The sequence below is a fragment of the Aptenodytes patagonicus genome, chromosome 2, assembly GCF_965638725.1.
Source record: "Aptenodytes patagonicus chromosome 2, bAptPat1.pri.cur, whole genome shotgun sequence".
In the NCBI taxonomy this organism is placed as follows: Eukaryota; Metazoa; Chordata; class Aves; order Sphenisciformes; family Spheniscidae; genus Aptenodytes; species Aptenodytes patagonicus.
The window spans coordinates 138,758,109-138,829,727 of record NC_134950.1 but is presented as its reverse complement, the minus strand read 5'-3'; the positions used below and the strand labels follow the sequence as shown (position 1 = coordinate 138,829,727).

Here is a 71,619-nt window from a genome sequence, read left to right as displayed (position 1 = left end):
TTATTGAGAACCAAAATGACGACAAATTACGTAAGTATATCTTTTCCAAAAAAAGCCACATCTTTTGGTTTTCGAGGGGGGGAAAAACAAATCTTCAGGGTTGGCTTCTTCCACTTCTCCACCGGGCTTTTGGTTTTGTGCTATGATATTTAAGGAAAAGTTAATTCCTGCTCCTTACCAGCCACATTGACCTTTAGAGCTTCATGTAAACGGAAACGAATCCGGGGAGGGGAAGTTATGCCAACACCTGCAGAAGATGTGATTCAGCCAGGCGAACACTCCCAGGCTGTGCATGTAACCTATATTCGGCCCTTGGCACAGAGCTGCTGAGCTGGCATCCCCGATGACCTGCTCACGTGCTATTTTTTCCCAGCAGGAATCCGATTACAAGCATGACGGTAGCTGCGGTTTCCTCCCACGGAGGTCTGGTAGCTCATGTCACCCCACACACTAGCAGGGGTTTCAGAAGCTTGGCCCCTTCTGTTTTTCTCCCTTCCAGTTTACCCACCTTACTCTCTGACAAGAAAGAAGTCCTGAGCTTACAAGGGACCTCAGGAGCTTTGGTGGGAGCTGTGCAGGTTGTAGTCTCACCTCACCACTGCTCCCTGCTGCCCTGGGGCACCAGGGGCAATGCTGGGAGAGCAGTGCCCTTAGTACCCATCTGGGGCAATCCAGACAAGAAGGAGAGTGAAGAGTATGTGCTTGCTTTCCCGCTGCCTCTTCCATGAGGGATGCAAGAGAGAAATGCACTTGTCAGTCTCAGCCATCACTGAGCAGGACCACACGGATGGCTCCATTTTGCAGACATATGGGACATGTCCCCTACCCACTGGAGAAGGCGTTGGTGGACTGTATATGCCAAGATCCACCATCATCTCCCAGTCAGCATGAGGAAAGAGGCCAGTGCTGGAACTGCTAATATGACATGGGTTGGACGTGGCTCTGAGCAACCTGATCTAGTTGAAGATGTCCCTGCCCACAGCAGGGGGGTTGGACTAGATGACCTTTAGAGGTCCCTTCCAACCCAAACTATTCTATGATTCTATTACACAACTGCAGACTGACAGGTAACATTTTGATACTTGGATCTGTCACTCCTATGGCTGCTGGCTGCCAGAAACTCAATTACCTCAGTTCAAGTGTCTCATTTAACAGCTCAACGTTAACAACTGCCACTGCCTCCTACACTCATCACTACCACTTCTGTTGATGGTGTTACAAGACTCGAGTGTCTGCTTCCATACCGTCCAGCACCCTCCACCCTATGGGACTGCAGGGAAACTGCAAACTGCTCTGGAACTCCACTAACAGGGAGAAACACACCCGTGAACACCAAATTTCTCTGATTTAGGAATGTACAGGAATAAGAAAAGAAAGATTCGACCCAGAATGAACAAATGACTGTATCATGGCAACTTCATAATGATAAGATGCATTTGCATTGCAGTCTCTTCCAGTACATCAGTTGCCTGAGATTCTTCTGTTTATTTTTCCCTGATGAAGTTTAGGAACATTGCTGACAGGCCAACATAACTCTCTCCATATCATTACTAGTTATTGCTGGGATATTTGCATAATGCTGACAGCCATAAATTATGCCAGAAGAAATAACAGTATTGTTTCCAAGTATCCAAGGATATAACCAAAATAAGGTTTGTAGGCAGACCTATGTTATTAGACCCACTAGTCTAGCTGGGAAAAATCAATAAGCTTTCGAGTACATCAGTCCTTCTCCAGGTCCAAAATAGAAGCAGCAGCCTTGAAAAAATAAAAAACAATTGAGAACAACGGCTCTAAAATTCAGTTAGATTTGTATCAGCAAGACCACCCAAGAGAGAATAGGTGGTATCTGTGATACTGAAGGATATTCTAAAGGGAAGTGGGCAGGCAGATAATTTATAGTTCGTGGTATAAGTAGGACATGTCAGTGGAAGAAAAGGTTAAAAGATGCCACAGAATCTCTCTCTTTTACTGTGTTGATGACCTAAAGAAGTTCAAATATAGGAGATTCAGACTATTCCACCTTTGCTCAAGGGTCACAGGCAGCACTACACTAGCTGGGAAAAAATGCTATTTACCATGTGACTGGGTGCCCATCCCTGAATCAGGTCTGTCCCCTTCTGTCCCTATGATCCAGGCCCTTGGGATAATGCCAATGCAAAGACATCTTCTGAAAGAGCCTGGAGATGAGACTATACTTCCACAACCAGAAATTTCTCTTGTGTCAAGAGATGGAAGCAGTGTATGGATAGACCTGGAAGATCACACTTTTCCCACCTTTTGAATATAAAACCACTTTTCTGTGGTTTTGTTGAGACAGTGGGATTCCGGGATTAACAGAAACAATGTTGTATTTCTTCTTGCTATCACAGACTTCGTATCTCCTGCATTTTGCTTTGAGCTTAAGACATTAGTGAATCCAGAAACCTTTGAACCTGTAAAGCTGTTCCAGAAGAAACTATTAAGGCTGATTTCTAACCAAAGGGTATCTCATCCCGTACCCAGCTGAGAACGTCCTGAATTCTCTCTCCCCTCACAAAACACACATAGTTCAATAAATCCAACATGGAAACACCTTCTGCTCCCAGACAGATCACCTCTCACTTACCGCAGTAAGTATCTCACCTACCTCCCCCTCACAGGTTGGCCCAGGCTTCCAAGAAGACTGGGAAAACATTTTTGTCACCCTCGGCTCAACTTCTGGACCTGCAACCACAGCCATCTGCCCTCCTGCGCTGCTGGCTGCCAAAGCGCCTGTGCAGCAGTACCTCCTGCAGCCCCTCGCCTGGGGGAAGGAATGGGGATCCCCCCTTCCCCAGGGCCAGAGCAGGGACCAAGCTCCATTGCTTCAGGCCCCCTGCGGTGCCCCTCCAGCCTGCGCACAGCCTCCCTGCCGGGCCCAGGGGAAGCAGAGCTCATAAACCACATCTGCTGGCACAATTCCTCCGTTCCTCGGGGAAATCTGCGTCAAGCGCTAAAATAATCACAGCAGTCAGATTTGTAGGGACGCAGTCTCTGGAGATCCCAAATAGGCCAGTAGCTTGTCAGGGGAAATGCCAGCAACTGGAAACACTGCAAAGACAGAGAGAGAGGAGTAGTCAGTACCAGTTCCAAGAGAAGTACGGGATACAAAAAAACACGACAGAAAGATAACTCGGAATAACTGCATAAATCAAGGTCACGTGCTGTCACTTCTGGACCAAATAGCACGTATGTACTGCCCTCTCACATGCTGCTGCTCTTCCAGTCACACTCGGGTCCCTGTTACAGTCAGCAGAGATTACTTTATCTCTGTTTCTTTCATTTCAGCTTTCAACTACATTTTGTGCATATTCACATTCACAGTTTCCTTTACATGTTTTCTTAGTTTGTGTGTGTGAGTTTTAATATTTTTATAACAACTGGTTATAGTTTAGTGATTTATGTAGCATCTATGTCATCATATTTATGTTATACTAATTTACTGGCTGTCACAGCAACTGAAATGACTTTTTTTTTTTTAAAGAAAACTTCCTGAAACAGCAGCTGATGGTGCTCCTTTAACTGAAGAATCCTAAGGGCAAGATGCAGCTCAAATGATATAGGCACATACCTGGATGATTTATTTAAACTTAAATAACACAATCCTCCCTTCAAGGACTAGAAAAGCAAATGGCCACTTGTTTATGCTCTGCCTGCGTGCAAACTCACCTTTATATGTTACTGAACTTGAGTAGGATAGATGAAATGCAAGAATCGGATGCAGGCAAGAAGAATCAGCATGGATAAACCAAAGATCTATGAATAAATCTACTAAAGAAGTCCTAAAGCAACTGGTTCTCATGACCCTAAACTCCAAATGGTTTCCACTGGGTCTGGGAGAGATCTGAAAGCTGTAAGAGGATATATGGACAACTGACTGAAGAGGAACACATGGTGGTGCTGATGTTGCAAAGCAGCCCTGAATTTTTAACATCAAAATAGCACAGAGGAAAAGTGTGGTCTTCTTGGGAATACTAATCCTAAGATTTAAAAAAAAGAAAAAAGGACAATGTCTTCCCATATCAAGGGAAGAATCCACTAGGGACAACTTTAATAATATAGTTGGGAACCTAAAATTAAACCAGAGGAAAAGCACAAAAGCACTGCCTTCTACAAACATAAATGAGAGTGACAGCAGAGCAACAACCTGCCAGTTGAAGTCATGCAACAGTGGGAAGGTCTGAACCATGCTGTAGATGACATTTAGACTGGAAATTTGTTTCCATGATGAAATTCATGCTAGCTGTTCTCACAAGAAGGCACTTAAAATATCAGGAACCCAGAGATATTCTGGAATTCCCAAGGGTTCTTCCTCCACCCCATAAAAATGGAAATGTTGGAAACCCAGATATTCCCCCAGGAGGCAGGCATCGGAAGCAGAAACTCCTTCCAGTTTTGGAGAAGGTATTGAACCTATAATTACGGTACTGACCCACCTCTCACCAGCCATCTTTCACTGCTGTGCTAGCCAGTAATGTGCAGAAATATATCCTTCTTCAGAGGCAAACAAACAAAAAAAAATCAAGGAAAAACAGAAATCACCCAGCTCAGTAAAATAACATTAAATAGATCTGATAAAGCACTGTGAAAAAAAACAACTATTGACCAAAAATATCAAATAAATGTGTTCTATTTCCCAAATGCAAAGGTGCCTACATCATTTGGTTAGTGCAGCGCACATGCCTTTGACACAGGAATGTCAAATAAAATAGAGCATACAATTTAAAAGAAGAACTGTCCTAGCAGCTTCTGTAGTTACTGATTTACCCAGTGTTTGGAATAAACCCTGTACTTTTGAGGGATCTTCTGCTTTGTTCCATCAGACCTGCGACCTTCCCGTCCCTTGGCTCAGAGGTGCAGATGACACTCATGACAGACATCAAGATACCTGGAATTACTGCACGAATTCTGACAGCAGAGACTTAGATATTTAAAATGGTTTGCTACTGCTGAAGCAGCCTTCTTTTTCAGCAGCATCCCAGTTATTGCTTTGTCAGCTGTTGTGTCTCTCTCAGTGGCATCAACAAGGCAAGCAGCAGCAAGTATACTGCGAGCTGCCACGACTTGGGCTGCTCCAGGGAAACTGTGCCATCAAGTTTCAATACACTTCTAGAAGAAAAGCCGCCCCTGTGGTGACAGGCTGGCAGCTTCCAGAGCTGAAATCTCTCACTCATACATAGAAGGTGGAAATAAAACACAAGATGGTGTCAAAAACACTTTCCAGCTCATACTGCGAAGTTAACTAATTATTTTTAACTTGAAAATCACCATCACTTAAAATTCTCTGCAGAATTACATTTAGATTTACCTTTACATTTGCATGGAATTCAGTGTACTTTCTGTAAAGCACAGTCACTGCAAATTTTCTCTCATTTTGGGATTCTTCACTCATTCATTTTCTTTAAAAAAAAAGAAAACAGAACAGCATAAAACCCACTGTGTCCTTCCTTCATCCCTTACTGTTTGCTTCTCTTACTCTCTTACACAAGGGTTCTTGACCCATGTGAAAGTACATAATTAAATGGAAACTGTATTAGCACACTGGCAGAACTCTTTGACTATGTAAACTGTATAGAAAAAAGCAACTGCATAGAAAAAATGAACAAACCAAAGTTAATACCTAACCGATTCATATCAAACCATTTTTGACTGATGGCTGTCTCAACCAGCACCAACTAGAAACATGAAAAACCACAGCTTCAAAAGGGCGAACCCTAAACTGGGAATGCAGGCTGGTGAACCTGACAACAGAAAGAGGCAAGTCTTTGGAACTCTGAGAAGAAACTTTGGTGAAAGATAAGCCATGCCCTATCACCTTTATCTTCTTCTAGGGAAATTGTACCAAGCAAATTCAACTGACAGAAAATTCCTGTGTGCTTAAGGGAATAATTACTTATTGCAGATATCAGTATTTGACTGTCAGCTTCTGTAATGTCCCTAATGCAGATGTTTGGGCACTGATAGCAGAAAGCACTGACAGTAGACTTGATAAGTAGCTAACCTGTAGGATAAAACATGAAGCTAAGTTTAAATGTGTAAGCCTATATATTGCTTAGCTTGCATAAAGGCAGAAATGCACACGACACCAAGACAAACAGGCTGATTCTCACAGTGATATGTCTGCTACTGTACTGGAGCTGGACGTACAGCTCAAGAGCAAAGCAGTAAATTCAGAATAAGCATGAGACTTTAGGGTTTCGCTGTCAAACTCTGGATATCACCTGACACTCCAAGTAACAAACAAGGTTTGTTTCTTCTATTTCATAGTTACTAGGTACCTATTCCACCGTTAGTGTCATCTGCTTGGAAGAAGACTACTGGAAAATAAAGAGCTGTGCTCATAGATGAACATATTCCTGAGCACTCATGTTGCTCTACAATTTTACGCGAGGGCCTGATACTCTTTCAGTGCTTTCAAGGGAAAAGTCCAAATGATGAAACTGCTTCCCAGCTTGTCCCCAGTTTGCACACAGACGACGGTGGTGATGCAGCAGAACTGGCTGGCAACGGCAGGTTGTTTTCCTAACTAAAGAGTCATAGCTTTTTCTATATGCTCCTCCTGCATGCTCAAAAGTACTGCATTCACATTACTAGCAGCTCATGGCTGTAAGTCTTTGCAAGAAAAGATGCTAGGCTGTTCTAATAATGAGATATTTTAAAGAAAGAGTAATTGTTAGGGGCACATAGCATTATTACTGAACCAACTGCTTCAAAATGTATGTCGGGTGTCTAAATTAGTTATGACGCTGGTTTAAGATTTGATATTAGGAAAGAAATTAGGTTCTTCAAATTTACCTTCTGAATTTTGAGCCATTAACTGCTCATGTTTTCAAGGTTTTGCTCACAACTAAGTTGTCCATTTCTGAAAGATTCTCACATCATCACAGGACCACAGCAGCTAACTTCTTTATTACAGATAGGCCATGCCGATGGAGCAGGGTGAGCATACTGACTGTGCTTTACAGAAACCACAGAAAGAAACAACAGATACACCAAAACTGGGCATGCTGTCTTTCTCTTCTTCCTGTGAATTTCTTTCACCTGGGGATTGCTGGTTTGGACCAAACGTCTCTACTCTCTCACAAGTGATCTATCCCACTTTAGCAGGAAGTCAAGGGAAAATACCAGCTCATGACATCGCAGGGAAAAAAGGACTGCTCTGGCTCCTGGACGAATGACATAGGAATGATGATGGAACTGTGTTTATTTAACCTAGATAAAAGAAGGCTGGGGCAGATCTGACTGCAGTCTTCCACTTTCTAAAAGGAGGACTTTCTAAGGACAGAGCCAAACTCTTCTCAGAGGGACACAGCAAAAGAACAAGGCAATGGCCACAGGTTGCAACAAGGTTAATTCTGATAACGGAAAAGTTTTCACAGTGAGAGTACTCAAGCACTGTAACAACTTGTCCCAACAGGTTTTGGCCTTCCACCCTCAGAGATGTTCAAAACTTTACTGAACGTCTCCCTGAGCAAACTGCTCTGGCTCAGGAGTTAGCCCTACTTTGAGCAGAAGGTTGGTCCCTTCCAACCTGTGTTCTCCATGGTTCTGTGACAGGCACAGCACAACTTGTCATACAGCTCACAATATACAGGATGAACAGCGGCACAGTCAACAGACAGACCTGGTGACAAGCACTTAGCTAAGTAGCTTACATCAGGACCTTGGTGCTCGAACCTCCTTGGTGATGCACAGCTTTTCTCCCCACCCTTCCGCTCCCACAGTACAAGGTCTTGCTCAGACCGTCCTCTACTGTTCTTCTATGTACTTATAAACACTTCGGATTTCTGCTTCTTCGCATATGATGCTTGATTACTTCAGGATTTCTTGGAACTCTCCCAGCGAATCACCTGGGAGGGCATTCAGCGGATGGTATCCATTTCCCCTTCAAACCAAAACCAAGTGGTGATGGTTTCCACCTTCACCTGATAAAGAGGAAACCTTTGGGCTGCGATGGTAATGAGAACCTGCAGCAGACATAACATAAGACCAATAAAAACTGCAATTAATCTGAAAACTATTTACTCTCCCACTGCTTACACCCCACTGTTAGTCCACAGGCATTAACATGTCCTGTTAATCACAGAGTTATTGTCTTAACTTATATTTACTGTTGAAGTTTGCTGGGTTTATTTCAGACCTGAAGAACAGATGTGACAGTGGATCAGGTGCCAGCACACTGCACTGATATACTTCCCATGAGAACAGAGCATGATAAACACTGTCTCCGAGAGGCTACCTTCCCAGCAGTTATCCACCTCTCCAGAGAGACACACAAATGTCTTATACGTAACAGCACAAGTAAGTTTGGATTTGGCTGCAGGGGGCATTAGACCACTTCGCTGCCTGGATCTATAATTCTGCTTTTTTCTCTTCCAGTCTTAACTAAAACCAGCCCAACTCCAGGACACCCTTGAATCCTGGTCTTGAACAGAAGGATCGGGCTTTGGGTCAAGCCTTTCATGTGCTACTATTCAAAATACCATTATACTGCTATTTTCAGCCTCCAGTTGTTTCTTTAATATGTTAGATGCAACAAACTCTCCTTATCCTAATCCTTTATCAGCTTAATTCAAAATGGATTTCAAATGTGCCGAAAGGCAATTCTTACAATTAAGATAAGATCTTCAGAAAATCCCAAGAACTAGCTTCTGAACCTAGTAAAAGAGGCAAATACTCATTTTATATTTTTAGAAGGCTGACTTCCGAAATACACTTTCCCTTTAAAGTCTGTGTTCTGGTGCTGTTTTAGTTCTTTGTTGTTTTTTTTTTTTCCCCTCACCTGTCTGTAAACATTAGAGGGACAAACTTCACCAAGTCTATCTTTTGTCTGGCAAGCGCTATTCATGGGACAATTCAAAAGACATGGGCATCAACTGAATTAACAAGTAGACATGCCATTGTTACACTCCAATGTTATTTTCACCCACTGCATGGTAGATCCGGTGGGAATTATAAAGAATAGCTTAGAAAGAGAGGCTGGACATCCAGCCGCTCCATCCAGAACAATGGCTGCATGCTTGCCTGTAGCTGCTTTTGCTTGAAAAAAGTCTCTCTCCTAGGTAGTTTTCTAACAGCAATTTAACTTTGCAGGCTTAATCCAAGAACTTTATGCCATTTTGATTTTGGTCACAAAGTTTCTGAAAGAATACATTCAGCATCTGTCTTTCCAAGAGCAAAGATGAACGAACTGTTATTTCTTCAGTAGTCATTTGTAACCACTTGTCAGATTTATTAAACTGAACATTTGCTATGTCTTTGTGCTTTTGGAGGAGCTAATTTCTGACCTAGTTGTGGGTTGCTCTAGCCACTGTACTTAAATGGCCTATTTTCCTGTCCTAGTTTCCCTTTCTCAATCTACAATGCTCCACTTCACTAAAAATAAATAAATAAAAATGCCAGTTTTGTGTGTTTTTTCTTCTCTGCAGAGAAGAACCTCCGATCCAAACAACACAGGCAAGTTTATTCTGTATGCCAGGATCGTCTCTCCCTTGTGTCTAGCTTGTAATGATCATCAGCATGAAACACCACCACAACACCTTGTGTGTCTACCCGTAAGACAGCGAAGATCCATGCAACAGCTACGCCTACCTCTGCTACCCCTCACTGCCTGGTGCCAGAAAGGGCTTCTTTAAGGTTGGGGGTGGAATGGCACGAGCGCAATAGCACTGCCAGGGAACTGGTTTTGTTCCAGGAAGTGGAGAGAAATTCATGACTGCATGCAAACACTGTGGCACAGAGAATTAATTACTAGACAATTCAGTGAATAACTGGGGTATGTCCACAGGACATTTGCACCGAATTTAGCTCTTAAAAAATCTCGATTGTTACTGCAGATAACGTTTTAAGTGTATGTTTTATTGACTCCATATATTCTACTTGCTGTGTTACTGATAACTAAGGTGACTAACTGACATGCCTGAGTAACTGAGGCGGTTCAGGTGACCAAGATGACTTAGATTTCCTTTTTCAGTGACACGAGAAATGACTGGACATTGGAACCTCTACTTTCCATGGAGAAACACAGTTGATCATAAACAGCATTTTACTTCACAGACTTTGTTGACCCTAATACAGATCCTACAGCCACCATCAAACTTCAGACACGCTTACTGGTCCAAGCACAGGAACATGCTTTAATGGTCAACTGCCAAGGTAGGATAAGCCCTTTATTTACTCCAAGTTAAGCCAGCTGAAACCGTGTCCCTTTGTGCATATTCACTATGCACCTCAACACTAACATTTAAAAATGTCAACTGTATACAAGAAATACTTTGAAAACAATTTAGACAGACAGCAGATGCTTGGCTTTTTTTTTTAGGGCTGATGCAGTAAGCTTTAAAAACAATCCTATGGGACCTTTTTGCATACATAAAAGGAAAATGAGAAATTCCCTAGATGCTGCACCATGATAGCAACAAGTACAAAATTACTGATTTTAACACTGTCATTTGCAGTTTTCCTATAGTGTCTTTAAGGAAACAAAAAGACTGATGCTAGACTTTAAAAAAACAACAACAAAACAAACAGAAATACCAAGACAAATGTAGCCAGAGAAGAAAATTGTGCAAGGTGCATTCCAAGTTTCTTTAAAATCCTAATGGAATTAGCACTGGTTTTAACACGCCTGATTGTCTTGCAATGGAGTTCATACAGTTAAGACTTACTATGTTTATTTTTCCTATTATCAATCACAAGTATTTTGCTTATACATTTAAGAAGAGAAAGTCAAATTAAACTCTAACTTTAATAATTAAAAGTACAGAGATTGCATGTGACATTCCTACTCCTGGAAACACCTAGCTTTTTTTAACCCTGTTTTTCCCCTGCCCAATTTTGATGTGCATGAGAGACTTTATACAAACAACAGGGGAAGAAAAACGACTTTACAAGACAAAGAGTGAAATGAACTACTCAAAGTGCTGTCAACAGCTCATTGTAAACCTGGGAAAAATAAAGTGATAAAAATCAATTTCTGCAAACAATGTCTCACTTGCAATGTTTTAGACACTCCATAATAGTAAAGAGTAAGAAAAAAGATCACACTGTCTTAATTTTAAGACAATAGTATTTACTTTAAGAGAACTTTGTATATACTTGAGCCTTCACGATTCAAATTTGTGCCTCAGAAGTGACACAGACCTTTAGAGTTCAGGCACATAGTAAATAACATAAACCAGCAGAGCAATAATGTGGGATCGCAGCCTACAGAAAGAGAAGAGATTTGCCTATAAGCCGAGTTTGCATTCAGAGTGTTTCAGCAGAAGACCCCATGCAGAAAACATCCTGGAAACAACCCCAGCTGATGTGAGCTTTACAGGGAAATGAAGAGTAAACTACCCAAATGGCTCCATTTGAAGCTCTTCTGACTAGTAAGAAGCATGCCGGCATCGAGCTGCAGTAACTCTGTGTTTTCACTCCTCTCTCTCCTTGCAGGCGCGTTTCCTAGTGTACTTTTGTACTGTCTGTAAATGCACGTCAGCAGCATTACAAATGCCCAGCGTACTCTCCCCCCATCACAGTTTCCCATGAAAGAACGACTAATTCACGCTGTTCATAGCTCCTCCTGTTGCCAGCAGTGCCATTGAAAGACACCAAAGAAGGGCAAGAGAACAAAGACTGTGCAAGGAAGCGAAGAATAAGCCTCAGAAAAAAGTGAGGGAAGAAAAGGAAAAGGCATATTCTGCTTTTGGATATGTCTGGCAGCTCTGGATTCATGTAACAGATGGGCGTGCAGAATTTGTCCCCTATAGAGACAAAGGGTGAGGAGGCAAATACTTAGGATCCTCACTCGGACCAGCTATTTCAATAATCTTTAAAAAAAAAAAAAAATCAAATAAACACTATCTATGCTTTCCCTACAGAGAAGGAAAGATTTCCCTCCAACTGCAAGAGAGCCTTTTTATAACCAACAATTTGTAATTATCCATTTAAAAGAATTAAGCCAATTTAGTTCTAGCCAGAATACAAGTGAAGTTCTGCAGCCTGATGGGGAATAGGAGCCACAGACGTACTCCTGACCACTACCAGAAATTACAGCAGTCAGCACAGCCGAATGCTGTAACAGCAAAAGTATTATTCTAAATCGAAACCATATTATTCCAAGTTTGTACTATAACTTGTGAACAGAACTGGAGGGGAAAAAAAAAAAAAAGAACTAGACCCCGGCTACATTCATTTGTCATAGCTCTATTTACTTAAGTGAAGCCTCTGATTACTTATACCAGCTGAACTGTGCTCCAGAGTTTATGCTCAGAGGTGGGTACAAACCAAGTCGCATTAGTCATGGCTAGATGCCTATCTGAAGAAGTAAACCTGTAGTAGGTACTTCTCACCCACAAAGGACTGTAGGAGCTGGGTCCCTTAACAAGAACCACCAGCTTTAATTAAGAAAGTGGAGGTACACCTTTTAATGATTAACAGTGAAAGAGATCTTCTAAGAAGGGCAGTGGATCATAATATTGAATAATTCAGCACTATAACCAAAGCAACAATGGTACAGTAACTTTATACGTGAGCATTTGCAATAAAATCCAACAAAAAACATTTGATATGCTGATGGCTTCTTGTGTTCAGGAAAGGGTATACATTCAAGATACTCCTTCCTATCGAGAGGGCTTCAAACAATTCCTGAAACCAGTCTTCACAACAAAATTAAAAGCAGCTGGTAAAATTGCACTGAAGCAAGTGACTTTATACTGGGCTTCCACTCTTCCAGACTTGGGCCCAAAAGATCAGACCCAAAAGGCCTGACCCAGTAAAGCCAGTAGCTCCAGTCAGTAAATCTACATTCCCAATAGGCCAAATTAGCCACAACATCGTCAGTTTAATTAGCAAGGGGAAAAAAAACACAACAGATTTTTCACTTATCCTGTCACTTGACTCCAGCAGCAGGGATAGTCTGTGTCTGTCAAGTTTAGAAACAAACAGAAAGCTTCAGCAGCTGTTGAGCATTCAGATTTAATTTATGGTCACAAATATTGGAGAATTTTAATTTGTTGCCTGGCTAGCAGCTGAGAGGTAGATATACATCAGTAAAAAAGCGACGAGTCTTTGTTATTGCGTGAGAAAAATATGTATATTATATTTAATTGCAGGAGTCTGGCAAAATATCAAAGAGCATGGAAAAAAGATGTTAAAAAAAAAAAAGAAAAAAGATCTGAGTGACAGACCAGGAAAGACAAAGCCTGCTGCTGTTCAGCCTCTTTCTGTCTCACTGTTGGCAAGGATTATTAGCCTGCTGCGGCTTCCCTTAGCAGACGAAGGCCAGCCAAATTACATAAAACAAAATGCTTTTGGAATTTCCTTCTTAAATTATTTTGATGACAAGTTCCTATTAAGAATTGTTGTGAATTCATCAGAAAGTAGATGCAGCTTCCTCTGCTTACTAGGAACTGACCATCACAACTTCTTCTCTGGCACCAAACCCTGATGAAGTAAAACTACCACACTACGTACCCTTACAGACATCCCAAGGGAGGAACACGTCTCCTTGTCTCTTTGTGAAGCCCAGCAAAAAGATAAGAAGATGTCTTGGACGCTAATCCTGCAACACATGTACACACTGAAGTAGCCGGCAGTTATTAGATTTGTTGTATTATAAAGCATCATACAGAGTCCAGGCCGCAGTGACTGCGGAGATGGGATTTTGAAGGGTCCTAGTGAACTGGGACACCATTCCAGCCAATTAAAAACAGTAACAAAAACTTGGTACTGGCTAGTAGGAAATTATTGATAGAGGCAGACAATTTGGTCTGACTACCTGTAAGCAAAAATATTTAACCCTCAAACTAAGGAAATATACAGATGTAAATACGTAAGAAGAGGCGCAGTGGAAACATGACTTAATACAAATTTTAAATAAAATTTTAAAAAAGAGAAATCAAAATAGATTAATAGCTGGTAGAACTGTAACAGTACTCTAAATACTTCAATGCTCTGGAAAAGTAAATCCCTGGATGCTTCCTTTTGATTACACAGGAGACTAGGTCATCAATTATAGGTATGTACCACCATGGAAGGGGAAGGGAGGAACCTCTCGTTCCCTAAACAACAAAATGGCCGAGGAGATGCCAGGCCTCGTTCAGCCACCCTCAGGTAAGGCCCCAGCAAGTTCCCCTCTCCCCACTCCATCTCGCAGGCAGAGCACACAGCCAGAGACCACCCAACGGTCGCCTCCGGCAGCGGGGCAGGTAGCGCTGCCAGCCCCGGGGGCCGGTGCCCCGGGGCCGGGAGGGGCGGCGGGCAGCTCTCAGCAGGCCGGCCGCGTTCCAGCGCCCCGGGGCGAGGCGGAGGGGGCGAGGCGTAAGCCCCGGCGGCCTTCGTAACAATAGAGGGGGAGAAAGGGGTGCGAGGCCGACACCACCCGCCGATGAAAACTGCCCGGGAGGCCGGGCCGCGTCCCTGCGGCGAGGCCGAGGGTAAAGCCCAGCCCTCTGGTGCGCTCAGATAACGGGTGGCGGGGCCGGCGGGCAGAGCCGCCGCCAGCCCTCCCAGCCCCCTCCGCGCCTCCTCATTTGCATATTTTTACCTTTGCGCTCGGGAGCGGCCAATCAGCGGGCGCGGCGGCGGGCGCCACTCACCTGCTGCGGCCGCGCCCGCTCGGTGGCGGCCGGCCCGGCGCGGCGCGGGGCGGGGCGGCGGCCTCCTCCTCCTGCTGCGCGGTTCCCTGGCGGCGGCGGGGGCAGCAGCGGCAGCGGCAGCGGCAGCGGTGCCGCCAGCGGTGCCGCCGCGATGGTGTGTGGGGGCTTCGCCTGCTCCAAGAACTGCCTCTGCGCCCTCAACCTGCTCTACACGGTGCGTGGTCGCCGCGCTGAGGCGAGGTGACGGGAGGGGCGCAGGCTGCCCGGCGGGGTCTTCCTCGCCCCGCGGGTTCCGCCGCCGGGTAGGGAGGGGAGGTGGCGGGGCTCACTCCGGCCTGAGGCGGCCTCCTTGTGGTGGGTTGGGGCCGGGGGGGGCTCCGAGACGGGGCCGCCGCTCGGTCGCGGCCTCCGGCTGGGGGGGTGTGTCGCACCGGTCAGGCCGGGCTTTGTCACCGCAGGGACGTGGCTCTCCGGGATCAAAATCCACGGCGGTCCGGGAGCGGGCGGCACGGCGAGCGCTGCCTGTCCGGGGGGGGCGGAATGTCTCATCTCCTGCGTCCCCCCGGGCTGGTCTGGGGAGGGGGCGGCCCTGTGGCGAGGGTAGGCCCGGCTCGCCGGTGCCCTTTTTCCCTGTCTGGAAAGGTCGCTGTGCCAACCCAGGCGTGAACGAGTAAGGGTTTATTCTATTATTCCTCAGCCCAAGGACCGGCACCGACATAAGTGCAGTTCGGTGAGTGTCAAGTGCCATGTCTGTGTTTTGGGCCCTACAAGAAGACCCTTACAGACCAAAGCACATTGGAGAGGCAGGGGGGTGCACTGGAGAGGCCCCCAGCCCCTTGGTGGGCAGGCTTCCCTGCTCTCTTCTGGGATGAACTAGCGAGTTACAAAGTCTGGCTGCTTCGGGGCAGTGGGAACATGCACGAGGGGGAAAAAAAGTAGCATGCTAAACTGAAATAACTGAATTGCTGGGGAGCTCCAGGCAGGTGCCTGCTTTTGTTCGGGCAAGTTGGAGGAGCTGTTTCCAACAGAGAACAATAAAATCTCCAGTTGTGGTATAGCTGTGGGTTTTTTCCCTCATTATCTATTTTAAAATGACACAGAAATAGCAAGAAACAGGACTATGTGTAATGGCTTCCTCTCACAGCACTTCTGGAGAGGTAGTATGTCCTCTAATGTTTCATGTTAACAAGCGTGCTTGGGGATGACTTTCGGCAGACCGAAACTGGGGTCATCCAGTGCTTGCGGGCAGTTGTATCAGTGCTTTTCTGAAAGCACTGCCTGATCTGAACTGAAGGCGAGACAGGAGATCAAACAGGTCTAATGCTGTTCATCAGAACAAATGGTTCTCGTAGCTGGCGGCTACTGGACTTGATGGTAATCACCAGGATGGAGCAGGAATGGATGTAGAAGTGCCTGTGCTGAAGCCAGAGTTGTTTGTTATATTCTTTGGTGTATGAGGTGACCCTCGTTCTCTCAGAAAAGAGCGGGACAAAAACCTTAATATAGGAGAGGCTGTTCTATTGCGCATGCTTCGTTGGAGGAGCTTGCAGAGTTGAGTATGTCCCCGAAAAAGCCCCTGGAGCATGTTTGGGGAGCCCAGCCTATCTGCTGTGAAAATCACCGAGGATCCCTGTGATGCTGTGGGTTGCGCATGCTACCCCAGCCAGAACAGAGGGGAGCAGGTAGGCATTGCCTCGTTTGGCATCTGCGGTTGAAAGTAAGTTTAGTGTATGTAGACTGTCATGATGAAGGTAAGTTAGAATCATAGAATAGACCAGGTTGGAAGTGACCTCAAAAGATCATCTTGGTCAACTTTTCGCGGGATTGCCCCATCCCAACAGATGGGTTATAGATGAATTGTCCCATCCCGATTTCTCTTTTCAGTAAACCAGAGGTTAATGCAAGACTTCTTTTTGTTACTGTTGTTATTGCTGTTGTTATTATTATTTATTATTATTATTATTTCTTGAGTGACAGAAGAGTGAGAGAAATCTGGATCTTTCTAACATAATACATGCACAAATCTCATTTTGATGTCATGTGGACAGCAGGTGTTTTTTCTGAAGACACCATCACTTATTCCTACAGCCATATATTAACCAGGTGTAAGGGGTCTGGTAGGTCCTTTGGGCGTATTTGGCCTCAGCAAGGGTGGGTTGATCTTTGGGATCTCTGTAGTTCTGTTTGTGATACCTGTACAATGCACCTATGACCTTAATCTTGCTCTGATGTCTCCTTGAGTAGAATTTACTTTGTGTGTGTCACTTGGTCTCCTTTCGTCTGACCTATGGAGAACATATTCCTTCCCTTCAGCAAAAACATGACTTCTTTGAATTATAGTAACTGGAATATCCGATTGTTATTGCTTGTGTTGCTTATTAATTATAGGCAAGTTACAAGACTAATGCTTTTAAATTCTGAGTTGCAGAAATAACATTTAAGGTGTTCAGTTGGCCTGGTGGAGTTGATCTAGCAAAACATGTGGGCTTCTCTGTTCCTTGGTTAGAAAAAAACCTGGCAATATAAGACTTGGGCTGCAACAGCACAATGAATGATGGGCTTATTTTTTCCCAGCTGGAAAAAAATACAGAAGACAACTAGAGCAAGAACTTCATCATCATCATCTTTTTAAACAATGTTAATTCACAGTAATAATGGATGGGAAGGGAGTAGTCGGGGTAAGAAGGGATATAAGGTCAAACAGGTAACACTTCTTGAATGTTTTTCTAGCTAGCATTGATGTGTCTATCACATGCTTGGAATGAATTAACTCTCAGAACTGTATATTGGGGGTTACAGTTTATATTCTGCTTTTCTTTAAAATGCTCCTAGAATAGGATTTTTTTTTTAATGCTGTCTTGTTTTACTTTTTACAGTGGTGCACCAAGAAAAATATATGTCCTGGCAGTAATAAATCAGTTACTGGTTTAAGGCAAGAAACCAGAAACCCACTAACCTAATTGCTCACTTAACATTCTTTTCAGATGGTACTTTTCTGATGACTTTTGGTTCTTCTCTGGACTAAGTTAATGTCCTTAGGCCCTGATTCTATTTTTAAGTTTACTTTATATGAGTAATTCTGGCATCTATGCTGAGTATTGCTGACTTCAGTATGGTTCCTTATGGGTATTGGAGGAGTAGAGAAAAATAATTGAGACTATTTGTTGACTCAATGTGTATATAATGACCTGTATTGCTGGAATAGTGTCTTACATGGAAGAACTGTCTGCTTACAAGGACCTTTAAAATACCAGTTTTTTGGTATCTGACCAATTTTGTCTTTATTTATTCTATCATATTTACATTTCCCATTGAATGGCAAACCCATACAAACTGTTTAAAATGCCTGTCCACAGAGTTCAGCCAAATTCAAGGATGTGTATGTAACTCAAGACTTCTAATCTTCCAGGTATGAGAACCCTAGATGCTGGCTCCACTAATATTTGCTCACTTTAACCAGACAAGGACTTCCTTAGGTAGACAGTGTTCCTTCCAAGGAAGTCTTGAGTAATTGTGTTGAAGTGTGAACAGTTGATATCTTATTTCAAATCAGATTCTCAGAAAGGAAAGGGAAATTCCTAAGTCCTAGCTAGTGATGAAAGATTGAAGTGGTAGCTGGGCCACAAGATTAAATATTTAAAATAATAAAAAAAAAAAAAATACTGACAGTCAGTTCATTTGGATGGTGTGTGCTGGTTTTGTCACCCGAGCAGCTACTTAATTATTGCTTCAGCAGCAAACATGAACTGTTTGTTGTCAGTATGTAAACATCTTGCCTTTGTTTTGATAAGCAGGCTTTCAGTTTTTCTTACACCTAGAGTGGCCATTTGATTTAAAGTGAAACATATGGTACCTTTACCATTAAAAGTGTGTATTTTTTTGTAGCACAGAGTTCATTCCAAAAGAGCATCCATGTTTCCTCTTAATGCTAGAAAGTACTTTTATCAAAATAATTTACTTTTTATAATACTTTGCTCTCTGAACTTGTTTTCTAGACTGCCTATTAAGTGTCCTGTTTTTTGCATCACTTTCCAAAGCATTGTATTTGAAAGGTTTTTTTTTTTTTTCCTGTTGCTGCCTGTTCTCTGGGTGTAGTATTTATTGAAAGTGTAATTAGTGCGTTTCTGCCCTCTTTATCAAAATTGCTTTTCCTGTATTATGGAAGTATACAAAGATGAGGACAGAAGTTCTCAGATTTGGACAGCATGTGTTTGGCATGGTAGGGTTTTTAATAGTGTTTGTCTTAGCTGCAGCATTCCTGACGCAGAGGGGTGAGCATGTTGCATCTTCCATGCAGATCTGCTAGCTCCATCTCCCTTCTCCCTGCATAGGGGAAACCTGGTGTTAGAGGCAGGGTGAACATCTGGATTTTCCTAGGGAAAGGGAATGTGACTGTTTTCTGTGTTTTCTGGTAATTCCTGACCATTGTAGTGGCTATGCGGAGCCAGGTACTAGCGAACAGGAATTAGAGAAACACAGATCTTGCCTCATGTGGCAATTTCTTTCACAGTGGTAAATGAACCTGTGATCTCTGCATTCAATTCCATTTCGGTTTGTATAAGTTTGTTTGTTCAGAAGCGACCAGTAAATAGCCTGCTATTTGCTGTGTCTGATGGTCTCCAGTCAGCATTTAGGGGTGTCAGCATTAAGAGTTTGCCCCAGCACCAGCCTGTGCTGGGCTGGTCTAGCTCATCATCCTAACTGGATGCTCAGCAGATGGGACAGGTTGCCTTGGAGCCATTTCTGTCATTCTCAAGGACACTTGGAAGGCGGCAGTATAAGCTGTGCTATCTAGTCTTGACGTGTTAATAAAACAGTGGTACAGAAGCTCCCAGGTATGTGGCAGGGAAGGTTAATGTTGGTCATGTCAGTTTAGTCCCGGGGTTTTTTTGTTTTCATTGGCTTTTTGGGAAGGTTTCTATGCTCACACTTGAGAACACAGAAGAGTGACTACAGCAAAAATATAGATACATATTTTAAGATTTTTCGTCAGTGCTTGGGAATGCCTTCAGCTATACTGTGTGTCAGTTTATAGCCAAAGTGACGGTGGTTTGCGGTAGCAGGTCAGAATTGAGACATGTGCTGGCTCTGTAGACCAGGTAAGAGTGGGTTTTGTTTTTTCACTTGCCTTGTGTAGAGTGCATAGTGACATTTGAAGCTGGGAAGGCAGACTGTCTTTAGTGAAAGAACTGGAGAACAACAGGGCACAGAAGGAGGCGGCTATATGGAGCATGGTATGTTTTGGTACCACTGATGTTTTCAGCCATCTTAGCAGTGCAGCTGGACACTTTAAAACCAGCACAATTATTGAGAAGCCCTTTGAATGCCCTGTAGTAGCCTTGTAGCTTAAGTTATTGGTTGTGTTCTTTCTACTGTTGTTTTCGTGTTGAGGGAGACGTATGTGTGGAAGAAGGATCTGTGGGATCACTGAGCTTACCAAAAATGTTTCACAACTTCTTAAAAAACAATGAACAAACAAGCAAGGAAAAGTAAACGTTTCAGAAGATAGTTGTTCCTGCTACACAGCAGAAAGCTTGCATTTCCAAAGACCAGGGAGTATAAAACAGGGGTTAAAATCTCACTGCCATTTTAACATGAAAGAAGCTTGTTACATGGTCAAAAGCAATTTGATCCTAATTATTGGCCAATAACATGAAGAACTCTGAACTAGGCCTTCAGACGGAAAGAACTGGCTTTTGTGATAAGAGACAGGAATGCTGCCTTTCACATAAATTACTTGTTCCACATCATGTGTCTCAAGGCTGTTCAGTAACCAGACTACTGATCACTCCTCATTTAAATAAGTTTTTGCTTTCTGTTAGAAATCCTTGGGAGGTACCAGAGCTTTCCTTACTGCTCAGCTTTTACTGTGCTCTCAGTAAAGCTGAAGAAGTACTGTAAGGAGATAAAGTTGCTTACAGTTTGGCTAGCTTACAGCTGTGATGGAAATCAATTTAGCTTAGTCTTAGCTTGCTAAAGATGCACCACTATATACTGCCTGTTGTTTTAATGTGTTTTTAGATGAAGTGCAGGGGACCAGAAGAATTGTCTTCTAGATTCTCTATGGCTGTGCAGAAATGGTTGGCCAAGTTGAAGGGGAGGGTGGTGGAAATCTCTCCTTCAAAATATATACCATTTGAGGTTTAAACTTTAAAACCCCCTTAAAAGAAGTGGAATATGAACTTATATGTGGAGAGAGAGGTTAGGGAGGATGTGTTTCATCATGTGTGTAATCTCTCTGGTTTTAGTTCCTGTTCCATATCCAGCCTGACAGCTATTCTGTAAATATTTCCTTTACTGATACCACTGTAAATGCTATGTAATCTCTTTACCTGGGGAATGGTGAGGCTGTATTTCTTGAAATTTACGTTCTGAAATGCAGTTTTTACTAACTCCTTTTTGGGCTAAGGCTACAAGAAAACAGTGAGAACACTAACTTGTGCGTATGACTTCCTTCCTAGCGAGCACTCCAAGCTAGTTGAAATGCTGAAAAGTTGCTAGTTAGTCAAAAAAGTAGATTTGCTTGTGGCTTGCTGTTGAAGGAAGGAGGAACTGGTTTTGGCATTTGAATTGTTTCTCAGTGGCGTTGTCTAGAGAAATCATTTGTCCTATCTTGTTTTCGTTTTGTAATGTAGACTATAAGCTTGTGGATAAGTATACAAGGGGTAAGTGTAAAGAGAAATACATTTTTTTTCAGTACAGGAGTGAGCGAAATAAGCAGCTATGTGCACAGGAGAACTTGGATTTAAAGAATAGAGTGAATTAGGAGAAGTTTGGTTTTTTTTGTGGAAGTAGTAATTTATGCAGCAGTAAGGGGAAAGAAAACCCCGACAAGTACAGTAAAAGCTAATGCTTTAATCATGTTAATAAGAAGTTAACTGGAGAACAGAACGATCAAACTTGTGATGACTTTACCTCTGTGACAAAGAAATTCTTCTTTGTCTAGAAATTGTTATTTTTGAAAAAATATGTATGCCAAATATATGGAAGTCACTTAAAGTGGAGTCTGATCCATTCCACTGATCTTGAACTTACAGTCCCTAAAATCTTTCCTATAGAGATGCTGACATTGGAGTAACTCTGTCTATTGGCAAGGTGCTTGATTTTCGTAAATTTTTTTTTTTTTTTTTTTTTTTTGACTCCATAGAAGAAGTACTCGCTCTCATAGTGAAAACTACTGATCTCCACTTAGGATTTTTGCTACCTATAGGTTTGTTCTGGTAAAGCATTTACTTAATTTCAAATTGATGAGTTTATATATTGGACTATGCTAAGCCCATGTTTGCGTGTTTGCTTTTTAAATAAAGTTGCTAGAGTTTGCGTTGATGGAGAAGATAGTATATAGTAAATGAGGATATTAAATTTAAAATACTAGCTGTCACCCTCACACACTTCCCACGGCTCTGTGTTGCTTTTCTGGTTTGTGGACAGTATACGATTATAGCATCTTTCTGTGAGACAGGTTGCTCCAGCTTGAGATTGTAATAAATTCTTTTGCTCTTAATGCCTGTTGACTTTCTATGTAAACATGCCTTAAGTGAATGGGACCTTTTAAATCACTTCTGAGAACAAGACTTGTACTTGTGGTTTTGAAGCTCTGTAAGTACTTCTGAAGAATCATTCATTGCTCTTTTATTGAGAGACCTTCTTACTGCTTGTAAGAAGGTGTTTTGTTGATATGGAGTTTAGGAACTTGTGGTACTCTCTGTTTAATGAGCTAGACGGTACAGGAGAGTCCTTGGTCAGTGCTAAATCTGTCCCTTATCTGCCTGTTAAGACTTTGATTTTTGATGTGAAGAGTGGCAAAACTTCCATGGTGGAAGAGCTGGCTGTGGTGTGTGGGAGTGTTGGTTCGAAGGGACTTCTGGGGCTCATCTATCCAGGCTCCTGCTCAGAGCAGAATTATGAATAACACTCATTTGCCAGCTGTGGCTTTGTCTACTGAGTCTTGAAAACCTCTGAGAACAAAGATTATCAACTCTCTGAGTATGACACCAAACCGCCTTGCAGATGTGTTTTCTAATGTCCAGTCTGAACTTCCCAAGCCATTACTTGTGGTTGTTGCCTCTTGTTTTGTGGTCGGTCAATAATGAGAAGAGTTTGCCTCCATTGTTTTTGTAATGTGCCTTCAGCTTCAGTTGCTATTAGATTATCCCTAGGCTGCCTCGTTGTCAGACTAAACAAACTCAGCTCCATCACCTGCTTCTCAAACGTCATCCTCAAGGCTCCAGGCCATTTTGGTGACTCTTTCCAGGTTCTCAAATTCCTTCTCGACCTTGGGGGGCTTGAAATAGGACACAGTATTTGAGCTGCAATCTCACCAGCATTGAGTTTCCTTTGATTGCACTCCTCTTGGCTTTCCCTATTTGCAATGAGAGCAGACTTTTGACTCATATTCAACTTGGCAACCGGTGTGATCCCCAGGTCTATCTCAGTAAGGCTGTTGTTCAATTGGTCTGTTCCCAGGCTCCACTGAAGAATTTTGGAGCAGAATTTTGCACTTTGTGAGGTTCCTGTTGGCTCATTCCTCAAGTTTATCGAGGTCCGTCTGAGTTGAATCTCTATTTGGAGAGTCAATCCCTCTTCCTCGTTTAGTATCATCCATGAATTTTCTGAGGATTCATTCTGTCTAATCACCCGGGTTGTTGATGAAGATACTGTATAACATTGGTCCCAGTATCAGCCTTTGTGGTGCTCCTTACCCGCTACCAGCTGGATGCTGAGCCATCGATTGCTACCCTTTAAGCTCAGCAGTCCAGCCTGTTGTCATTCAGTCTAACAGGCCATTTCTCCAACCCACGCCTTTTCAGCTTACTAATGAGACTACTGTGGGAAACTGGATCAGTCCTAATCACTAAAAACTGGACTGTGATTTCATGTATTTCTGGTAGAGTTATCAAGCAGATATTTGACGTGTTAGTAACCAAAGCTAGCTTTATGTAAGTGACGCTGTTTTCTTTGGGGGAGTTTTGGTGCTGTGAAATACGGTTTCAGTAAAATAAAACGTGGCATTCAGAAGCTCCGTAGAGAGTCCTCTTTCCTTTATTTAACAGAAATATGTGACTTTTTAATAAGTAAATAAAGCTTGTACATTTACAATGTACATGATACTCATTTAAAAGTAGTTAGGGTCACTAAGTAATTTTGTTTCAAGTACGTTTTACTACAAAGTCTTAGCAGCTTCACTTTTAGAAATATTGCATCTAAATCCTTTTATTTCAAAACACTGGAATAAGCATTGTTGAGTAGTCATTTCTAGCAGCTAAACAGTGGCTAATACTGTGAGCCTTGCATTGTTTTATAAACTTGTAAAACCTCTTGCCAAAACAGCTTAAATTATTCTCCTGTTTGTAGTAGTATGCGTTTGCTTTAGTTTTTCATTCTATGGCCTTATAAAACTATATAAATATATAGTTTCATTGCTCAACATTCAGATTGTCTAATCCAAACCTGAAAATGAAGGAATAACCGTCATTTCATCTTTCAGTCAACGTGCAGAGGAGGCAGGAACTTAATACTAAATCTGTTTCTGGAATGGTTTGTAAACCTGCAGTCTCCACTTCATTTTGAAATATGAGGTCAGTTTTCCACAATTGTAAGTGGCCGAAATTGGAGTAGCCGATAGTTATTTTGATCCAAATCATGTATCTGACTGGTTACAGTGTTTTCACATAGCTTGCCAGCCAGAGCCCAGTAACATGGACCTGTGATCATACTGAATTTCCAGATGTTTTAAGGAATTAGGCAATGGACAACTTTGTCATGTGAAAGAAGAGAAATACAGCCTTGGTATTGTGGAGGTAAAGGTTGAAAATGAGGCTGATGACTCTAAGACTAGAATGTGATCAAAAGAGAAACTAAACTATTTTATGTTGTTTTATTTTTCAAAGCCGGTCACCCAATTCCTGAAAATCTGGGGTTCAACAATGGGTTTAAAAGCCAGAGAGGGTTTTTTTCCACTTGAAAACCATAGCCGTTCTAGATTCAGTATGTGGCTCTTTCTACCACAAAAGCTTTTTGGGCCAGGGGATCATGGTAATAACTTCTAGTGTCATACACACTAATTGCAGGTACATATCCTCAGAATAATGGAAGCTGAGATGAGTAACAGCAGCCAGAAGTAACCGGTACACTGCAACACACGCACTGCATTTATCCAATAGGTGTTTTAAGCACAGATTTTGTTTAGGTCTCTTCTTTTGGTTTTGATACTTTAAGAATAAAGCTCATTTCATCTAATTGTTTTAGACATCTTATGAAATGAGCAAAGAGCTGAACAAATACACATTTTGGTATCCTGGAGGCAGATTGGTGAAAATAAAGATTTGCAGTCATAGCTCGTGCAGGAGAAAGAAGTATTGGTGAAAATCACTAGGAGCAAAGTTTCTTCTGCTTTTTTTTGTGAAATAAATTGAAATTTGACTTTGCCTTTGAGATTTTTTTTTTTTTTAAATGAGATAACACTTTGAAGAGTTATGTAGTGGCAGTGTGAGTTCAGTGCTTAGAAGTTGATGCAAAGGTGGACATCAGCCAGCACTTTGTGATTGGAAATTGGGTTATGTGATTTCTTTTGTTGTTCACTTCTGACACTTATGTGGAAAAACGAATCTTCCCAGTGGTATGAGACAATGAAATAAAGTGAATTGGCATAGATGAGAACGGGTAGATCTTACACTTAACTGTCTGATTAGCAAGGCTAATTTTTAACATAACATCAGGAAGTTTATAGCCTTGTGCAGCATGCATTCAGAAAATCTGTCTGTGGCAGAGCCAAGGCCTTTTGTTTTGTTTTATTTTTTTCTTCCCCCTGTCTGTAACTAGATTCACGATATCTTGGCCCGGTGTTTTGGTTTTAACTAAACATAGTGATTAAGGCTTTTTAATCCTAAAACTCTACTGGTATTGAGCAACTCCTTTGAATTTTATGTTGTTCTTTTGTCTCTTCACATGGTGAGAGAGAGGTGTAGGTATGATAAATATTCTCCCTTTCTTCTTACAGACTCTCTTAAATTTCTCCTGTGGATTTGGTAAAAACATCTTTTGAGGCGTATTCGTGTGAACGTGCGAAAAAAACACCCACTGTGTTTTGATCTTGATGAGCATCACTATTTGTTTTACTAGCTCTCTTGATGTTATCTTCGACTTCCATGTTTCAAAAGCAGCATTACATAGGTCAGCCTTCTAAAAGGTACTTAAGTTGAAAAAATACACAGACATATTTGGTATTAAAACCAACAAAAGTGCCCTGCTGTAGGGTAAGTATACTGAAATGATGGATAAGTTGGAAATTTCCTCTTTTTTATTTTTTCACCCCTCTGGATAAGCAGTAGAACATTGTGAGATACACTTGCTTACCAGTTTCCATTCAAACAAGACCGAAGCGCTTGCTCTGTATTTGTTGTTGAATAAAGCCAAGTAGTTGGACTAGACTAAGCACCTACTGTTTTGTTTTGGGGTTTGTTTGTTTTTTTTTTTTAAATAATGATACAACTTCTGGGTATTTTTTGGTGAGGTCAAGGGTTTGGAAAGTTAAAACTTGCACGTTGAATTGGTGTTATTTAACAGAGAATGTAATGGGCGATATGTTATACATAGGTCTAACTGTTTCAAACAAGAGATTAGGCATCTTGTGTATTGGACATCTGGATTGGCTTTTTCTGCTGCTTCCCTCCTGCTGTACCTCATTACAAATGTCTCTGCAGCTTTTCGTGTTGGAATTTTCTTTTGTTCTGTGTTTTTTTGGCATGGAAACAGGAAAGGCTGGAGCTTCCTGCCCATATAAACAATAAATCCCAGTAAACTAACTGGGACAGATTCTGCCTGCTTTCCCTGAATACCATCTTTAAAAGGAATGAAACAGCATAAGAGTGTTTTGGGTATTGAAATAGGATTAACTTCATAATAGAGCTGTTTTCTTGAAGAAATATGTAGCGGAGACAGGGCACCTTTATTGCTTTACTACATGAAGTCCTTGAGATACAGATCTAAAAAAGTATTTTTGTGTGACTTTAACTGTTGTGTTATATCATCAACTATGTAGAAGCTTCTCTAAGGAATCAATACAGCTGTATTCCTGATTACAGTAAGTTTTGGCAAAGTGCACTTTTGTACATGTTCAAAGCTGTGGAGCTGTGTATCCTATTTTCTTTAAATACACTGCCTCTGTTTCAGAAAACATCTGGAATTTTCATTCTTCCATTCTGTGAATTAAATCCGATGACTTTAGCTTATTTGTCAATTCTGTTACAATCTACACTTCAGTTTAGTGTCTCTAGTCAGTCACAGATAACGCAGCATGGCTTGACACGTAGGTAGCTTAAGTTGTAACAGCTCCACATTAACAGTGTTGAAGAATATGTGTGCCTTAAAACATCTGGAACTGAAGTTATCTTTACAATGAAGTGGAGGATTGGTTTGTTTAGGGTTGTGCTGCTTCTCTTTGAACTGGAAAAAAACCCCTGTACCTTTCTAATTAACTTTAATGTAAAGAATGTAGCTGTGTGTAGGTTGAGCCTCTTTTAAAATGTAGACTAACTTTTTGTTTTCTCTTCCCTCCAGCTGGTAAGCCTGCTGCTGATTGGAATTGCGGCATGGGGAATCGGCTTTGGCCTCATCTCTAGTTTCAGAGTTGTTGGAGTGGCAATTGCAGTAGGAATCTTCCTCTTCCTTATTGCCTTAGTCGGATTAATTGGTGCGGTGAAACATCACCAAGTATTGCTATTCTTTGTATCCTTCTAATGCATTACATGGACCACAGCTTGGTTCAAGCCGTGTAAACAACCTGCTCTGTCAGCTGAGACTGATGTGGAAAGTGCTTCAGAAACAGAACAGAAATTCACACTCTTATTTTGGTCAAGTGCAGTCTAAATGAAACTTCCTTCCCATTTAACTTTATTCCAGCTTCCTTTTTTTCTCTCTTGTTTGTGCTCTGAAGACAAAAGTATTCACGTCTCCTTTTTTAAAAATCAAAATATTTTAATTTTTGAGAGCTTTTTACGGTGGGTCACTGCGTCACAGGTGCCTCTTACTGTGTGCTAAACCATACACCAAACTAGAGTGTGTGAACTATTAATGTTTAATGGTAGAGAAAGGTGATACGTCCAGATAGCAAGCTGGTTGTAGCTGGCAGGGGAATGCGTTGTGGGTAATACAGGCTGTCAAGAAGCACTTTCTTTTCATACGGAGTCTTTAATTGTGAATCCAGACTGGAAATGAGTGCAGGCCTTCTCAGTGTGCTTTGCTGCCCCTTTATGCTTACTGACTCTTTGTAAGCAGTCTGTAGTGCTGCCTTGCATAAAAAAATTGATCTGCTTGGATGAGAGAAGACATTCATCAGATAAAATTCTTATTTTTCTTGTTGAGGTGTATAAGTATTTCGTGTTTCCACTTTACAAACAGTTTAATTGTGTGAGATAAGTATCTGCCTCTGAACATATGCCTCTGAACATAGCGGCCAAATTGTGAAGCCAGTGCCTGACTTTCAAAATGTGATCATTAGTATCAAAGTTTGTTCTTTTTGTTTTATACTGTTTTCAGGTGCATTAGTCCAAAAGCGTGCGAGGCTATGTTCCAAAAGCAACTCTCACTTTTTTTTAATCTAGGCTAAAGTTACCGTTTGTAATTAATTACAAGACTATGTCATTGAAGGAAAAAAAATTCCGAATATGCAATAGCCAGAAGAGTATTTTCTTTACTACTGTATTTAAGTGAAGTATCTTGAAATGACAACATGAGTCCCTAAAGCTGGAGAAATTGGCTGTAGATTTCTCTCTCTCAAAGCTCCTTTTATTAACTTCTCTGCTCGTGTTGTCTTGCTAGGCAAGGAACACCTAACCCAGAAATACCAGCTATGTATAGTAGTAGCCCAAAAGAGATAATATATGGTGATTGAGTTCTGGGAACATTATTTGGGTCATCTTTTCCACATCCAGTCAGAATTTACTTCTATAGTTCTTGTGTTTTAAAGGACCTATTGTTATCCAGTGAAATAAGGAATACCATTAGGCATCTGTGTTATAAAAGCAAAATTAATTTGAGACTTAACTACTATTTCCAGTACATGATTATTCTTTTGCTAGTCTTTATTGTCCAGTTTTCTGTCTCCTGTGCCTGTTTGACACTAAACAAGGAACAGCAGGTAAGAAAAGTTTCCTGACTTATATAATACTTATAATACTATAAATATATATGTACATACACACACACATATATATTTTTAATATATATACACACATATAGTCTTCCACAAAATGGGGAGAGCGTATTTTAAGAAAATCAGCATTATCCTTTTAAATAAAGACTAGACCGCAGGCAGTGCTTGGCTGTGGTAGCTAGAAAGAAATATATCTGGGTTCTAAAATTACTTTCAGAAAACAATTTTTTAAAAATGACAGCTTTTAAAGCTTCCTGTGTAGGTTTATGGTCACAAGAGTAGCAGCATGAAATCTTGACTCCCTTACGTGTTCAGCAATTCCAGATAAGCTGATGAAATCTACAGTAATCATAACATAAAGATGATAAAGCCACTGAATTGTTCTCGTGCAACTGAAAAGGTTGTGACTATATTAGGAACAGAGGCGACCCTTAAGTGTGAAAGTAAAACCAGCTTCCATGGGGTATGGAGACTAATTCTTAACTGCATAAGAAGCAGGCAAGGGTACAGTGACTAAATAATCAGCTTCCTACATGTCAGTGCACTATTTGTTTAAAGTCTGAGCAGTCCCAGTTAGATTAGTTGCATGTCCCATTACTAGTGCTCTTACTGGGTTTAGGAAAAAGAAAGGAAGAAAATTAATTATAACCATGAATGTGCTGCTGCTAGGTGCTGCTATTTCCTTAGCTACACAGGCTGTTTGAACATTCAAGTCATGCTTTAATATATTAATCCTGTTAGACTTCAGGGTCTGAAGGTTTTAGTTAGAGAATTATCAGCTTGGCCTAGTATATTGGTTTCCAATGAAATGCAAACCAGTTCAATTAATATAATATGTATTTGCTTATGCCTTCTAGAGTCAACTTCTAGAGGTGGGATGGAATAACACTAAAAGTGCAAGAACAGATATTGAGAGAAATCTGAATTGTTGTGGATTCAGAGTTTTTGATGTGAATGAAACCTGCTCCTCTGTAAGTTCTTCATGAAAAAACTTAAAATTTCATTGTGTTTGTTCAAATATGTACAACTGTTCTCATAGTTGCAGAAAGCAGAGGTTTTTTAAGAAATGTGTAAGGTAGTTGTTATAATGATACTAAGCTCTTTAGTTAACATTGGAAACATAATCACACAGCACCCTGTGAAGGTTGTACTCCATTGTCATTTATATACTTGCGTTTTTGGGGTCTTTTAAAACTGCTAGAGTTTTGTCCATGGCTGGCAGTCTTTTATAGAGCTAACTAGATGCTTTCAATCAATGAAGTGTCATCAGAAAATGGAGTGCAATTCTCTGTATCTGCTACAGGATTGTTTTAGAAGTCGCCAGTGTCAACCATGTGCACCGATAATAGAAGAATATTCTGGAATGGTGCTGAGATTTGTTGGAGGCATAGGACTCTTCTTCAGTTTCACAGAGGTAAGTGAGTAGGAGGTTAGAAAATTGAGTGCTTTTTCCCCACTTTTAAGGCTTTGTTTTGTGAAACAATTTTAGGGGGTTTATTACAGGAACTCTCAGTACTATCTCAGGGGTCAAATAACTAGGTCAAATTATAGGCTATCAGCTTGCTGAAGTATGCTAAAAGGAGGGCTTGTCTTTATTCAACACTGGGAGTTCTTGCAACTTTATGTTATTTAGACTACAAGCCGCAACTAGATACCACATTAAAATGTGGTGCTATAAAGTTTAGGTTTTGCAGAAAGTTAGCTATTCAGGTTTACCATTCTCCAAAAGTAATAAAAAGAGTGCCATTGCTTTACCTTGTTCCCCTGTTCTTCCTGCCTCCCCCCACCTGTGCACACACAGAGTCTTTGGGGTTTTTTGGATTTGGGATTTTTTTTTGCGCCTCCTCTAGTGCAAAGATATAGTTTCATGATGAGTGGACTGTATTTTAAACATCAGGTTGAAAAGATCTTTTGACTCTTTGGTTTAACGTCCAGATGATACATATACTTTATTGATTGGTGAATAAAAATCCTCAGAGCGGGTCTTTCATAACCCCACAGTAGAGCATGTGAAGATACACCTCCTGCTGCTTAGTGCAGTTTTCAGAAGGTTTGTAGATATTACAGCAACAAGAGAGAGAGAGCAACTTAAACAGAATCACTCTGACATCTGCCCTCAATTTCTCTACTAAAAACGTGAAGCTGCTGGGAGGGGGGAAGGTGGTTGGAGGGAATGACAGGATTTGAAAATGTACTAGAAAAATAGCCTTATAGTTAAGTGGTAACTGTAAAATGAAACAATTTGCAGGATTTGTTTATCATTACACTAAAAACAGGTTTATGAATATTTATCATTTGGGGAGGGGAAGACTAATTTAATGGTAGGCATGCCTATGAGAAATATTTCGCATTGCATTGTGGATACAGTTTCGGCTTTTTTGTATTGTTCTTCTCTCTGTTGCTAGGTATGAATTCTTTCTGAGAAGGTGCATTCTTTTTTCTAATTAAGAAAGCCGGTGTGTGATTGTGCAATTTTAGCAATAGTAAAATATCCTAAACTTGTGTACTGGAAATTCATTGTCAGGATTTTATGTTTAAAACAAATTTTGTAAAACTGATGGAAGATGGGGTGGAGACCCTCTGCTTAATAATATCTTTGGTTTTTGTTTTCAGATTCTGGGCGTCTGGCTGACGTATAGATACAGGAACCAAAAGGATCCCCGTGCAAACCCTAGTGCATTTCTTTGATAAGTTTATAAAGGACTGAATCTTCTCTCTGCACGCTCTACTTCAAAATACTGATTCTCTATAGTTTGGTATTTCTCCATAATAGGTATTCTACATGTACCCAAAAGAAAACTTTAGTTCCGTAAGAAATTTGTAGTTTTCATGTTTAATTTCCCACTATTTTTCTTTTAAGAATCTCTGTCTTGAAGTAGACTGGTGCATTCAGTAGCTGGGCAGAGTCAGACTGCTGCTCTAAGCTGGTTAAGTAACTCTGTTAAGACTTTGGTAATTGATGTGGTGAACTCTATACAGTGAATTTTATAGCACTACTGGCTTCTCTGGTGTCCAAAAAAACCCAAAAGTATTTTCTGCTGTATTCACTGATTACAAAAAATAACATGATTTCTCATTAAAATGATAAAAATATATGGTGGATGGCTGGACTGTATGATTTAGTTAGGCTTTAGGATGAACTCTAGTCAACTTTTTTGTCTTAATAATGGTCTCCCACTTTGGTGTTAAGGTAAAAACAGAAGCTGAAGTTGTTATTTTCTGTAGTGCACATAAGTGTATGTTAATGAGTACTGTAGTCTTCACCCCTCCCCTTCCCTGTTTGTTTTGGCTTTCTGGTAGCTTTAGAATTTTGTTGAGAATAAAAATAATTCTTTACTTTTTAATGGGTATCTTCACTATGAGAACAATGAATGAAGGAAACCAGGAGAATGTAATCTGCAGCTGATTAACTTGAAACTTCTTTTTTCTTTGACCAGTGAATGAAGTTTGGTATTTGCACAACATGGGAATCAATAGTGGTCTGTCATCTTTAATGTAAGAAACTTGATGTCTGGAAAGTTGTTGTACAGCTATTTTTTCAGATGGTGTAAAATTATTGTTGTAATAACTCAGCAGTGTATATTCCTCTGTCATCCAGCTGACAGTCTCGATTTAATGAGAGATTGAAAAATTGAATGATGTGTAAAAAAAAAAAAAAAAAGAAAAAAAAATAAAAAAAAGTGATGGTTTTCAGTAGTTTGTTTTTAAAAAAAAAAAAGAAGAAAGAAAAGAATTAAAGTTAAAATGGTACATTATCCATGTAGTAAGTGTTGTCTGAGCTGAAGGAAAGCATGGTCCCTCTTCCAACCTGTAATAGAAGTGATGCATCAACTGGAACATCAGACATCTAAACACCCAAGGTGCATAATGTTCCATTTGTTTCTAATCACACTGAATTGCAGACCTGCAGTGCACTGTTTCTTCATTCAGTTGCTGCTTCTGGTGTGGTAGGCCGCTGCTGTAGCCTGAAAGACAGTTCTGCAGGCAGAAAAGGGGAAGAGTTAAGGCCATTAAGGCCAGCAGCTGAGTGAGGTGGAAAGGAAGACAGCGAGGGCAGACAGAAGTGGGTTCTCATACAGTCTCCCTTTACTAGGGAGATGCCTCCTTGCTCCTGCAGGAAAAAGAAGTTGAAATACATGCCCATGAGAACACTTTCAGACTTTGATGTGCCCAGTGCTCCTAAAGAAGGAATTGTCTTGAGGTTTCGAAGGGGAAGAGTTGAACCTGAATGCAGAGGGATGTTGAGAACTTGCTAAAGACAGCTCTTCAGGTGTAGCTGATTCTTCAACATCTGCTGTCAGCGCCATCTCCTGGTGCTTGGTCTGTGAATTACTGCTTCGTATGTGGAGAAGTATTGGTGTCCGTTTCAAGCACATACTTGTACGTTCAGTGTAAGAGCCTACTCACGTACTGAAAGACCTTAAGAGACTTCAGACGATTACTGAAGTATAATGTAAATGCACAAAGCTTTTTTTTTTTCCTCAAGTGCTGTCCTGTTTAAGCAACTAACTAGCCATTCTCAATACATGTCAAGAGGATGGTGATCATCTCGTGGCTGTCTTTAGCAACAGTTAACTTTCCTAATCTAGACAGGCTCCATATTTTGTACATCACTGTAATAAATTAAAGGAGGAGTCTTACGGAGAGGTTGTATGAAGCTTAAAATAATACTACATTGCTGCTTCAATTTTGACTTTTTTCATAATTGTTTTTAGTGCTTAGTTATGGGTGGGTCTGGTTTCATAAATATGGTAGGTGATACTGGAGTGTAAATGTGCATCACTGAGAAAATACTGAAAATGTTACTACTTTAGAAACTCTCATGTCTCAGAACCCTTAGTATGAATTTGTTTTAGTAGTCAAAAGACAGATCAGTGGATCGTATGGTTTGAAGTTTTTCTGCTGTATTAATAATACTTTCTCTCTTTAATATTGTGATTTAAAAATAAAAAAACCCACAAACCCTGAAATTCACATCAGAGATGTGGATTCACTTTCAGAGCCTGATTCTTAAGGGGGGCAATAAAACACATTGAGTCTGACTTTGTTTGGAGGTGGGGGGGAAGAGAATAGCCTCCCGCAGGAGAGGTCTGACTCGCATGTCAGTATACAAGGAATGTTCTGATGTGTTGAAATAGAGAATAGAGCATTTTTTAAAAATTTATTTATACCTATTCTTGGTGGGTTTTGTCTTTGAAGTTTGCTTTGTTCATTGCTTTGTCTTTCCTCTTGAGAAAATAGTTTTGGTCATATAAAGATGTCTTTGGTTTGGTTTCTAGAGAGGCATTTGAATGTTTATCTGACTGCTTGAGAATTGGACTGAATTGTAACCGGATTTTCTAGAAGCTATTTACAGCAGCAGAGTATGAAAATAACAAAGCAGTTTAACTTGGAGCATTCTTAATGCTTACATTAGATGTCTTTTGACCTTAGTTACATTGAAATGCTTTCTTAAAGTTGGTTATTCTGGAAAAAGTAGAAACCTGTCTTGACTTCTTTCAAGACACCTATGCATTTTTATCACATAAAAATAGCTGGCTATAAAATAATAAAATATCATTCTTCTGCATCTGTGTAAGAAAGTGAATCCAGCTCTTAACTAACATGGTGATACCACTGCACAGCATCTGACTCCTCTCACATGAAAGTAACTATTACAAAAAGAAAAAGCTTGCATAATTTGAATTGATACCTGTAAAAATGTACCTTAAAATCTGTAGCTGATAAGTGAATAGGAATGTGCTAGTGTTACTAGCTTGCATTATTATTTTTAGGCCTAATTATTTAAAGACTGTCTGAACGGTAGTGGAATTGCTGGAAACCCTATTCATCTTGTACGCTTCAGGTTACTGAGCATGTATACTTCAGAAATTATTTTCCCAGGTTTTCTGAAGAAAAAGATTTTTTTTTTTTTTTTTTTAAGGTAACTCTGCTTAGCTTGATGCCTCTGTAGACCTAAATAATCTGTATTTAGAGGAGAGAATGAAAAGAGCAGAATTAAGTTGACCATTTACGTATTAAGATTCTTGAAAATTTGGCTGAGGTGAAAAGCAAACTATAAAAACATAGCATTGAGTGCAAAAAATGAATTTCAGATTAAAAAATTAGTTTCTTGATACTTGCAGGCTGATCTGGCTTGCGTATTTGCATCTATAGCATGTAGACTAGTAGACCGTTGTAGAATACACCTTGTATCCATTTGCTGGATATTATCCTTAGCATCAGTACATTTGCTTAAGAAAACGATGCTACTTCAGTAGAGTTATAAAAACAGACTTTTTAAAATGTGATGGCATGGGCAGCAGCTTTTGTTTTGTATCAGATACACAGCTCTAGCAAGTGAACTTTGGGTCGAGTAGATAAAAGATGATTCTGGTAACCAATTGCTGCATCCTCCCTCTGTGCTGTCCCTCTGCTCAGTGGTGTAAACACCTTTTTTGCTTTTTGTGGCTGATAGCTGCTTCTAGAGAATATTTCTGCCCCCACTGCATCCTTTTTTTGCCCCGTCTTCTGCTTGGGAAGGAAGGGAAAGACCTTTCTGCAGCAAGGAGTTTCCTCATCACAGTTAAAGGATGCTGCGGTAGAAAGGAACGTCTTACTGAACTGCTGAAGGAATACTCAGTTGCACGTCTGGGGCCATTTCCAGGTACCACTTGAGATTTTGTGGTTGGTAGGGTTCACGTAGCTTGCTGAAGGTGTATTAGCAGGTGCCTTGCTTCTAATTTTGTTGAGCAATTCCCTTGAGCCGAAACCCTTGCTTCTCTTGCTTGTCCTACCCTCCCAAGTGTATTTCTCTATTGTGATTATCATCATGACTGGTAGTGGCGGTAACGGTAATAGTCGTGGTAATAATGGCTGACATTGCCAAAAAGCTGAGAAGACAGTGCAGGTATAGTCCTGGGCAAAGTGTTTCTCACTGCTGCTGCTGAGTTCTTAAGATATTTGAGGTTGGAAAGGCTCCTTTTGGCCTAAGGCTTGAGGTGGTGTGTACTCCCGTGGTGTTCAGCTGCAGGGTTTCTTTTAGTTCTGAGTTCTCTCATCACAATCAATCAATCACAAGCCATAACACAATCATGAAACCAACCATATACTCAATGCAGTATCACTTCTATTAATCATCTCAAGGCTTTACTGAATTCTGATGTAAGCAGGAATCTTTTAAGGGAAACAGTTTTTATCTTTAAAAAAAAAAATTCAAGTAAATAAGGTGATCCTCAGATTACTTCAGAATGCAGCCAGTTTGAAAAAAGAAACAAAAAAACCATATAACCATCCTCTAGTCTCAAGTACTTTTCTGTAAAAGGTTTGCACTTCTTGTTATCTAACTAAAGAAAGGGCTGATAATGAGAGCTCAACGTAGGTTGGCACTATGAGAAAATACGTGGAGATAAAGCAGGCTGAGCAATACAGAGCTTAGCTAGCTGCTGAAACGGGAGATAAAAAGCTGCTTTCCTCTACTGGGGTTGGCTGAGTAGAGTTAATTTTCTTCATTGTAGCTTGTATGGTGCTATGCTTTGGATTTCTTGATAACACAAGGATGTTTTAGTTATTGCTGATGCTTACACAGCATCAAGGTCTTTTCTGCTTCTCACACCACCCCACCAGCGAGTAGGCTGGGGGTGCACAAGAAGTTGGGAGGGGACACAGCCGGGACAGCTGACCCCAACTGACCAAAGCGATATTCCACACCATATGACGTCATGCTCAGCATATAAAGCTGGGGGAAGAAGAAGGAAGGGGGGGATGTTCGGAGCGATGGCGTTTGTCTTCCCAAGTAACGGTTAGGCGTGATGGAGCCCTGCTTTCCTGGAGATGGCTGCACACCTGCCTGCCGATGGGAAGCAGTGAATGAATTCCTTGTTTTGCTTTGCTTGTGCGCACGGCTTTTGCTTTACCTGTTAAACTGCCTTTATCTCAACCCATGAGTTTTCTCACTTTTGCCCTTCCGATTCTCTCCCCCATCCCACTGGGGTGGGGGGTGGGGGGGAGTGGGGAGTGAGCAAGGGGCTGCGTGGGGCTGAGCTGCTGGCCGGGGTTAACCCACAACAGCCATTTTCCATCCAAAGGGCTTAGATGTAAAATTACAAGCTGTGGTCTCAAGTAACACTGATTTTACTCTTTTGAATAACAGTAAATGATAATAAGGAAAAAAACCACAAAACACATCAATGTTTTGTATGTAAACACTTGAAATGGATTTATTTTTAAAAAAAATCAGTTGGATCATACAGTATTCTTCTGTACGCCTTAAATTAAAAGCCTCCAGCTTTTAAAAATGCTGCCCAGTACAAAAGTGCTAATGCAAAACCATAGTGTTTATGTATATAAACCAGCACTATACATCACTAAAGATCACCCTAAATAGTCTCTTCACCCATTTCAATGAGTGGAGAAGAGATGGAAGATCAGACTTCATAGTATTTAAGGGCTTTCTTCTTCCTCTTACAGTTCAGTCTTCAGGAGTTTCAGCGCTTTCTGCATATTTGAATACACTAGAAATGAAATATTCATACATGTTATTTTTGTTGCAACTTCCTCTGCCAGCAACTACAAATACTGTAGAGAAAATGTCATTATTAAAGCTTTTGTTCATGTGCCTATTGCTATATGGATTCTGAGGCACCGTGCTCTACAGCATCTTCCAAGCATTTTGTGCACATCATCGGTTTAATTTTGGCTGGTGAGAACATGCGTCCGTTATTGCAAACACACGGGCATTCGCAGGGCAGAGACGGGAGCCGTGCAGCGGTGAGGGAGGGCTGTGGCACACATCTCTTCCCTGCTCCCAGAAGGTTTCCTGACCTGGCCCGGCAGGGTTTGTGTGCAAGAGTTCTCACCGTTGCTTACAGTGAACACTGCTGAATTATGCAAGTTCCTACTGACGTATGCTTTCTTTTAAAACAGATGGATGTTTAAGGCTCCAGGGCTCTGCCATCATTCTCTTCACCTCACTGAGTTTAAGTCTAGCATCCTGTTTAATTTTAATCCTAGTTAACTGTTTTTCAGCAAGTACTGATTGCAAGAGTCTGCAATGCCTGGTGTTATTCCTTGTTGCGTGAAAAATGTGACTTCTTTCAGAATATTTCAGAGTATTTTCAGAATACACTACTTACACAATGAAATGTCAGAAGGCTCGTATGCATAGAGACGGTTGGAGTATCTTCCGGTAATATCTGCTCTCACAGTCAGGGAAGGATCTGGAAAAAAAGGATGAGAGAAGTTGTGGAGGACAGGGTTAACCTTCAAGCAGAAGGAAATAAACCTTTCTGCGCTTCTGCTTGCTTCCTAAAAGACACATCTGCTTCCACTAACAACCAAGAGATCGTTCTTCTACACAGTCACAGACATTTCAGTTTTAAGTGTTGTGTTTGCAGGTTTATTAAGAAGGGGATAGGTCTAATTCTGATCAATGTTGATCAGCCTTGCACCCTGTGCCACTGCAGAGTACCTGAATTAACTCTATGAGCTGAGGCTGCCTTCAGGCTACAAATGTTATTAAAAAAGAAATAATAAAGAAAGAGAGAATATGGCAGTTGCTTTGGTCTGTTGGAAATGGTCATCATGACCTAGATTTATAAAGGTATGTGTTAATGATGCGTGTGTGCAGTATGCGAGGTTACATATCTCTTCTGGGAGAGGGAATACCTGGATGCGTGCATGGCCACTAATACGTCTCCAGAACACAAATGCTTTGGAGGGGCTTGTGCAGGTTAGTGGAGCACGGAACTGAGTACTGAGCTTTGAAAATTGGCCCCTGAAGCACCCAGGGTCACTGCTGTTCCTCCGATATCTGAGATTGTGTTACAAACAGAAACCTGTCAGTTTTACAGTATTTCTAGAGACAGGAGGATGAGCAAGGCTGAGCCAGTGCCTACCCATTACAGTGACTGTGGCATCATGTCATTTTAATGACACGATGGAAGGAATTACATCATTCGCGGAATCCATGAGGGAGGAATGCTGGACCTGTGAAGCTAATGACCTGGCTGGGGTTGCTTTGGAATTGCATCCAACAAAACCAACTAGAAATTTTATATTTCAGATGGAATAAATTCCTGTTAATAAGCCCGAGGATTTGAGATTCATGGCACAGCAGGGACTTTGATCTGAGGTCAGCTTTGATGCTTGAGGTACTCACCTATGAACAAAATCCGAGGGACATACTGGCCATCAGGGGAAAGATTCTTGTCTGTGGTTTCATACTTAAAGAAAACAGATAAGGTTCCCAGTCAGAGAGGGCATGTTACATAATTTTTTTTTTCTTCATTGTACTTTGTGTTATGAAATAGAGCTTAAACAATACATTTTACAGTTTAAGAAATTCACTGTCTAGGATGCAATCTTTTCACAGCTGGAGTTGCAAATTGCTAACAACAGTTAATGTTATTATTAAACTTTAAATTCCCTCATATTTTGAGGTTATGATAGCTACAGATGAAAGATACTTATTACTAAATCTATTATGCTTCAGCACTGGCCATTTTCCTAGCCAACCTGACTAAATGACAGTATTAAACTGACTAATTATAGCTAGAGAAACCATAATTAAAAATAGAACTTTATTGCTTTCACTTAATGAAGTGTAACTGGGAAACTTACCACAAGGTTCAGGAGAATGAATTTTTCAGCCAAATTCTGTACATCTTTATGTTCAGCAAAGACCTTCTTGAGTGCTAGAGTGGAATAAACGGGAATGCAAGTAGAATCAAATTGAGAATTCCCAATTTACAATTGCAGCAAATGAAGATTTTAAGTTCATGCCTCTGGAAGATGATCAACTCATTTATATTCTGTGGTAAAGAGTAAGTGTAATGGTAAAAAATGTCCTTCCTTTCTTCAGATAGTGCAGCTCTCAAATTTGTCTGCTCGAGCTTGAATTTGAGCATTTGACCCTTTAAACCTCCTAGTCTGCTATTGCAGTTTCTGGCTCCAGCTCTTAAGGCACAGAAAATTCAGTGTGGAGGTGTAGGACTTCAGCCTGAGATGTTTGAGAGATTTTTAATGCTTGTACAAAGATTCTTCCGGAGTTACTGGAGCTATGGATGGACGCAAAGGTCTTGCCATATGGATCGGTTTGCAGGAGGAAGGGCCCTTGGGTAAATTCAGAAACGCTGGGAAAAGAGCAGTCCCAGTCACCAGAAATCCCACAAAAGCTCAGTTTCAGCCTAGTTTGATTGAGTCCTGGATTCAGTCTCAACCATCAGTCATACTGAAAACTGAATACATCCTTTCCAATAAATTACTGTTTTTCACTACTCCTGGTCTTGCTGTTGGTTTTGGCTGGTTGTGACATGAACCAAAACCAGATTTGCCACAGGTCAAAACCTGCTGACCTTTGCTCGTTTCGGTATCCATTCTGTATCATGCAATACTGAATTACTGTTTTTGTTTTATTTCTGCACATTGGAAAACACCTACATGGGGCAGTGACTTAAAGAACGCTCCATGTGCTTGTGCAAGTTAGCATTTCACTAAGGCTTACTCAACAAGCAGAATGGGGGCTGCTTTTTTTTTTTTTGCTTTTTTTTTTAAGCAACATTTATCCGGAAACCAAAAACCAGATGGTTTGTTTTTTTTTTTTCAGTGCAGAGGGATTACCTTGGCTGTGCGGGCAGTCGTCCAAGTGGTGGATGATCATCAGGGGTTTGTTGCTGGAAAAGAAGAGTCCTGGTTAGGGGCCGGGGAGGCGCTAGGGGTGCTGGGGAGCGTGGAGCGGGGCGTGGCGGGGCGCGGAGCGGAGCGCGGTACCTGTGCTTGGAGCGGAAGAGGGCTTCCTCGTACGTCTGCGTCCAGATGAGCTGGTCTCCCCAGCCTGCGGGACAAGGATAGGCGGTGCGTTATAAGCGGGGCTGGCGGCCGGGGGTTCGCGTCCCGCTCCCCGCCCGCGTCTGCCCGGAAGGGCTTTACCTCTGGAGAGTGTCTGAGGCAGTTTTGGTTTAGCAGTAGTCTCCTTTGTCTCCTTCTTGCCCACATCCTTTGCCAGAGCACAGGAGATGGCAACGAGCAGCAGGAACATGGACACGTAATTCTTCTCCATGGTTGCTCCTGGAACAGAGGAGAGAAACTTCACGTTGTCGTGCCTCCCAGGCTGCCGCTTGCTTTGAGGCACACAGCAGATAAGGACGGGTGGAGCGGCAGGTCAAGTCACAAGTATGCAGCAGGGTGAGTCAGGGCTGAAATGAACGGCTCCAGGCAGGGGCCTGGGCTTGGGGGAGCCTCAAGGAAGTGTGAGGTTTGCTTAGCAAATTGCCATGAAGGACCTGGCTGCTTTCTACTGCTCTGTCCGTGCCGTTGGGCTGTGGTCCTTTTAAGATGCGCACTTATGTGTTAGTTTCTCTCTCTTCTATTTACATTTATTGAATTTGCACAGTAAAACAACTGAGTTTTGGCAATTCCAAAAGTACTTTCAAGTCCTAATAAGTTCACAGTTATACCTTGAGCTGCCAGTGTTATCATAACCAAGTACTCTAGCAGCCCAGGTGCTGAAAAATTAACTTGTCTCGGCTCTTCCTTCATTTTGCAGTGGGAGCAACTCAAATGAGAAGTCAGAATGTTAAGCTAGGCTTTACAGTGAGCCATTGGCATAGGCACAGCTTAATGCTGTTGTTGAAACTTCTGATCCTGTCTTCCCCCTTAAAAGTATCATCTAATCCTTAAAGATAAAACCAGTAGAATCTATAATAAAAAGAGTGGGGAGGAGTTGCTGTGTGGAACAGCGAGAACTGAAATGCAGTTTGCCAGTTTAAGCAACACAAAGCAGAGGGCTTTTCCTGAGCTTGACTCTGGGGCATGGAGATGGAAATGAGACATGTCTGATGGGAAGCTCCTCAGTGTTTTAGCTGGGATGCTTCTTTGAAGGGGGAAAACACTTTAGCAACATGACCCTATGTTTTCTCATTAAATTTCCTCCTAGAAACTAGAACACCAGTGTAATGGGTACAATAGGAAGACCTAAGATATTCCAAAAGCAATACAGAAAATTAAAAGATTCATGCAAAAATTACAACAGGCTGACAGTTTTTAAAATTCAGACAATGACAATGAAAGTCCAGGGAAATAGAAGCATTTTTCTGGGTAGGAACTGCAGGAGGAGGCATTAGCTGAGTTTCCATCAGTGGTACAGTGGTCTTTCCTACTGGGATGTCCAACAGACCTCAAACTTTCAAAGAGTCACTGTTTCAAGGACATGAAATATGACTTTTGCAGTAGACTGCCTTTCTGCCCTAAGAAAAGTCTCCTTGGCAAGGAAGAAAATTGCATAAAGTTAAATTAGACCCAGTGGATTTTCAGGGTTGCCTCAAGAGTTATTTTGGCTAGAGCTGTAGAGTGGAAGTAACGCTTCTCTAAAAAAAAAAAAAAAAAAAAAAAAGAAGGTGGTATGGGACAGCCAGGAAATCAAAGACCAGGCAAATTTTATGCTGTTGCTGATGCAGAATGTGGAAAGCAATGACAGAGGAACATTAAACCTATTTTTTAAAAACTTTGCCTCTGGAAGGCTATGTGCACTTTGCTAAGTTCTTCACTCCCTCAAAAAACCCCTCCTCTCCTGGCTCTTTTAACCTACAAAACCAACATTTCTCTACACATTTTTTCTTCACAGCAAGCTGTGCTGAACTGTGCCTACGTTGCTGCAGTCTTTTCTTTCCATTGATCGGCTGCCCCAGCCCCAGCGTAACCCGGGCTCACAGCTCCCCCAGGTCCTTTCTAAAGCAGTAAGTGTGCCGCCCATGCCTTACCTTGTTTACTCTCCCAGATGCCTGCCAGGGTGCGAAGGTGTTCCCGGTTACAGTGTGAACGCTGCCCTTCCTACTGCCTATTTATGCACCTTCACACACCCCAACTCCACCCACAGGCTTTGAATTTGAATACTACTTCCAAAGAGCTAAACTTTCCAGTTTTTTCCCCACCAAAACATTCAGGGTTAAATTTGTAATTAAGTAACATTACAGTTTCCTGTCAGACACTGTGTCTAAACCTCAACGATGTTTCTATAGACTTTTGGGACACTTTTTGAAAGGCGATTTTAAAATGTTGGCAAAGATCCAAGTCCAGGTAAGCTTAAGTCAGGACTCCTGATTTGCCTGAAGCGTGATTTGTCTTTTTTTGATTGGTTGGAAGGTCAGTATGGGTTGCTGTTCTTTTAGTCCTCTGAAAAAGTTAAATTGATGACTCAGAACTTTAGATGTTAATTAGATAATTAACTATGCACATTATACAGATATGTGTATACACATGCACATAGGAAAATTTTAATAAAACCTAGAAGAAAGTTTGTAAAGATCTCCACAAAAATGTATTTGGAAGCTATAACAATAAACTGTGTTCATAAGTGGAGGCCTAACATTTAATTCAAGTTCCGTGTTTAATTAATTGTGCAGACATTTATTTTTAACTACAACATGAAAATCAACCATTTTAGGTTTCAGATACACATATAACACAGTGCAACGCTCAGGAAAACGAAACCTTTTAGGTGGCTGGAAGGCCATCTCTACTGTTGTACTGACTGCAGATGGTCCTTCCTCAGAGGTCAATGCAATTCTCTCCTCAACAATACATGTTGAAACTACAGTATATTCTCCTTGGTGCATGCCCCATATATTTCAGTGAGATTAAAATCACATGTTCATGGGCAGTGAACACTTAACATTATTCAGTTGGGTAGATGAAATCCATCAGATACAGATTTTCCTGTTTGAAATTCACAGTGCTCTCTGATGGCTGCTAACAGTGCCCATTTTTTATGAATATACTTAAGAGAATGTAGTGCTTTGGATCATGGTTTGGTTTTGTGGTTGTTTTTTTTTTTTTTTTTTTAATCTTTCATAAATAATAATTAGGAAAATAAGGTGCAGAAACAAGATGGTGAACTCAAGCAAAAAAAAATATTGCTGTTCCTTACAAATGTACAGCAGTACAGTGCTTTGCTTAGATGCTTGACTTATTAGAAGGGTGAAACCGAAGCTCCCAGGGAGGTCAGTCATTTTAACTCCTGTTTCTGCATGTTTCATGATAAATGTATGTTTTCCTGATAAGGAAATGAAATGAGAGAGACTACATATGAATCTCTGCTCCTCCTCCAGCACTTCTCCCTGAAGATTCAGAGATGTATTTTGTTAGCTTCTATATTGTGTATCTAAATCACATCCACTCAAATTTTCTTCTAAAACATATAACAAATAAGTTTCCAAGATCCATATTTGGACACGGGGGTGCTCACTTTGGACAATCAGGTTACATCCTTAATCCACTTCAGTGTAGATGTAGGAGCCAAACATTAGGTACCCATTTCTGAAATCTTGGTCTCAGCTCAGGCAATTCATAATTGTAATTTAACACACTGACTGCCTTCTCAGGTCACACCTAATAGCATTTGGTAGTTTTAAAGCCTGTAACAGAAGTTCTAGTTGCTTTCTGGTTATGTGAAGAGATAACGAACAGGTAGGCTCCCACTCACACACTTTTTTTAAAAAAATGGGGTTTGTCTAATAATGCATTCTCAAAACTAAGTCCTCACCAGCTCCTTGGCTTCTGCCTTAGATGTATTTCCATTTAATTTGCACCTTTGCTTTCTCCAGTTTACTGGAGATGCACTTACCTTAGCCTATTTCCACATGGCTTTGTGCTGCTCTGAATTGTTTCCTACAGGAAACTCAATAATTCAAATACAGCTACTCACAGGGACTTCCCTGTCAGCTCAAACCCAGTGATCTCAACGGAAGTAGCCGAACATGTCTCTAAACCATCCTTGTGCCTTGTTACTGAAGAGAGAGGAGAGCTCAGCCTTTCTCATAGCTCCCTGCTTGGGTCCTGAGACAGTATCCAGCCGCTGACTTAGCTTCTGGATGTTTATCGGGGCTACTTTCTCTGCCTCAGTGACTAAATCCTGCAGGAATTGCCCCAGGAGAGCTTGGAGCAAAATAGGACTATCCCAGAAAGTTTTTCCTCTTTTGCTATAAAGATCTGGTAGACCCCATCACTGTTAATATTTAACATCTTTTCAAAACTAGTCATTGGATTTTTCCTTTGATTTTAATTTATCTGGTCTGAAGGTACCTTTGTTCATTATGTTACACAGAACATCAAGTGACTGATGTTATAGCTGTTTTGAAGGCATTTTCTGAAGCGCTTTGTCTTTCCTTTGTAATACATAAGTTTTAGAATTCAGCCATTTCTCCGAATTTCCTAACAAATACGTGCTTCCAAGTCGTGTGATCTGCTGTGCAGAATAAATAGCAAAACTCTACACTGAAGGAATAAAAGTAATGAATGAAATGTATAGTTATTCCCACACTAGCAATGCTCTGAGTCAAAGCCAGAGCCAGCCATATCAGTGAGCTTCCAGTGCTGTTAAAGTAGTAGTACATTGTAAGAAACAGTGGTTGAAGGTAGAATACATTCATCTGAGAACTGGTCAAACTTCTTTTGTCAATGCTTTAACCACATGAACTGAATAGTAATTTTTTATCACCTGAAAGCTGCTTGGATTAAATTTGCTTGATAATTTTTCCGTAAAGCCTTTCACCCCAAAATTTAGGAGCTGAGACACCTCTGACACCTCTGGCAGATGCAGGTCTCATTCTATTTCCCTCTCCCCCTGAAATAATTCAAATCCTTATCTGGAAGATTATAGGTAGGTGCTCTCTGGATTGGGATATGGCATGATGATCGATGCTCCCAGTCACTCATGTCAAGACTGCTTCTTTTTGTATAATAGTCATTTATGCTGGAGCATGTACCAGACCCCAGAGACCCCACTTCCCTGTTGGTCTGTTGGGCAAGAAAGCGATTTTTCTCACATTGGCTCAGGAAACTTTTGCTAATACACGCAAATGGAGAGAACTACTAAAGGAGAGACTAGGAAGAACTTGGTATCTTTTAAGTGGTCCAGACATTCTCCTGAGAGTTGGAAAATCATGGTTGAACCATTCTCCTGTCTACTTTATATTCACTATAAAGCCACATTTCAATACAGAGCTGGAAAGTCAAAAGTTCAGCAGATTTCTACTGCTCAACACTTAAAGCTGGTAACTGGAGTTCAGGTAAATATCTGCTAAGAATCTGATGATTTGTCTTGAAGGATGTTGATTTCCCAAAATATCTCAGCCCAACACTTTCCTCTTTTTTGTTGAATGAATTACTCAATAAACTTGCAGTACCTACACTTTATTGGTAATATTTTTCAAATTGGATAGCAGAAGAGATGGTTAGGATTTAAAAGATGACATTCTGACCCTTTGATCACTGCTTTCAAAACAAAAGACCAATCCATCAGGATTTTGATATCTCTAAAGATGTTCTTTCCCATTTGCATGTGCACGTTTGTAATATAGATCACCACCACTTGATATAAATTGGCAAGCTGGAACGCAAGCATGGAGCATCCTTTACGTAGCTTCAGATAAAGGTGGGGATTTATCATGTAACCAGTTCTTATATTATACTCTGTTTTGAGCTGTGAAGTACTGGGATGTCTGGAAGGCATTGCTGAATGACGTGTTGTAAAATCAGTAAGTCATTTGAACACCCATAGTAAATATACTTGCTCTTGTATTGTTTAATGCCCTTTTTCACAACAGTAAGGAAACTATCGTGATCTGTTACACCAAGGAGTGTCAAGGTTTTCAGCATATGTAGGACTTAATTGCTCAGCTTGTGTTTGGTAAGAGAAAGCCTGATCCAAACAACAGTTAGATTTAATTTTGAAATATTTTGTTCAGTCCCACGGGGAGGCAGTGAATGAGTGAAGAGGGATTCTTTGATGAGAGGGATTGGGAAGCTGGGGATGTACCACAGCCTGAGGAGAAGACTGTTTATCTGGTCTTCTTAACTGGGCAAGTCGGTTATGATCAGCAAGACTTCATGCCTGAAATTCTTGTACTGAAGTTTAAGTAAATGCATTTTAATTAATTGAAATAACTAGCTATGTTTCAAACCAGAAAATTTGCTGTACTCCAAGATTAAAACCAATGACTCCTCCCCTGTCTGAGCAACTGATACTCAATTTTCAGTATTGCTCGAAATCTATAAACCAGCAGTTTCCTATTTTTACTATACTGTAATATATGGAGGATGGTGGGAGGACCTTTGTGTTTTGGACAGCTTAGTTTTGTACTTAGTATCACATGGAGAGTTTTTAATTAACCCCTTTCTGTTAATAGAACTTGTTTATAAAACCTGCCTCCCTTGGCCCTTGGATGATAAACTCTGTTATGGGAAAGTAGCTGAGCCACAATGTCCGTCATTCAGCGAGTCTCCCAGAGCTGCCACCTTACTGTGATCTCTCTGTGTGCCTCCTTGTATTCATTGTTCTTATTTCAAATTTATGTTTGGTTATCTGTAGCCCAGACCCTCTCAGTTTTCCTAATGCTTTACCTCAAAGATCAGAAGACTTCGCCTTCTAGTGAGTATCAGTGACACGATGCCAGCTCTGACTCCCAGAATTGGTCCCTAAGTAGTAAGGGACAGGATTCTTTTTATTCTCTTTATTCTTACTAACTTACCTGAAAGTTTACAAAAATAAAGGATTCCATCCTGGTCATTTTTTGTTGTTTTTTTTTTTTATTTTAAATTTTTTATTTTTTATCAATGAGCAGTAAATACATCTGCTCAGCAAAATTCCAGCTGAACCCACTGACACAACTGCTTTCTTAGCCCCACTGCTGCTTGTGCGCTAATCTCACATTATTTAATATTGCTTTTGCTGTCGGGCCAATATCCTAATCAGCATCGCCTCTGCAATGAAGCGTATTTGTTCTGCCAAGTTTGTTTCTGTTACTGGTAGTGTTGGTCTTTTTCTCCAGGTTGTGAAGACTCTCGTGGTGTTGACACCTTCTGGCTGGCATGATGTGCTCCATAGCACCCTCCATCTTCTCCCGAATTCTTGACATTGCCTTGGCTTGTGTATTTGTCACAGAATGCACAGTTTTAGTCATATCACACAGCCTGCAGTTTTAAGGGACTCCAGCATTGAGGTTCAGCTGCCTTTCTGCAGCAGGTCTCACAGTTGTCATGTCTTAGATATCCCACCATGTCCCCACTACGTCCACATCACAATACTGTTTTTTTTTCCTCTACTTCAGTCAGAACTGGATGAGGGTCTTTGCTTGGACAACTCCAGTTGCCTTGTCAAGGTTAAGTCTGGGATTTAGTAGTCTCATTTTCTGAGTTGGATTTCCCAGATCCTGAATATAATGTTATTTTATCTGGGCCTCAGCCACAAAGTTGTAAAACTGACTCTCCAAATTTAGACCAGTGATAAACTCCTCTATGTTTTCACCTTCTTACCACTTTTTTTTTTTTCTTTCTTTTTTTTTTTTTTTGGGTGGGGGAGTTTTTTCTCTATCCCCCCCCCCCCGAGTGCAGTACGCTAAATTTCTGTCTGATCTCCTCTACTAAAACTCAAGAAGTTGGCTGGGCTTCTCTAATCTGTTGAAGAGGAGGATAAGGGATTATCTAACAGCAGCCTGCAACTACTTGAACGGGTGCTACAAAGATGAAGGATCCAAACTATTCCATCAGTTTGAGGACCATGAGATGTGGCTCGGGATGTTCATAGTGGACATCAGGAAAATCATCTTCATGAGGAGGATAGTGTAGCACTGGCACAAGTTACCCAGAGAAGTGGAGGGACAACTCTGCTGTCAGGTTTCCAGGAGTTGGTTCAACAAAGTTTGAATCTTATCGTCATTATTCAGTGGTCATGCAGGGGGACAGGGTTGGAAAGAGTACTTTCATCCTGTGCCTGATCTTCAACTGTTCAACAGTTTATATCACAAACTTTGAAGTAACGCAGCAGCCTGTTCCAGCTGGTTCATGCTATGAGGTAGTTCCTAATGCAGAATGCTGAATGTGTTTCTGAAGGCTTTTCACTACAATTCTTGTCTGCAAATATTGATGTAATATAGATCCTTTTGTTACACAGTGTCTTATTGATGTATTACAGACCACTGGTTTGTCTTCCCATTGCATAAAGTCATTCTATTGCAGAATACCTCAAACTTCATATTTTCCTTAGTTTTTTACTTTTAGGTTGCCTATATTCTATGCTACAGTGATATTCTGGCTCCTAAAATAATCTTTTATATGCCAATATAACAGAAATGTTAGGGATGTATAGCTTTAAAAGGTCTTAACCAAGATCACCTTTAAAAATCCCTGTAGAGCTACAAATCCTGACATAGTCCCAGGACAGAATTCTTCCTCTTTTTGCATTCCATGATTGTGTGAGTGTAAAGTTTTACTGAATTTTCAACATTTCTCCTGCCTAGACCCTGCTTACTGCAAAAATAGCCCATCTCACAGGGATGAGAATCTTTCCCTCTATTTCTTTGAAGAATAACATTTTACTGCTAATAATCTCTTAGCACACGTTACCAGTAAACTACCCTGAGTTTCTTGCTAAAAATGTGTTTGGGCAGAAAGCTGTCACAGGAGCAGGATCAATGATGGTGGCTTCTCAAAGATCACCTGTCTTGAAGGAACTGAGCTGTTTTCTCAGTCAGGGAACATATCACAACACAGTGACCTTGCATGAGAGAAGATACATCTTCCATAACATCCCCACAGAAAAACTGATAAAGTATGGACTAAGTAAGAGGAGAGTAACATGGACTGCCAGGCGCAAAGGGTTGTGATTGGCAATACACAAGCTGGACACCAGTCACTAGTGGTGTACCCCAGGGGTCAATACTGGGGCCAATATTATTTACCATCTTCATTAATGGATGGAAAGAGTGCACCCTCAACAAGTCTGCAGGTTATACAAAGCTGGGATAAACTGGTTGATAAACTAGATGGTTGTGATACCATGCAGAGGGACCTTGAGAGGTCAGAGAAATGAACCCCATGAACTTCAGCAAAGGGCAATGCAAAGTCCTGCACCTGGGGAGGCACCAGTACATGCTGGGGTTCAACCAGGTGGAAAGCAGCTTTGCAGAAAATGACCTGGGGTTCCTGGTGGACAGCAAGTTGGACATTAGCCAGTAGCATGCCCTTGTGACAAAGACGACCAACAGCCCCTAGGGCTGCATTAGGCAAAGCATCACCAGCGGGATGAAGAAAGCGATGCCACATCCGGAGTGCTGGGTCCAGTTCTGGGCTCCCCAGTACAGGAGAGACATGGACATACTGGAGCAAGTCCAGCAAAGGGTTTTAAAGATGGTGAAGGGATGGAGCATCTGTCGTTCAGGGAGAGGCTAAGAGAGCTGGGACTGTTCAGCCTGCAGAAGAGATGACTTAGAGGGATCTCATCATGTATAAATACCTGATGTGGGGGAAGTAAAGAAGACAAAGCCAGACTATTCTCTGACATCAAGTGACAGGATGAGAGGCAACAGGCCCAAATTGAAATTTAGGAAATTCTATGCAAATGTAAGATAAAACTTCTTTTTGTAATGTAAGGATGATTGAAGACTGGAGCAGGCTGTCCAGAAAAGTTGTGGGATCTCCATCCTTGGACATATTAAAAAAACCAACTGGATACAGCCCTGAGCAACCTGCTGTAGGTGACCCTGCTTTGAGCAGGGGTCTTGGACTAGACAATCTCCAGAGTTGCCTTCCAAATCCAACAATTCCGTTATTTTGTGATTCTACATATGTAGCATATATGAAAGAAAGGTTAAATAGTAGAAAGGTGAACTTATAATTGAACCCAGATATATCCCACTCTCAGCTACAGCTGACCTGTTGCCACATAAAAGCTAAATTAATGGAAAGATGCCATACTGTGGTCACAGATTAGGATATTATTGCTGGAACAGTAATGAGTGGTTGTTAACTTTTACCCATGAGATGTTCATGTTTCACCACCGTGTGGGTCATACACTGTACAAATACAGTTGTAATATCTCTATCAGAATAGTTAGCTGGCTATTTAAGCCAATTAGAGTGACTTAAGGCAACCGTGTACTTAAAGTCTTGTTTAAATGTTATGGCCTGGAAACGGTAAGCACACTCCTGCAGGTAATGACACTAAATAAGCAGTATCAGTCACAGGGAGCTGATAGGAGGATGGGTGTTCCCGCTCTCTTGCTGACCCAGTTCCAGCCAGTGGCGCACGATAACGTGGCTCTATCTTGGCATTCAAATGCACAATGCTCCTTTAAAACTACATTTTTTGTGGCTGGCATAAGCAACGCCATCCCAAATCTTGTGAAATAGTTTATAGTGGTCCAAGGGCTGAGATATGTTTCAGCTACGCTTAGCATAGAGGCTCAGAAGCTGGGACAGAGCAGCCAGCTCTCATTTCCCTTCCCTCCCCATAAGGTCATTCCAGCAGCTGAGAATGGCTGAAATAGAAGCCAGCTTAGGCAACGTAGTCATTTTGCATCCAGCTGTATCATTTGGAGATTCCCTGGGAGGCAGGGAATTCCCACACAGTCAAGTCACAGGTGGTCTAATCTCTGTATGCCAATAAAATTGAGTGGCAAAAATGGAGATGGGACTGTCAGCTGAAAGTGGACCACTTAAAACTTCATGAGGAGTCATAGATATGTAAAAATGCACATACTAGAGTTGCTATGTCAGTGGTCTGTTAGGAGCCATTTCTGCTTTTAACATGTCCAAATAGAGAAGATGAAATAAGGTGTCGTTTCTTGTTTTCTGTTGAAAGACCTGTAGCTATCCTACTTTGACTAGCTAAGTTTTCAGAGTTGAATGCATTGAGTCATTACAAATGCCAGCAGGCTGGGGCTTCAGTTCCTGTACTCCTATTTCATATCATGCAGCTGCTGGAGCTGCAGAGCAAACAGGCAGCTGGCAGAGCTGCCTGCAACCAGCAGCCTGCTGCATTCTGCAGGTGTTGCTGGGCAGAAATAACCTGGGGCCAATTGGTAGCACCCACCTGCTTTCTGGCAAGAGTGGAGGTGATATAAATCAGCAGCACAGGAGGAATGGGGGAAATGTCTGTCTTTGCTTGGTTAGCATTCTGGTGTCTATTATTTTGGTGTATTGGCTAGCAGTGCTGAGATCCAAGTTGCTAATTCAATATGCAGTGCTGCTCCCTCCACTGTCTGTAAGTTTTAAATGTCAAATATCTTACTAAAAAGCTTAAGCAAACTGAAGGTAATGAATAGTAGTCAGGTAGATGACGTCAGTTACCTGGAGAGAAGCAAATAATCTGTGCTATACTCTTTGGTAACGTGCAACTATGTGGGTGCTACATGCCAACAGACCATAGGCATGGGAGCCTGTAAGTATTACTATTATTTTCATTAAAGGTTTATATGATAGATGTTACTTTCACCTGTCTCATATGATGATCAAATAATAACCTGTAAACAGCTGGTAGGCTCCACCACCTGTTCTAGCTCCCTGTACTTTCTATTTTAAAATCCTAAAAAGAATAGGAAGAGATGTCATCTAAAAGCTAAAAATGGTTTGCAGCTTTAGATGAGCTTCATGTGGACTCTTGGATTTGCAAATGTCATGCTTGTGTACATGCGAAGCTGTTCTCTATCGTTAGGAGTCAGGGCCTTTGGCATGATCTCCTATAAAATCTTTCTCTTCTCTTTTAGAAGAAAATGACAGTCTATCAGACAGTGGGTCCAACTAAGGATGGCTTCACCGTTTTATGAGAGGTGTTCATTATACTCAGGTTTCTTCTTTCTATTGACCAATAAGATTGTCGCACCTGTATTTCCTTGCAAACTTCCTGGTTGTTGTGTGCGATATATCAGCATCTAGTTTGCTTGACTTTGTCTCTCATGTAGGTGTTACGCAGAACCAGTCCCACTTTCTGCTCTTACTGTCCTGGCTCAGCCCAAAAAATAAATAACATTCTTATAACTGGTTAATTAGAGTCATCATAAAAGCCTAAGAATTGATGTAAGCAGTAGCAAGCTGCATCCTGAACTACGAGACCATCCTTTTGGTGATTGATGCTGCTATGTCAATGAAACTTAAGCATGAGTGCACCATAGTAATAGGAATTTTCCAACCGTCTCTCTGAGGCAGTCAGATGGGTTTTGAAATAAAACCACCCCATTTCTTCTGTTAAATACAGGCAATGTAGGAATATAAAACTCCTAGTGCAAGTAGCTCTACCTTTTAACCGTTTCAGCTGCAGGCTGTAAGAATTTCTGGGAGCTGCCATATTGGTTGAATCTATCTGTATGAGCTTGGACTGCTAGAGCCTCTGCTGTGAAAATGTGTTGTACTACACGCATAGTGAGGTGCTCCAGAGGAGGCAATGGAACCATTTGCTGCATGTGCATTTGGCTAGTAGAGCTCGGGTCTGAATTACTCACAGGCTTTTAGTTCCTTCTGATTTGGGAAATGAGGGAAAAAAAGAGTTAAATTAAACAAATCTTTTCCAGATAACTGACATGTGTCTTGGAAGACTAAAGATACTTAAAGATGTTCATGTTAAAAGATTAAAGATGTTCATTTAAGGGAAGAAGTGTTAAATTCACAAACGTGTGGGGAAAATGAAACTGGTGCTTTATGTTTACAGATAATTTCAGTTGAAGAGAAAAATTACTCCAGAGGTATTATTTTTACTGCATGATTGTGAGATTTTCTTCCTGTCACTAACATTGCTCATGTAAAGCAGAATGACTCCTTTTGCTCTGCAGCAACAGATGCTGTTAGCGCAAGGTGAATCTGTTAGCGCAGACCCCTCTCCAGGAAAGTCAGAGTTTTGCCTTCATGAGAGCACACCTGTTGCCATGTTTTTTTCCTGTTGCCTGTTTGGTGAGCAAACAAACCTTCTGTGAGTTCATTTAGTGATCTGGTTCATGCTAAGCAGAGAGACTTAAGCTTCCAACTTCTCTATGCAATTCCCTCTTAAATCTATCTTAATGCAATTTCTAAAAGTAAAGCCAAGCTCTGTTCTTGACCACTTGTCAAAAGAACATTTTTGTAAAGGAATGCTACTGTGATAGTCTGTTAGGGGACTTAAGCCTGAAAACACCTCCATTTTTACAGGTCAGCCCTTGTCGAGTGAACCTCAAACTGAACACCCCTTGTTTTTTCTGACTGCATCAGCTGGTATAATAAATTAAGTCACCACTCCTTGCAAACTGGTTTATATAGAAATCTTGCTTGATAAAATGCTTTGGCTCAAGTGGAAGATACAGAATTCAGCTTCTGCCACAATGTAAAACCTTCTAGCCAGTTGCATGACAATGCTGCTCTCCAATTTTCTTTGTTTCACTGAATTCCGCCTGGTAAGCGAGTCTCGCCCAGGACGACTCGCAGAGCTGGCGAGCAGGAATCTCTAACAGCAGCAGCCCTGGGTGTTGCCTCTTTGCTGTGTGGCACCATAGCAATTTGGGAGTGGCGTTGTTTAATTAATAATCAAACTACTCTACTTTCTGCCTTTAGTTTTATTAGGGAAGGTGGGGGGGAGAGAGAGAGAGTGCACCTGTGGCTTACTGCAGTAATGAGGTTTAAATGTTATGGCAGATAAATGACAAAGACTTTTTTTCTATCCATTAAGGATGATATCATTTTCGTTTCTCTTTGTGTGTTTTATGCAGGATGGTATTTCTCTCTGAGCATACTGGAGAGGGCATCCTAATGCAGCAATGCAGTTCTCAGTCAGCAAATCTGAGACGGTTGAAATTTAATGCTGGGTTTATCGTGCTGGTTAAACAATAGCTTGCAGCTAAGTTGTACAAAGAATGTTTCTGCAGTTTTACTAACAGGAAGTGAATTGGATGTAAAACTAAATGCAAATAAAAGCTCTACCTTACAATTTTGGTTTTTTTGTTATATCCTTCTCCATTTTTAAGATTGCATTATTCTCCACACTAAGTCAATGTTAAAGATATTAATGAAAGACCCAGCAACACTTCTTTCCCCATTAGCTACAGGTGCCAGCGTTGATATTTTGGAAAGTAAATGCATATTTGGAGGCTGTAATAACAGCACTAGTTCTTTGTTTTAGTGAAGATACCCCCCCACCCCATGGCCCGTTCATAGATTCTGCACCGTGTACATCTTCAGAATAACAGTGGAGTCAGTTGCAGGGCACTCATTTTTCATGTCATTCAAACTTTTGTGGAGGGATCAAAACTATGACTTAGGCAATCTTTTTGAAAGGGCAGACTGGAGATCCAAAGAGTTATTTGCTGTCAACCAAACACCTGTAAAATACTACTAATAAAATCCCAACAAAGCTTCCCAGTATTTACTTCACAGTGTAGAGCTACAGTCTGAAGCATTACAACTTTACAGTGGTATCACTAAAGTGTTTCGGAAAATACTGATGTTTTTGTGCCTAATATTTGAGTGCCTGATCAAAGAATAGGATTTTTGTTGTGTCAAATCGTCATTTTGAAAAAAAAAAAAATCTGTTTAGGAATGAAAAGTAAGACTTCTTCAAAATTTCTCATGAAAAAGAAATAAAAATTGTTTAGAAAAACTAATTATTTTGGCTTCACTTCCCAAAATGAAATTGTGTTGCAGAGAATTGCCTGTGCTGCCTCTAACTCATGGAGATCCAGTAAGAACTGGTGGTGTGAAGAATGCTTTAAGTGAAAGCATGACTCAGTTACAAAGTCGGCATTTTAGAATGGATTTAACCAGGTGGACAGTGTGGTGGGAGATTGGTTAGATGAAATAGGTTAAGTCATAAGAAGATTGTGGGGAAAAATGTGACATGACAGATGAAATAAGTAGTTCTTCACAGGAGTCTTCCACTCTTGGTAGAAAATGGGGTAGTAGAATTTTGCCTTGTGGAGTAAAACGGAGAATTTAAGTGCTCTTTTGAGTTCAATGAGGCTTTTGAAAATATTAGAGCAAAAGATTCAGGTTTCTGAAGTTGTGATTCATTCAACCTGCAACTCCAGGACAAAATGTCACTGAAATTTGAGTGATTTTTGGACTCAGCACTTGGGTCCACAACCAGTTTTGCATCTGGTGCCTACTATTACTGAATTTACGCAGGACTCTCTACTCAGTCACCCTCATGCTCTTGCTGATTAGAGACACTTTGTTAAACATAGGTTAGGCATTTAGCACTGCACAATGACTACAGCTTTTACCTTTCTGGAGGAGTTTGTTTTGAATATGAACCGGGGTCATTCTAGAGTTCTTGTTGGGCATTTCAATACAACATCTACAACTTGGGTCCATTTTTTCTTTAAAGGAGCTCTACCATTTATGCCTCCAAAAGGAAAGCAAATAACTAACAATTGTAAACATATAAAATTAGTCATATAGATCAGTTCAGTTATGAAACTTGTACTATTATAATAACAAAAAGAGAAGTAATATAAAAGGAGATGTGGGAGCACAGAGTGCTTGCGAGGTTGATGGTGTCACCTGTGCCAGAACTACCGGAGCAGAGCAATGTTGTAAATGCACACAGCAGTGAAGGAATCAGCAGGTCCCAGCATAGCTACATGAATGTTTGGAAAAGCTTCTGCTTTTGAGTGTGGAATCTTAGCTTTTGTGACATGATACTGTGAGATATTTTAATCCCCGAAGGAATAAAATTGGCCTATGCAGCACTGCGGTTATTTGGCAGATAGCAGTGATCGTACTGTCATTTTGACAGATTGAGTGCATCGGGTTCATAATTATGGATGATCAGCTAACTGCTTAGCCCGGTGCCTTCACTCCTATACCGTCCCTTTCTCTCAATCACTAGAGGACTTCCCCTTTCTTGTTGGGTGAGCTTTGCTATATTGCTGAATACACCTTCCTTCACCAGGACTGTATGAAGAGTTTTGCTTCTGTCAAACATGGTTTTAAGGTTAAGCTAGCTGAGGTATGCCCATGTGTCATGCATAAAAGCTCAGTTATGTCCTGGTTCCTGTCTAGCTTCTGGGGACTGGCTTTGAACTGAGGCACCAGCTTAGAGTGAGATCTCAGCCCACTCCCTGAATGACCTGGGGGCACGATGATGCATATACGTGTGATTATAACTCTTGGTTTTAAAATAATGTGGCAAGGCAACTTTTTTGTTACCTGCCTCAAATTTTTTAATTCATTCCTTCATTTTTCATCTTTCCCAGTTATGGAGATGTCAAGATTTAATAATCTTTGAAACACTCTCCCTGTGGCACAGAATGTGGAAATATAAATCACACATGTGATGGAGCATGCATGTGTTCAGGCATCCTGAACCGGACGTGCTGGCAGAAATGTCCTGGAACTACCTTCCTCTTAATTCCTGCTTTTAGTTCACTTGCAAAGCTAATTGGATATAGTTTCTCCATGTAAGCTGTAGCTTGGCTTGTATTTCTACTTGGTTTAATGACTAATCTCCTTCCAATCTATATATGTTTAATCAGGAAATGACCTAGGTCAGATAATGTCTGCTGCAAATGTTGTTCTACTTGCAGCATGTTTCGCTAAGCGATAGCAAATCTGTTGAGAATTCCTGCAATGCAAATGCCTTTCAAAACACTTTTACTGAAGGAGAGGATATGTGTCAGACTGTGAATGGCTGCCTCCCTATTCCTTACTGCCTTGATGTTTTCAAGAACAGTTTTGGGGATACAATATATCCATGCTGTATTTATCCATGAAGGTTTCTGCTTCTCAAGCTGCTGCTAATTTAAGTTTCAAAGAACTTCCTTTGGTATTAAGCAATTATTTATAATTTGTCCTAAATCTCAGACCTGTCCTAAATCTCGTTTACTTTCATTCCTGTTTTCTTTCCTGTTTCTAATAAATGCAAATCTCCATATATCATTAAAATCTGCTCTACAAATTTCAAATTGCTGTGTCTGTCTGTCAAATCTACATTTTTTTTTAACATCTGTCTATGTATGACTATATACCTGCAGACTCCAGAAAGGGCAAGGGGTCTTGCCGAAGCAGTGACACAGTAGGTGTCTTTTTCAGTTAATATTTGGGAACGGGAAACAAGCTTCTTTTATGGCCATTTCAAACATTTGATATTCATTAAGACCACTGCTTGCTGTTGCAAAATTGAAAAGCCTCATGGACTTTTGTGCTTGTTTTGTGAAGAGTGACATCAAGACTAACCATCTGAAGGTCTTTTCATCATGGTCAACAGCCAACATTTAGCACTAACACCATTGCCAGCAGTGACACTGCCTTGGAGAAGAAACGCCACAGCAGAGCCAATGCCTGCTCCTGTATGGGTGAATCTATTCCAAACCAGTAAGTCATGCCTGGGAAGAGGGACTGTCAAGTTGAATGAATCTGCTCATTGACAAAGGATGTGCTGTCTTCGGCGGGTGGTCAGGCCTCCCGTTACAGTGCCTGGTGTGACGTCCATGGCGCGGTTGGTGCTAAGTGAGATCACTGCCTCTCCGGTGAGGGAGAGGGCAGGGGATCAGTTCTGCCAGCCCGGGCTGAGGAGTGCCTCAGTGCTGGCTCTAATTGTATTCCTGCTGCCAAGGAGCCTAGAAATGAGAAAGCAAACAACTGCACTAAGCTGCTGCACTGAGGGAAATATAGGGAGGTTTTTCACATGCTAGTCTGTTCAACAAAGCCCCCAAATATACCCATGTTGGGGAATAGCTGTCATCCTGACCCTGGCTATTTGTTTCCTTCTTGCCTGATTATTGTGGATTAATACGCTGCCTTTTTTCCCCCTGTAATATTCTGGGCTTGAGGGAGCATAGGAAACAGCATATCCTATCAAATAAAATGGTAGGGAATGGTTCTTGAATGCTTGATCATTCTTGTCATATTGTTTGCCTACTCTTTTTGTGTTGTAAATGCTCAGTAAGACCTTTGATCCCTAAGCTGGTCACATGAACTTCATTGCTCAGGGTGAGGCCCTGCTGTGCATTCAGTGAAATTACTATATCTGTGGAAAAGAATTAAGGGACACAGGCTGCTTTGTGCAAACCAACCTGGGAGGATAGATGTGTTCTGGAAATTAAGGTTCTGTGTCTCTGCCTCAGCCGTGCCTCTGCAGAGGGAGCAGCTTTGCTGTGCAGGCTGGCTGCTGCAGCTGAACACAGCTTTGCCTTGCTGTGCTTGCCTACCTGGGCAGATGCTAGGACACAAGGGGAAAGCGGATAGGAGCTTGGACTGGTTTGCCTGTTGTGCATAGGATCCTTGATGAAACACAGGAGTCGTCACGCAGTGAAAGGGGAAGAAACCTGCCCTGTGCTTTCTGTGCCAAAAAGGGAGGGTGTGATGGTCACTGACAGCCCTTCCTGGCTGTTTCCTCGCTGGATGCAGCTCTGTGCTGGAGGAGGAAGCGAAGAATCAGGGCGGTGATACACACGCTTACGGTGTGAACTTCCTGTAGCGTAGGAAAGGATGCTGCTATCTCCCACAAAGCCTTCCACAAACCCTGCAGCCACTCTTGACATGAGTAACGTTGAGCAACTGCTTAGCGGAGTCCAGAGTGAATAGCTGCATTGTGAAGGGTTTGGCTCGCTTCTGTTCTCACTGGCGTTTCAGAAAGAAGGACCTCAAGGTAAATGAAGATAAATAGAATCAGTAATATAATAAACCAGACAATGACAAAGAAGTGTTGAACCTCAATCAAAACTCTATGCAGGGACCAAAAGTTTGCTGTCATGGATACATGTCCATTTCTGGGTTATTTTATTTGCGCAGCTAAGTTTATAATACAGAAAAAGACAAAGTGCTGTTTTAGTAAAAAAACCCCTCTATCATACCTATAATTTCTCTGATTGTGAAAATTCCTTTGGTTTATGAATAATACTTACTTTATCACCAGGACAGATAATCTAATATTCTAGTCATTTTTGAGAGAAATCATCTGGAGAAGTATTTCCTCATTTACACCCCTTGCTGTAGAAGCTGTCACTCTTACCTTCTTTGATTCATTTACCAGCTCAACTAATCCAAGTGGCCTTTCTTTGGTCATGCCTGTAATTCCTTTTCTTCTTCATCCTGGGAAGGACCAAGACATAGGCACAACCTGCCTACGTGAGGAAGCTGCATGGTCCAGTGATATGAGAGAGAGTGCAACGTGTATTTGCTGTTAATAGGGAGGCCAGATTCCCGAGCTCCTTCCCTGGCAAATCTGTGCTGGAAAATGGCTGCTTAAAATAACTCAGACCAGCATCTTTGGTGCAAAGAATTTATTTTTTCACTTCACGGGTATAGACTGCATGGAGAAAACAGCCTATAAAGACATATTTTACACTGTTGTCCTTTACAACCTGTGATAATCTTTTTCACTGTCATTCCATCTTTCGTTGAGTAGGACAAGACTATATGTTACAATATATTTTTTTTTTAATACCTGTCAGTGTGATGACCCTCCCTCCCCCTGGCAGCCACTGACAGCTGACTCATGTTTCTTTCCTAGAGAATGACAGCCTCAAGGTTTTAGTTCCTGTCTTGATTCTGGCTCAAGTTTAGGAAAATATAATTTAAGATATACAGAGGAATTTTCTAGTGAATAGCTTATCCTTTCTTCCTCTATTTTCTTCCAGATTCAGTCTTACCTTTGACGTTGCTTTATTTCTTGTTTTTCCTCTTAAATCAAGGGAGTATACAAATTTTGTGCAGACAAGGTAACAGTGACCAGGAGAATTGAGATACATGTACTCTTTTTTAAAACAAATTAACAAATATATCACTCTCATGTTCCTTGGTATCCAATGTTTTGCAGTAAATTAACTAATGGTTTAGTAGCATGGGTTGCTAAATTATCATGCCCACCTGTTGTCTCTTGCTGTCTTACCCAAAGAATGAATTGAAATATAAAGATAAGTCCATCTGGTATATGTGGTTTTGTCAAAATGAAAAAGAAAAAAAAAATGTAGAAAGAGAATACATTTTTCAAGCTTAATTAATGTGTAGTGTGGTTACACTTATGTAAGTTACTTATATAAGTTACAGTTATATAAGTTACCACTTATTTACATAAATTTGTGCCTAAAATTAAAAAAGAAATCTGTACTTTAATTCAGCATCTACTCTTGCCTAGCATTATGATTTCAACTGTGTAAGCTGTCCTTTTTCTATTAAACAAGCTAATCTCTATCTGCTGTTCTATTCTGGTTGCAAAAAGCCCAGCTTATATAGGAGATGAGTTTGAAAATTTTCTGTAATCATTGCACGGTAATCGCCTTGGTAACTACGTGGACAATTATAGATATGTTTTGTTCTCTTAAGAGGTGCATAAAATAGTGATTAAAGCTAACATATACCAGGAGGATGCAGCCTTTCTATATCAAGCTTTTTATAAGAAGAGATTGTAACCACCCCCACAATTTTACTGCAGAAACACACAATGTGTTTGATGTTTCATGCAATAAATTTATATCCTTCTTATAGGCAATAAAATTAGTAATTAAAAATATTACCACCCATTATGGGAGAGACAACATGTTACAAGTATGTACTTAAATTGCATTAAAGTACTTGATGTGGAGGTAAATCACATAGAGTGATAGGTCCTCATATGCTTGTGTACACTCACCTTCATGTACAAATATCTGTTCTAATTCAGGCACTTTATGCTAAGAGTTATTCTGATTTTAGAGTAATACTGCTAACATAAGAGAAAAAAACTTGTAAGAAAACTTCAAGACTTGGTTGGTAACTAGCTGCACACTGAAGACCAAGGCTCTGCTCTGAGGCAATCACTGTTCTCTAAACAGAAGTTAGCTCCATGTGTGGTAGATGATACAGTGCCATCCCTTTACTCCTCCTGTAGCCCACCTCGAGCTGTAGTGGATAGTCTGCCTTTACACATAAGCCTCTCCCCTTAATTTGGACAAAGCCAACTAGCATTTAGCTACTTGATAAACTTCAGATAAACTCGTAACAACCAAAGGATTATGATTATTGTTTAATCGTGTCAAAATGAATCAAGAAGAACAATAATAGTACAGCAGCTACCATAGCTTCCCTTCATCTAAGCAGAGCCAGTATTGTCTACTGGGAAAAGTGCATTTTACTTGTGCGGTAAAGCAATCACTCACATGAAGTACCGTGTGAGGGGTATAATGGCCAAAAAGGGGAAATGTGTTCACATCAGCCTAAATGCTGCTGTTGGGGCCGAATTCTGCCCCCCATTACAGTCCTGGTAAGCCCAGCAACTGCACACAGACCTCTAATTCCTCTTGTTTGTTCCCCATGCCATGTGTGTCAGTGGACAGGCACTTCAGAGAGGCAACCAATTGTGCTGGTTACCTACAAAAGGCATGGGAGCTGTCATGGTGCCACCCATAATTCCCCCACCCCCATATCAGCATGCAAAGCAATCTACGCTTCTATAAATGAAATACCCTTAGAAGTATATTTTTTATTCCAGAATTTATAAGTGAGTTTTGCCAATATGTTCAGAATTTATGCATACAAATACATAAGTTTTTTTTTTTCCCACACTGTTTGAAATTATTGTAATTATTTTTATGGAAGATTTTACTTGTTTTTCAACTTTGCTGTTTCAAAATGTGGTTATCAGCCTGACATCTTTTTGGCAACCTGCCGCTGTAGTCACTATTTCCATGATTTATCAGCATACAGCCACAAACGTATTGAGTCTACATGACTGAAATATACACATCGAGTAATGCCAAAGTATTTACTGGCACTGGCAATACTTGCTATTGTAAGGCTTGGAACCACAGTTTCTTCTTTAAATGAATTTTAACTTTACCTGGAGATGTGGTAGCTACCATAAGACCTCTAGCACTGTAGCTAAGACTGTGGAATTATCTGTTTACCACAAATATTTCTGGAATTTACTCTTTCTCAAAGACATTGTTACTTCCAGGTTTGTTTATGGCTCAGTAGAGCATGTTATGAAACTATATAGCACAGAAAGAGTTTTCCTTATCTTTCTTGGTGAGTCATCCTTTCTCTAGAAGGACACGTATCCTTTGATTTGTTTCAGTGCAGGAAAGAAAGGCTTTATGCTTTAAGGTTTATGCATTGGTTACAAAATTGTGGATGCTCTCTTTCATTTATCTTAGCACAATGCCTTTTTTCCCCTTAATTTCAAGAATTCAAATGACTAATACAGCACACTTCACAGTCAGAAAGAGGCAGCACTAATTAGTTTGTACTTATTTTCATTCATATCAGCTGGATAAATGCACCTTGAGTTCCTTGTCCTGCTACATGCTTTTTGTGTGATCTTAACCTGCCTATGTTTTAGTTCCTTCTGTATAAAAATATGGAAAGTTAAACATCCTTACCTCCTGCGAGACTCTTCAGGTTAGATAATGAAAGGATCTGTCAGTCTCTTTAATGCTACTCCCATATCATAGGCAACCTTCAGGCAGCATACCTGCCTGTGGATAAGAGTGTTGCCTAATCCTTAAGCTGTCTGGTCCTTTGTGCTCCAGAGATGCCCTATAGCTGTACCTCGGGCTGTACAAGTTCAGCTCACCATCTGTGCAGTCAACACATTTGGTCAGGAAAGGCAGCCTCGAGGTATCCCCAGCAGTCATACTTGACAGTGTTAATATAGTGGATACCACAAACACTTAGGATAGGTTCACCTTTGCACTGTTGCCTTCTAGAAATATCATATGAAAGAATACTTATTCATTTAAAAATCTCTGTGAGACATCAACAGAGTTGTTTCTTGGCTTTTATAAACAACAAACAAACCAACCCCAAAGCTTTCTTTCTCTTTAAAGGAGTTGTTCCACATCCCGTATCTTTAGTCCAAGAATGCAGAACAACCCAGAATACGTTTTCACTGGAGTGCTGCTCCCTGTGTATTAATTTGTTTGCTTAGTAAATAAGAAAGGGTGGTTTTCCAGGGAAGAAAAGATTGAGTTTCCAGGCCCAGGGTAACTGCTGCTCTGAATCTTTGAATTACCTTTGGGAACTCATTATGGGATTTAGGAATTTTTGTCTTTTTTTGTCGAGGTTGAGAGTATACAAATTAATGAGAACTAAAGCCATTGAGGCCATAAGGAAATATTTCTTTCAGTTAGGGTGAGAGTGCTCCTCAGTGGGCATGTATAGGTGAAAATATTTGATAACAGTAACATATATTGAATGTGGAGTTGTCTTCCAAGCGAAGCAGTGCAGGTCTGGGAGATGCAGGCTCTTGTTCCGCTCTTATGGTGCTCTGATAAATATGCTCAAGAGCTGTGTAAAATCACAGCCCCACCTGCTTGTAGGCTTGAAGCAAAAAATACCTTAGCAGATCAAGGCTCCTTTTCTCCCCGTCCTGTACAGTGCACCTCACCTTAGGGTGTAGCAGCTTCTCCGGTTAGTCACCGTCCTCTTCCCTGTACGAGAATGTAAGCAGTGAAACCAGTGGTTTGTATATGTCCGTGAACTCGGCTCTCCCCAGCTGGCTGAGTGCTAAATAGCAGGGTGGGTTCGTGTGTGCCAACCTTTTACAAACAATCACTTGCGGACATGCAGCCAGGGTGTGCAAAGCAGTAACGAGTGATCCTCAGTGTGCACAGAAAGGTAACAGAAGACACAGTAGATCTTTCTGAAGTATTTTTAGGCTCTTTCCTGAAGCAACGACCAGGTCTAAGCATGAAAAAAAACCTCTGAGGAGTGTTCTCTCATGAGCATTACAACCTTGAAAAATTATTGCCTATGGTATCCTTTCTGTTTCTCACAGGTCACACTTAGACATGTACAAAGGGTGACTTGATGAACATCTACTTAAGAACAGTTGGGTTTGGAATTACAGGGAAATTTTGAAATGCAGTGCTTGATATGGCAGTGTGAGCTAAAGGATGACCTGGCTGTATTTGGGTTCTTTCTTATTATGCAAAGATAGGGGAAGCTGTTGTTTTTGTGTGTCTTCTCTTATTCTAAAGGGATCAGCAAATACCTGATACCTCTTAAAAGAAAACGGTCTGCTGAAATAGATCCACTTTTAGTGACTAGTGGGTCAGCTACTTTACAATACACAGTAGCAACCCAAGGTGGTAAGTGATGAATAGCATGAGCACCTCGAACAGCAAGGAAAAGGTATGAATATATAGATTGCAAATTCTGGAGATTTTCTGGTGGAGGAGTAAATATTCCTCCCCTTCTGATTGGTGTTTTTGGACTTTTTAATTGCCATGGAGACTTTTTATTTCCACCTGACTCATACTGTGGATCTGTGAACAAAGGAAGAAACAAAAGGAAGCAGACCAGTGACTTGGCCGATCCTGTGGAGGACACCTCAGCATTTGGAAATTTCTCTGTGTCAGCCTTTGGCAAGAACACGTGTAGCACATGAAACAATCCAAAGTATATCAGCCTTATCCTGCAAGATCAAGTTACTTTTGCATTTTAAGTGCTGAGGTGTCCCACAGTCTCTCTCCTGCATGGTACACAAAGGTATGGTGGCTTTTCTTTGTTCTGGTCAAGCACAAATATTTGCACACAGGAAAATGCTTTAGCTCTGCAGACCAATACATCAGCCACCTGCCTAGAAAAGCCAACACCTTTCTGCACTGAGACGGATACGTAGGGGAGGATCCTGTTCTGTCAGTTCTCAAATTCCTGTGCCTCACCTCACTGATGTTAAGTCCACGTTTATTTGACTACCCTTGGTCTGATTACAACAGATAAGTCCAGATAGTAAAGCAGGCATGGATATGTGAACATGTGGTAATAAAGTTCTTTTCCTGGAATGTGTCGTGTTCGTAGCAAAGGCAGAACTCAGAGAAGTCTTTTATACAAAACATGGGCTTCCACAGGTGATGCTATATTATGCTCATGTTAATATTAGCATCCATACATATAGTATACAGATTATGAATTCTGTAAAAGCACGCAGTCTACACAGGTAGGCTTTCTCAGCTATTGGCCTTTATATTGTGACTGAATTTATTCTGTGTAAAACAAATGCTGCTCTTACATTCGCATTTTCAGTCTTTTTTTCTCTTCCATCAGCTCTAACCCAAACAGCAGAGGTCAAATAAACCTGGTTGGTTTAGTTCAAGTTAACCAAGGACCAAAAGGAACGGTTACCAACTCTTTCTTAAGAGAGGGAAGTAAAGAGTGTGAATAAAAATCTGCCCACTAATATGAAAAAAGCTGTGTGGCACACAAGCAGACAAGAAGGGAAGAAAAGAGGGAGTAGTGTCTCATGCCATTCATTTCAGAGGAAAAAAGGGGAAGAATCATGTTTTGTCTGCCATTGCACAGGCTACAGACGTATTATCCCGAGCAATGAGACTTTAATCTGAGTTTCTGTTCCATCAGGAGAGATATTACCTGGCAAAATAATCTTCAAAGAGGAGAAGGCAGAAAGATAGTAGCAGCTGTAAAATTAAGGATGAATGCTGAACTAAGCTGTGAATGGAAAATATGTGTGCAACATACAGGGTGGTTTTTACCTGAATATCTAGCTCCACCAAAAGGACTGGATCTGAATCTTTAAGAATCACAAAGACAGTCCCATTTCTCAAGGCTATGGCTGAGAACAGATTTCAGCCTGGTATGGTGTTTTGAGAAGGGAAAGAAGAGGGTGAACCCCCCTTTAGTCACTTTGCAAAGTAGATCTCATTGGACACAGAGGAATTCGTGTGCCTGTGACATTTCTGGAAAGTGGCTGCTGTCTGCTTGGATGGGTGGTTTGTCAAAGCTGTCAAAAACTTCTGCAGTGGAAAATACTGTTCTAGATTATAGATGCAACCAGTATCAATAATACCTTTGGAAATTAATCCACATTTTCTTCAAATGTTAAAATAACATGCATTGCAGTGTAGATATAAAGGGTAACTTTCGTTCAAGAATGAAAGTCAGTGATCATTGATCATTCTGAAAATTTTATTATTTATAAGATAGTATTTAATTCTTATAGTTTATTTCCTGTCTGCTGGCTCAATGTCAAATGTCCAAAATAAGGAGAACAACAGTAAACTTCTAGGCCCAGGGCTTGCATTACTTGTTTCTTCCACAATCCCAGTAAATGATAATTCTACCATTTATTTTCTGTTACAGCACTGAGGTAAGTCAGACTATGGAGCTTAACGTTCCTGAGCCCAGGCAAGTTCTGGACTGTGGTCCTGAATCACAAACCTTTTGGGATTCCAGCTTTGTGGATTCTTGACAGCCATCTCTTTGCTTATGAATAGATCCACTAAAAACAGTGACCCAAATGTAATCCCGAAGCATGCAAATGTTTGTGTAAAATAATAGTCAACATACAACTTTCAGATCAAGCAAGTTGACATCCATCTGCTCATAGTTGAGTAGAGCATAGGATATATACAGGAGTTCAGTGTTTCTATAAGGACCAAGATGTATTTGAGTTGAGTATCTAGTCTTTTAAATTGATACCCTACCTGCTGCATCATAGATGCTAAGAGGGAAGCATGACAATACTATCCATTTTAATATAAACTTGCACCAGCCGAAGTAAATAGATACACATTTGTATATTATTAGCAATTGTTATCAGTAGTGAAGAATGAATAAACTTGATTTTGACTGAGTGGGGGTAGCCAATATGCGCCATCTCCAGAGAAACCAGAGCAAAGTCTACACATCAGGATTTCTCAGGACAGTAAATTCACTGAGGGCAATCACAGGCATGAGATGTGGTTTCAGTTTGGTAACCTTATCTCGGAGAAACTACAGCATGTCTTTTTATCTAGGAATAGCTCTTGCACGTTAGCTATTCACTTGCTGAGCACCACCCCTCGTCTCTATAACCCTGACAGTTTAAATTGTAAAACTAAGGTAAGACCCTGTTGCTGTGTATTATGTTGCTTTTGCAATTTTGCTCCAGTCAGTTAAACAAGCAGGTCTTGTTTTCTATTCACTGAAAGTAGTGACATATTTTTAGCTGATAATTCTCTAAAAGCAGTTAAATTAGAAATCCAGCTAAATAATCCCACTGAGTTGGGATTGCTGACTTCACAGAACGGGTGAGGTTGGAAGGGACTTCAGGAGGTCACCTGGTCCAACCCCCTGCTCAAGCAGGGCCACCTAGAGCCAGTTCCCCAGGACTGTGTCCAGATGGCTTTTGAGTATCTCCAAGAATGCAGACTCCATCACCCCCCTAGGCAACCTGTGCCAGTGCTTGGTCACCCTCACAGTAGAAAAATGTTTCCTGATGTTCAGACGGAACCTCCTGTGTTTCAGTTTGTACCCATTGCCTCTGGTCCCATTACTGGCCACCACTGAAAAGAGCCTGGCTCTGTCCTCTTTTCACCCTCCCTTCAGGTATTTATATACATTAATAAGATCTGCCCTGAGCCTTCTCTTACAGAGTTACATTGATGTGACATCAGGCTGTGTTTGTGGCTTCCCTCTCTTTAGTATAGAAATGTATTAACATTTCAGTGTGAAGAGTGACAGCCATCAGCACAAAAAGGACATCATCCCTGGGTTTGGGCTGTATATACGTGCATGTATCTACTTAACAGGAAAGAAGAATTAAAGCGCTCATCCACTGCATAATCCCAGAGGATCCCTCAGCATATTTATGCTTTTTAGCATTCGTATGTGTGAGGATGCCCTTCTTTTACTGAAAGGCTGATGGAATATCTGGACTGACTAGGGTAATCCAGGAAAGTAGTCTTTTATGGCAGACACTGTTATCTTTGCAATTAATGTAATAGTAGTAGGCAAGGGAACAAGAATACCATGGGCAAAGATGTAATTACTAGAGTTAAAGGGAGGACAACAGGTTTGTTTTGCAGCTGCTTTCCAGATCTGAAATGGATAGTTTTTGTTTCACACTGGAATAAAAGCATAGTCATGCAAATACTTCCACAAGTGCAGCCTTCCCTCAAATATCCATCCAGAGCCTGAAACTAACTTAGTCTTCTGAATCTTAAGTAGGTGAAGCAGGCTTTGGCTAATAGTGTAACTATCCCACATTTGATTTCCTGCCTGAGTTAGAGCAGAGATTGTTTCAAGCCAATGTCTCCCGTGATCTCAGCTGACGTTGAAAGTAAATGTAAGGAGGGAAAAAATTTCCCTGCAATATGACAGCAAAGACCCACCACTTTCCACCTAATCTTTTGGTAATATTTTGAATCTACCATACTTAAGCATTTCCTATTTTGTGCTGTGCTTCTCCCCAAAGTAAATCTTCTCTTGACCCTACTTTAAAAGTTCTGCCATGGCTATCCTGTGTTATCCCTGACAGCTAGCTCACATCCCTTTCTCCTGAACATCTCTGGCATGCTCAAAAGAGGGTGTGCCCACAGCCTGGGTAATGTTGCCAAATCCGGAATAGATATGGACATAAATTAGTAGAGCTAAACACAACTCAAAGGAATGTGATTACCAGTTTAATTTTGTTTCTAGCATTTTCTCATAGGTTAAAAAAAAATCATTTAACTGATTATGAAGACAATATACTGTTAATGACTAATACAAACATTTTTTTTCTCTTAGTGTAGAGGTCATTTATCACCACTCTGTTGGAATATACCCTTATATCCAAATTTTACATAATTATGAAGACATAGATAGGCACAATATAACTTGTTCATGACAAATTAATACTAGGTATTGTAAATTAGCAAGGCTTGTCTGCAAAGATCCTTCCTTCATCTTTTATATGTGTATTTAGGCAGCATCATAGGAAATGACAGGTAGCATGAACAAGTGACACTGGTGCTTTGCACATAACATAACTTATGTGCTTTTACTGCAGATGTCTTGCTGTCTTACTCTAATGAAAAAGCACATTGCTGGGATAACAAACTATTTCAACTAACTTCAGCTATTTACTCAAAACAGGCATCCACCTTTGCATATGGTGATCCTGGAGAAATTTTGTGAAGACTGTATGTACAGACTCCCTCACTAAGCTGCCACCATGATGTCTGGATTGGGATGCTATAGAAAAAGAGGGAATGACCTGGGATGAGCTTCACATGACTCAAGTACCATTTAAATGAAAAGAGCTAGGACAAGCCTGCTCATTTTTCCCATACCAGACTTTATAAGCATCACTTAGCCTGAGGTGTGGAGTTCTGGGACTATCTCCTTCCATGTCTCTTGCTTCATTGTATCTTTATCATAGCAAAACCTGTAGTTGCTATTTGATGATTATCACCTCACTGAGACCACATGCTCAGTGTGAAATGTCTGTTCTGTTTTCAGCTATCAGCATGATAGTTAAAGGATTATACAGAAGAAAGCTAAGCCCAGGTCACTGATTTTTTTCTATATAAGCTATTCCAAAATCTATAGGAAGAGCCTTCCTGTCTGATTTGCCAGCAAAATTTCTTTTCCTTTAATGAGAAATGAGTGCATAAAGCAGAGTTACACTAGCGACTTACAAGCTTCTTGCAATAAAAATAAAAATTAGGAGCTAAGATGCAGCTATTAACAAATTGCAAATAGACATCAAAAAGATTGGTTATAACTCTTGGTCAGAAGTCATAGCTGACTTAAAGTCATAGCTGGATTGATAAAATACAGCTCAAAGTTACTGCATCTTAAACCATCACTTTCAGTTATTCAGATAACTAATTTCAAAGTGTTTAATAGATTTCTCCTCTTGTTTTCCAAATGGACACAGTAGGTTTTTTATGTTTGTTCTTCAAATTGTACATATAAATTTCTTATGAAATCTGATATACCAAAGCTGCTTGGTAAGAGTTCAAAATGATAGTAGAGACAGAGAGGTTAACTAAAATATTTGAAAATGTCAGGTTTCCTAGTGCAGCTTCACCTCGTAGAGGCTATGGTCATTTCACTATTGCTGGTTACAGTTCTGTCTGAATGAGGCGTAGTGCTTTCTTCATGTTCTCTATTACTGAAAGAAAAATAAATAAGAACTGTAAAAAAGTACTTAAAGCACATTTGTACAAATAAAAAACCCACCTAGTTTGATTAGTAAATTGTTCACATTGAAATTAATTTATGGTCACCCATTATAATTTAGAGCTTTCTATTGTGAAAATTCTCGCATTGATACTAAAGCAGAAGGTAAAAAGTTTTGTGAATCAAAATGTTTAACTTAAAAGGATTTGACAAGGCTCCTTTCAACTCCCTCACTTCTCAACAGCAAGCCTGGTAATCAGATAAAAAGTGCATATTTGTGGTGAGATACTGCATTGCTGTCGGATAAAGGGTATAGAGAAAGGACTAGCTCAACCTGAAAAATCACATTCCTTTCTGAAATATGGGTGTTAGGTGGTACCCAGATAACCACCAGCATTTCTTTTCTGATTCCCTCACACCACTGGCTGTTCACATTGCGCAGTTAGATACCTTTGAGCATAGTGACTTTCACCATTCTCCAACAAACTGCTCAGATCTTGATCCTGAAAGTTCCCACCCCTGATCTTTCAACTTGTTTTACCTGAGTAGTCCCAATAAATTCAATGGGACAATAGGTGTGCTTAAGTGTTTTGCTAGAACAGGTTAGATTATTATAATTTATTGCAAATGCTTACACACAGTCCTTATTCATTGCTTTGAGATCTTAATGGGTTCTCAAGCACAAATGATTGGGATAGGGTGTATCTGGCTGCTTACGGTGTGAAATGTAAAGTAACACAATGAAGGGGGCACTTACAGAATGGTATGTCTTGTGGTTCGTAAGTGTAAAGCCGGTTGGAGTATCTTCCTGTGATATCAGCTCTTACTGTGAGAGATGGGTCTGAAAAAGTAATCATATGAAACACTGCTTTCCATTCCCACAACAGGGAAAAACAGTTCTCTCAACAACATCTCTCAACAACAGTTGAGGGCGATGTGAGTGGTGCTACTTTGACAGCCCTGTTTCTGAGGTGTTCTGTTTTCATCAACGAGGCAATTACAAGGCCGTTACGCTCTGTTCCAACCAACTGCTCTTGGAGAAATCCTGAACAAAAGCTAATGCTCATTTTTATATCATGCAGCTATTTTAAAGTGATAGATTACACATGCATTTCATCCACATTTCAAGAAAAATATCCTGTTTTACAAGTTCTGGGGTTATGTCAGGGGAGGCCGGTTTGACTGGATGCACACATAGTGAAGGTCATGCGTACATAACGCAGTATTATGTAGGTCATTAGCATGACCTACCTAGAGCCTTCAGAATGAAAATCTTGTGATTCTTAA

At 40.8% G+C, this 71,619-nt stretch overlaps 3 protein-coding genes across 3 annotated transcripts in view; 1 reads left to right on the top strand and 2 right to left on the bottom strand.

The window, feature by feature from the left end:
* Window positions 1-14,686: 14,686 nt before the first annotated feature.
* TSPAN13 (tetraspanin 13) lies at window positions 14,687-32,099 on the top strand. Its single transcript, XM_076331389.1, has 6 exons — window positions 14,687-14,817; window positions 27,162-27,329; window positions 28,660-28,740; window positions 29,613-29,726; window positions 30,059-30,169; window positions 31,369-32,099. The coding sequence occupies exons 1-6, from the start codon at window positions 14,755-14,757 to the stop codon at window positions 31,441-31,443; spliced, it is 612 nt and encodes a 203-aa protein (XP_076187504.1). The 5' UTR covers window positions 14,687-14,754; the 3' UTR covers window positions 31,444-32,099.
* A 4,824-nt stretch (window positions 32,100-36,923) lies between these two features.
* Window positions 36,924-42,527, bottom strand: AGR2 (anterior gradient 2, protein disulphide isomerase family member). Its single transcript, XM_076332341.1, has 8 exons — window positions 42,492-42,527; window positions 40,663-40,800; window positions 40,504-40,567; window positions 40,354-40,406; window positions 39,355-39,428; window positions 38,894-38,957; window positions 37,869-37,952; window positions 36,924-37,247 (listed from the first exon to the last, which is right to left on the bottom strand). Exons 2-8 carry the CDS (start codon window positions 40,790-40,792, stop codon window positions 37,198-37,200), a joined length of 519 nt encoding a protein of 172 aa, XP_076188456.1. The 5' UTR covers window positions 40,793-40,800; window positions 42,492-42,527; the 3' UTR covers window positions 36,924-37,197.
* A 27,713-nt stretch (window positions 42,528-70,240) lies between these two features.
* Window positions 70,241-71,619, bottom strand: part of AGR3 (anterior gradient 3, protein disulphide isomerase family member) — a 9,300-nt gene continuing 7,921 nt past the window's right edge. Inside the window, exons 7-8 of the mRNA XM_076332340.1 lie at window positions 71,090-71,173; window positions 70,241-70,324 (exon numbers count right to left, since the gene is read on the bottom strand). Of these exons, the coding sequence (XP_076188455.1) occupies window positions 70,275-70,324; window positions 71,090-71,173 (134 nt within the window). The 3' untranslated portion in view covers window positions 70,241-70,274. The remainder of the gene's footprint in view (window positions 70,325-71,089; window positions 71,174-71,619) is intronic.

Coding starts and splice junctions, on each gene's coding strand:
- TSPAN13 (XM_076331389.1), top strand. CDS start 14,755: ATGGTGTGTGGGGGCTTCGCCTGCTCCAAGAACTGCCTCTGCGCCCTC. Junction 27,330..28,659: donor ACCAAGTATTGCTATTCTTT/GTATCCTTCTAA, acceptor TACTATTTCCAG/TACATGATTATTCTTTTGCT. Junction 29,727..30,058: donor TGAATGAAACCTGCTCCTCT/GTAAGTTCTTCA, acceptor TATCTGCTACAG/GATTGTTTTAGAAGTCGCCA.
- AGR2 (XM_076332341.1), bottom strand. CDS start 40,792: ATGGAGAAGAATTACGTGTCCATGTTCCTGCTGCTCGTTGCCATCTCC. Junction 40,407..40,503: donor CTCTTCCGCTCCAAGCACAG/GTACCGCGCTCC, acceptor CTTCTTTTCCAG/CAACAAACCCCTGATGATCA. Junction 37,248..37,868: donor GCCTTCTGACATTTCATTGT/GTAAGTAGTGTA, acceptor TTTCATTTCTAG/TGTATTCAAATATGCAGAAA.